The sequence below is a fragment of the Primulina huaijiensis genome, chromosome 17, assembly GCF_012295235.1.
Source record: "Primulina huaijiensis isolate GDHJ02 chromosome 17, ASM1229523v2, whole genome shotgun sequence".
NCBI lineage: Eukaryota > Viridiplantae > Streptophyta > Magnoliopsida > Lamiales > Gesneriaceae > Primulina > Primulina huaijiensis.
Genome location: NC_133322.1, coordinates 3497978 through 3566824, shown reverse-complemented (window position 1 = coordinate 3566824; position 68847 = coordinate 3497978). Strand labels below are relative to the sequence as shown.

The window sequence follows — 68847 nt, the reverse complement described above, 5'->3', positions numbered from 1 at the left end:
CGGCCAATCGACGAGCCTCCGCTTTCTTAGCGGCTGCCTCGGCTTTCTTCTCGGCTTCCTCTTCACGCTTCTTAGCGGCTCGCGACTTGGCTCCCTCGGCTTCACGCCAGTACTGATCTTCTTTCTCACGGGATTCACGATCTTTGCGTTCGGATTCGATTACGCTCTTTCGTGCCCTGGACGCCTCTGATTTGCTGTTAATTCCCATTTTCTTCGGCATTTTCCCCCCTTCCTTCGATCAAATCTTAGCTGGTGAAAAATCTCGAGAAGCTCAAATTGGGAGGTTTGGGAAATTGATATGCAATGTATGTGCGAACCGATGGAGAAAATAACTGGTAAAATTATTATTTTTTTGGTTTCTCCGTAGTTGGAATTTCAATTTTAGTATTTTATTTTAATATATTTTATATGAAAAATAATTTAAACATATAAAATTAAAATTAAAATTTAATAACATAAAAAAACAAAAATTAAAATATACATACTATCCAAAAATTTAATTTTCTCAGAATAAAATAAAAATCGGATGAATGGGCCATAATGTCTTACCCCGATTTCACAGAACTGTTGCCATGGCCCAATTAATAGTTATATTTTTTACGTGATAAAACAATTTAATTGATTATCTCGGTAAATCGTTTGGACCTCCGTGGGTTCGGATCTGGTGGATTGTCTCCTATTAACAAGTAAACATTTTACATTATATATATAATTTTTTAAAAAAACATAACAAATATATGTGTTGATCCATCACCATTTATTGTTAGATTGTTTACTTGAGTCTGACTCAATCTCAAAAGCTAGATCAAGTAGAGAAGATTGTCCAAATTCATATATATAACTCTAAAAAACTTAATGCAGCCGATGTATGGTATCTAACGTACATTCTCACTCTCAAAATTGAACAAATTTTAGAAGGTGAGCCTCAATGACATCCAAACACATAACGATGAGTTTAAACTCTGACATCATTTTAAGGTCATAAACTTGAGTCTAACTACACCCTCAAAACCTAACTTCAACATATAACTATGTGTTTGGTATATGATACCATAATCTTTGACCAGATATATAGCAACAAAAGTAATCTATCAAACATCATTTTATTTTAAAAAATAATTTGTTGAAAAATCATGATCTTGAGTGTAAAACATGGATTGTATCAATTGAAAAAAACTTTGTAGTTTCAAATGATTCATCGCAATAAAAAAAGTATCAACTATTTGAACAACCTATCGACGTTGTATCTATTGTTGTAATTGCATACATGTAAAAACTTGTGTGAGACGTTCTTACGGGTCCTATTTTGTGATACAGATATCTTATTTGGGCCATCCATGAAAAAATATTAATTTTATGTTAAAAGTATTATTTTTTATTGTGAATATCGGTAGGATTGATCCATCTCACATATAAAGATTCGTGAGAGCGACTCACAAGAGATTTATTCTTGCATACATGTGTCTAGGATTGGATATGACATGATCATCTAAGGCATAATAAGCTCGTATAATCATGACACACACAATACATGTGACACATAATACCGACACATAAGCATTGTGTGTGTGATAATTTTGTTTTTTTACTATTATTTTTGATAAAATTATACTAATAAATAGCTACTTCAATTTCATATATGAATTAATCATCCCAAGTTGTTGTTCTAAATAGCTAGCAAGTTGATTATTTTTAAGTTAGTCTCTGATTTTAAGAGAATGAACACGAGTTTTGTTTTCATTTTTCTATTACTATTTATTTTTTAATCTAAAAAAAGTTTTAAAAAAAAAGATTAATTTAGATATTAAAATAATAATTTATGTTTTTTTTTGGGAGAATTGATATTAGTACCCATTTGACCATATTCTTTCCTTCCACTCCCTACTTCCTATTACTTTCCAAAAATACCCTTTAAACTCATAATTTAAATAATTGATTTTTCTTTTTTAAATTAAAGCTCATCATGCTTCCGAAAATTAAATTAAATATTTTACCTTTTTGACCAGAGTGCTACCGGGTTACATCCACCGTATTTTACAAACTGCTCCTCACAGTCCAACCACACGATCGCAACCGATGGTTACTAAGCAGATTCCTTCAGCAACACTTAGCACAGCTCTAATTCGTTTCCTACCTTAGAGCGTACAATAAAATATAAAATATTGAAAATAATACATGAGAGGGGCAGAGAGCAAAGATCTCTTTATTCAAACACAAACATTTATTTATTACATAGAAACCTCCTGTAGAGGAGGATGAACTTGTTTAGCTACTGATAGTAGCCGAACTTGAAAAACTCATAAACTAAGAGAAAATATTACACTTATGATTGAAAGAAATGAGAAAAATGTTCGATGATCTTCACTTCCTTCTTCATGCCTTATTTATAGAAGGCTTCCTCGGATTTGAAACTCGAACTTCAAATCTTGATAAACCTTTACAGCTTGTAAATGACCATGTAGTGGTTGAGTGGTCCCTATGATATGTCTAGGTTATTAATCTAGACATCAACTTTTCCCATTCTCTTATTTTTCCGCACTGCCAGTAAGAATGCATTAAAACAAGATCAGATGTGATTTCATCTCCTTTTTCTTGGAAATTCTGAGCTATTGCTCTGAGAGCTTTTAGCTCCTTCCTTTTATACTTGATTTTCCTTTTTAACACCTTCAGATATGTAAAATATATTTTCTTTAGGTTTCTTCCTTGTGTGTTTTACTGGTTCCATCTTGTTCTATTATATAGATAAATTTTTCGGGACAAGTTGTTTTGCTTTTATTCATTGGATTCTTTTAAGATATAGTATCCAATGTCTTTTTGTCTTTTACCACTCATTATTGGTGGTCTTTTTATTCCACTCACATGGTAGTGGTCCTTGTTGATGGGTTTGGTCACATGTCCTTTTTAACTTTGTCGAGGAATCTTTGGCTTTCAGTGTACTCGAGGAAAATGTGAATGTGGTCCATCTCCACTTGTGCTTGTATCGGTAAAGTGTTTCCGATCAGATCTCGGTTTGAATCCTTTACCGAATTCAGGTTCCTTCTGATTTTGGCATTCAAGGCAGATGTTTTCTGACCATCTTCCTATGTGTGCCATGTTACAAAATTTTCGGCGAGTCTCTTTACTTGCCGACAGCTTGCTGTTCCATAGAAGATTTCTTTTCTTCTCGAATAAATCTTCTGCAAAACTTGTTGTTTTTTCTGTCATAGTGTTTAACAGGAATGATCCATTTAAAGAATTTTGATAAAACTTAAATGAAAACTTGACTTTGTCCATCTATGTGAGACAGACCCAGATGGCACATGCTCTCCTGGTAGATATGTCATCTTCATTGAATGAAGAAACTAAAGGGGTCTCATTTGTAGGAGGATATTTTATAAATTTTTTAGAATTCATGTCTGGCCTCCTTAGCTTGATGAAATGAAAGGCTTCGTGTGAGCCTTTCTCTGCTGGTTCTGGTGCTGCACTGAAAAAATACAGCTCCAAAATATCTCCTCTGGACAAATGATCATTGTTTGTCCAAGTTTCATGTACCACTTCCTGTATCCATTTTGGTAATTCTGATATCTCTGGGAAGCTGGGTGAAGTAGTATAAACTGAGGCAAGAGCCCCAAATTCATACCAGGCTTTGAACTCCTTTGGATATGAATTTTGTTTCATCCATAACCTAGGATATTTTCCTACAACATCAACTCGTACCATGGCTGGGTTGATGCCAATTCTTGTGCTTAATTTCTCCCAATTCTGTTGGTAAACCTGAAATGGAGAAATTGTATTTTCATTAGTACCAACCTTAGTTTTGCCTTTGTCGGTACGAGGCCTAAGGTTGATCTCTCCCTCTTCAATCCTCGAGGTGAAGGGTTGACTTGAGGACTCGAGATCGGGATCTGGAGTCTCAATTTTTGTTTCAGCCAACTCATCTGGAGATGATCCCGACTTAACACTTGTGCTAGGGGTACTTGAATCCCCTGCTCCAGGTATAGAGTCCTGTACTCGAAAACTCTCCATTTGGGAAACCAATGGTTTCTCAATGCCTTGGAGGATAGGCCTTTGCATTACAGACCATAACTGAGTATATGCCTGTAAACATCCTGTGATTCGATCAGAGACAATTCTCTTATCAGCTTGTTGAAGCCTTCCCGCAACTTCTGGGTTCAGTGCTAACTTGTTAAACTCGGTTTGAAGCATTTCAAGGTGTTTCCTCAAATGCCTCTGCATCTTGATGATAGCATCAATGTCAATGTTGTCCATCTCTTGTTAAAAAATCTGCAAGAATATTCTCATTAGATTTAATAATTACAATATCAAAAATATAATTTTGAAATAATGCTTGCCATCTTAATAATCTGGCCTTTTCAGGTTTAGACTCAATTCTATTACTTAAGAAAACTTTCACTTGTGTGTTATCAACTTTCAAAGTGAATTTCTTTGCAAGTAAGAATAATAGCCATTTCTCAAAAGCCCTTTATACTGCATAAAATTCCTTCTCGTTGATATGCCATCTTATGACTTCTGTATCTGAGAATAACCCACTACAATACCTGCACGGTTGTTCTCCATCTGGTGTGAGCTTTGTAATAACTGCTGCCCACCAATGATCACTGGCATCTGTGTATAATACCATATCATCCTCATCTTGAGGAATAGCCATTTTTGGAAGATTCTTACAAATCTCCTTTAATTGAACTAATCCCTTTGTGTGTTCGTTTGTCCATATAAATCTAGCATCTTTCTTCAATAATGGACTAAATACTTTCCTGTGTTTTGCTAGGTTTTTGATAAACATCCCAGCAAAATTAACAACTCCTAAGAAACTTTGAAGTTGCTTCTTGTCTTTGAGACTTTCTGGAAAACTCTGCACTTTTTCCACTATGTGTTCTTGCAGAATAATTCATGACTCATCGATATCAATTCCGAGGAATTCAATCTTTCTTGTAGCAATGACTGCTTTCTTTTCGGATAAAACCAGTCTTTCTTTTTTACAAACATTAGAGAAAATCTCCAAATGCTTAACATGTTCATTTATATCTTTAGACGCTATTAAAACATCGTCAATATAAACAAACATAAATTTAAAATAATCTTTAAAAAGATTATCCATCTTTCTTTGAAATATCTGGGGTGAATTAGCCAATCCCATAGGTAATACTTCCCAACTATAATGTCCCTGAGGTGTAGAGAAAGCTGTGAATTTCTTGCTTTCTTCTTGCATCCGAATCTGATAAAATCCGGACTTAATCGAACTTAGAGAATATCTTAGCATTGCGTATGCAACTTATTAGATGTTCTCTACTAGGTATAAAATACCCATCAAAATCCAGAATCTTATTAATTTCTTGATAATTAATAACTAATCTGGGTTTTTCTCGTTTTATTTTACTATTATTTCTTACCAGAAAAACCGGACTGCTATATGGTGACATTCCTGCTTTGATTAAACCAAGGTCAAAATGTTCCTTGATTATAATCTGCATATCCCTTTGATCAATGATATTCATTGGGATAGGCTTGCAACGGACAAAATTCATACTCTTTGCCTTCCTTAATTTTAAGGCAAGCTTTGAGTTGATTTCAGTCCCACCATGCCAAAGGATCTTCATTGTAATTTTCTTTGATCTTTTTCTTGACATCTTCTAAAGATACCTTAGATTCAAACTCTACTTCATTCTGATGTAGAGTTATCTTCAGATATTCCATATCTTCTGGTTGGAGCGTTTTATCTGCTCTCAACTGGAGCATTGTTTCTCCAAATCTTCTAGAATCCTTCATTTTTGGGTTCAGAAGTTGTCCTGAATCACTACGCTTGCTGCGAAACTGGATCGGCAATTTTCTGTAAAATGCCTCTCTTAGTCTCTGAACTATAATTTTGTGGTTACAAGGAGTTGTAAACACTAAGCTTCTAGTCTCATTTTCTTGAGTATAGGATTTGAACATTTGTAGAAATTGTTTCCTAGTAAAATGTCAGCTCCCGTATCATGAAAATAAATTGGTGGTGTCTTCACCTTGTACCAAGGTGTTTGCCTAGCACCGCCAATCATGATTTCAGTCCTCTTAATCCCTTTACATAAGATTAAGATTCTTCTGGAAAAATCTCTTCCAGCAATCTTGGGTAGTTCTTCTTCCAAATTATTTGGAAAAACTCCTCGTTTTGCTGTGCAAATGCCAGCACCTGAATCAATATAAGCCACAAAATATTCTGCCTTATATTGTTCATATAACATTTCTACCGGAATGTATATGGAGAATGGACTCGTGGTCATTGGATTTTTCACATTTTATCTTCCGCCATAAACTCCATTCCATACTCTAGACGTTTCCAAGGTTTATGTTCCTCGAGAAACTCTAGTCCAAGAATCAGTTGATCTGATTCTTTTCCTAGAATTCCTGTGATATGAACTTCCAATTCTCCAACTTGGATCCTCCCTTGGTAATTTCCTATCATAGGTTGTTCTAAATAGTAGATGGTATTACAAGGAAATTGATTCATTTGTTTCGTAATATCAAATACTATTTCGACTTCTTTCCACCCTTCTGGACATCTAAGCTTTCCTATTGTTGAAAAACTTTTTAGCTCCTGTTGGGTTTCTTGAACAGGGGTTTTTCCCCATCTATAGCTTATAATCATATCTCCTTGAAAAGATAGTCTTCTTGATTCCAATCTAAGACTTTGATTCCTTTGTAGAATCGGTTTGTCTTGTATTTGGATATCTGTTTCCTGTATTACCGGAAACTCAACTCGTTCTGGATAAATTGCCTGAGCAACTTTTCCAAATATTTCTGGTATTTCAATAAACTCATTTCTAATAAACAATTCTGAATGATGTGTATTAGATAGAGCATATGAGATTTGATAGGTAATAGAATATGGTCTATTACCTTCCTTCATCAGTCTTTTTTCCTTGAAATTTTGATGCAATGTCAAGGCTCGACTGAAATCTCGATCTGCCAGGTTGTAGGCTATCCTTGGATAGATAACTCCTACAATCTTTCCTGCACAGAGATTTCCCGAGATAGTTCCCAGTACTGAATCTTGAAGGTTTCTCATTCTTTTATCGCATATAGCAATATCAATGGGTGAATCTATACCTTCTTTGAAAGTAGCTTTTATCATAATCTGGATTGCTCCAATATGAATCCAAGACATAGTCTTTGCTACTTCGATCTTGAGTTTTTGTAATTCTTTCTTAATTTCTTCAGAAGAAATTAACTGCATCTCCATTCTATTTCCAGTCAGTTCCATTGGGATTGTCATTTCCCTTCTAGAAACTTTATAGATCAGATGATGATTTCTGTTTCTTAGGCCAAGATTTCCCAAGAACTTTTCTACCTGTCGTGCAGAGAATCCTTGATATCTCTGGAGACTAGGATTTTCTTTCATGATCTTTTGGACCATGTTATGAGATATTGTTGTATGGCTAAAGAATCCAGACAAATCCTCATGTGTTTCGTGTCGAAACACCTCGTTTTCAATCAGATTCTGATTCAGTTCCATCGGATTCACTTACGACTTCTTCTTCTTCATATATACTTTCATCTGAGGCAATGTCCTCAAATCGGTATACCTGAATAAGATCTTAGTAATAAACTGCTTCTTCAATATCCGGAGTTGGATCGAAGCGTTTAAAACCTCTTTTTTCATTTTCTGGACAGTTAGTCGAGATATGACCTCTTGCTCCGCATGTCCAGCAATTACAATCCTTAAAACTTTCATTAGCTCGTGTATGAGCTCTTCGGAAAGTTTTCTTTGTAGGTGTTCTTCCTGTGCTTCGAGATGTACTCGATGCCTGAGAAGATATCCTACTTCTTGATGGTCCACTTCTTTGTCCAGATTTATAATATCTGGCTTTCTGTCTATACCATACTGTTCTTGGTTTCCAAGAACTTCTTCCACTTCTAGCATAAGGATGAGTTCTGAAACTTTTCCTTCTATGCTTTTGTGGTTTACTTCCAATAATTGTTGGAAGATCATTTTCCTTACAACACAAAGGAGTACGTTTGTTAATACCCCTTAATCGTTTGTAATTCTTTTGTAATGCTGCCAAATGGCATCATTCCGCCAATTTTCCTTTAAGGAAAGAAGCTCTTCGTGCCAATGTATATGGATTTCCAGGTACATATTCTCTGATGAGCATTTCTCTCCAGGGACTTGGCATTTTTGCGAAGAAAAGCTGCATAGCTGTGTCTTCTTCGACTCCTGAAGTCCATCTATATTTAGTGAATAACATAATGTATTCATCTATTAAATAGATGTCATGTAATTCAAGACTATACAGAGCTTGAGTATATTTTTTCCTCTTCTCTGTATCTTGATTGTTAAAATAATCTACCCCTATAAATTGAGCTTTAAAAAGGGTAGCCATTCTTCCGGCTATCTCGCTTAGAGATTCACCGGCTAGAACTGATTCTTTGGTTTCCACTGAAGTCATGTCCCAAGCAATTTTCACTGATCCCATAAGACTCATTTCTAGGAGTTTAATGAATCCTTCTCTGTTGAGATCAAGTGTTCCTGCTGCAATTCTCACAGCAGATGTCCAATCGTCTATGAGTTCTTCTCTGTTTTTGAAATCTAATACATCAAGGTTAAGCATAACCCCGTAAGGATGTATATGATCTAAAACAGTTTTCCCATAGGGTGTTTGGTGCAAGGGAATTTGATTTCTCCTTGTCCTTGTTCCCGCAGGGTGTGATCCTCCACGGATATGGAAATCAGTTTGAGATTCTCTCATGTGTATATTTTGAGATCTCACACTTTCCCTTGGTGGTTCCTGAGAAGATGACCAAGTTATAGCAGGTGTTTCACCTCCTGCTGTGTTCATCTTTAGATCTACAACTTTGAGATTTGCGAAAGATTCTGCAAGCCTTTGTAGATCCTCTAGACCAATCCTTTCTAAAGTTGTCATCAGATCAATTTCTTTTCTGAAACAGACTTAATTAGATTGATCATCTTTTCTTCTTCAGTCAAAGGTTTTGACACCACTCTGGCTTTCCCTTGTTGATGTAACAAAGGTTCAGTACCAAATGATGGTGGTAACCAACCTCCTGAAGTTCTTTTACTAGAACTAGATTGTTGTTCTAGTTTTTGAATTCTTGTTTGAATATCCTTTAATATTCCCAGAATTTCTTCTTGGTTTTCAAGGATTTTTTCAACTCGTTGTGGTACAAAATATAGCATATTGCCATAGTTTTGTATTGTTTTCTGAATTTCTCTAAGATCTAAAGAGACCTTAGAAGAATCTGGTACAATTTTCATAAACTTATTAGATTGAATCATAAGTTTACCTGAGGGTACTGAGGCTTCCCTTTCTGCTCTGGATATCTAACAATACTTAGATGTTCTTATGTATATTCCAAAATATTGGAATAATCCTTGCAAATTATTTTTCTCGAATCTAAGTTCGGATTCATAATTTTCGAAATTCTCCTCCTCAAACATTTTGTTTCTTTGTAACAATAAATTTTAGTGTTTGAAATAAAACAACCTTAGGCTCCGATACCATTTGAGAAGCGCGAGGATCAATTAAAATTAAATTTAGGAAAAAGGGTAATATTGGTAATTTTTCAAATGTTTTCTCTCTCAAGGGAGTTGGGGACAACTTGTTTTTGATTTGGGGACTGATTCTCAATTGACCTTTTTTTTTTCAATAAACTTGTAGGTAATAAAATGTAAATAAATCTTGATAAATAATAAGCGATGACAATCGTGATCCTCGACTGTCCACTCTCCCGGTTGAAAAGCAAACGTGGGTTGGGTAAGATAACAGGGAAATGGCGAGCCCGACCCAGGATCCGGAATCGATGAATCCGGGTCTGGAACAACTGCCCTCTGCTCTTCTCGCCACCATCATGACGAAGCTCGACGTTCCGTCGATCCAATCGCTCGCCTCCACCTGTAACACCTTCCGGTCATGCGCCGCCCATATCCTGTCCTTCCTCCCTAACTTCCACCTTCTCGTATGACCGTCAGATTTTGATTGCTCTCAAAGATTAGTTTTTTTTTGGGTTGGTGTCTAAATAAATAGCTAATTTTTTTTGTTCTGATGTTTCAGGACATTGCTCCGTCGATGGATTTACTGAGCCCATTGCTGCGTCTCAACAATCCATACTTGAGGAGCCTGAAGGTGGACTGCACGCGCCTTGATGATTCTTCCCTGAACTTTTTGGCTCGCCCTTCTTTGCAAGAGCTGTGCCTCCGTAATTGCGCTGATTTCAGTGGAAAGCTTCTTTCTGAGCTTGGCCGGCATTGCAAAGACTTGAGGTTCGTATTTGACCGCCATTTCATCACCAGTTTTCTCTGTCCACGGAGGTTCGCTGGTTGATTTCTAGTGATCCATTGGGTTATTTGTTCTTGGTTTGGTATGCATTATTGGATGCGAAGACAATTTATTGTTAGCAGCGTAAATCTGATTTCATTATTAAGATTTGTCCCACTCTTTTTTGGTAACTTTGTTTTTATGATTCATGGTTTGTGCACAGTGTTGGATTTGAAGTAGGTTTGGTTTTGTCAGCATCATTGTCTTAATTTGTGTTTCAGGTTTCTGTACTTGAGTTCTGTAGCAGAGAAAAGGGGTCGATCAGTTGATGTATCACATCTGGAGGAATTGCTGAGTGGTTGCGCTCAATTGGAAGTAAAAGTTCACTCGACGAGTTATTAGGATAAATATTTGCATTTAGTGTGGAATATTTTTATTCTTAATATGGAAGACATGAGGATGTTCTTCATTTAAAGTTGGGTTTGCTGTATGAATGTTAATCATTTGAAGCGGTATAAGATAAGCATCCAAGCTTGCCATACGTGTTTGAGGTTTCTGGTTATTTCGGAAATAGGTAGTGAGAAAGACGCGTCATTTACTGACTAATCACACTTCAAAGGGTCTAAGTATTTCCTGTTCTCTTGTTTCTGAATTTGGCGAATAAAATCTATCACAGCATGAGCTTATGTGCTTTTAATTTGCAATTCACTCAACACGATGGTGATTTTTATAAACGAGATTCACTATCATATGTGATTTTTGATAAATTATGATTACCCTTGAGTTTTATTCCTGCTTCCAGATAGATGCTAACATCGTCCCTAGTCCCTTACTCAATTTCGATGGAGATTTATGTTAGTGTATGATATATCTCCTGTATACACATTTGCAACAGAAGTATCATATTTGTCTTCTGCTATGATAGTATGATTTTGTCTCATGGAACTTGGTAAGCTTCTGAAAGAGTTTGCATTGAAAAGTCTAGTTAATGTTTTTTATTTGAAATTTATTTATTTTATTTTTGCATTTCACTTATGAGATGCTATGTTGAAAAATCTATGAGAGGGAGGATGTGAAAACACTAGCATGGTGACACATTCAAGAATAGCTAAAAGTTGAGTTGTATTCTCATGCTTCAGATTTTAGTGTCTTCTCTTTTTAAAAGTAATTTAATTGTTTCTTTGATTAGGACGTGGTTATTATGAATGCTAATAAATTTTCTTTCTTGAATAAGTTATTATGATATCATTGGTTCTGATAGTGCTGTTCTTACTATTGTTTACTGTCCCAGTATAGCTTTGCGCTACTCACACACCGCTAAAACCTCAATTCCAACTGATATCTCTCATTATTTTCTGAAGTCGACAAGTTTCTCCATTTCATTCAATGTAGAGTTTGTTCAACATTGTTCCATCGAAGATATTCTGTATTGGCTTTGCATATTATATCTTTTCAGTGAATAATGCAGCCACAATTTTCATGTTGTCTTTGCATATAATATCATATTGACAAATTGTTGTTCTTTATGCAATATCCGCGAGGTATTTTATTAGGGGAATAAAAAAGCGCTTGGTTGCATAAGATGATGTTAATATTTGAATAATTATCATTGGGGCAGAAATATGAGTCTGGAGTTTTTTTTTTATTTAGTTGCAAATTTGTTAGAGCGTTTAAATTTGGGATCAGAATGTAGTTATAATTGGGATTTCTGTGCCATATTTAATGATAAAGGTGAGAAACATGCTTGTCAATTGTTCCTAGTTTAAGTTGATTCACTTAAATCTCAATAGTTTGTATCAATCATTTTGTTATATGTATTATAACGAGTCAGCACTAATCCAAATTTGCTGATTGTTCTTTGTAGGCTCTGATCCTGATGTTCGATGTCTCTATATTTCTGCGTTATAATTTTGCTCGTGTCTGGATCCTAGCCTCTGAAAAGCTCATTTCGCTTGAAATCGGTTACATTTCTTCAGTAATGGTGATAGAACTGCTTAGCCCTACTGTAGGCCTCCATCAATCAGCTAATCAGATTCAGCCCTCCATATTGCCAAATGTACAGAAGCTATGTCTTGGTGTGGACTATATAACCGACACCATGATCAACACAATATCTAGATATCTTACTTCATTGACCTATCTAGACCTTCGAGATTCACCTATAATGGAACCAAGGATGGCATTTGATCTTACAAACTCTGGCCTTCAACAAATTAATGAACGTGGAAGGTTGAAACACCTTTCTTTGGTAAGAAGCCAGGAGATTGCTCCTACATACTTCAAACGAGTCAATGATCTTGGGATCCTTCTCATGGCTGACAAATGCTCGGCCATGGAAAGTATCTGTCTGGGTGGGTTCTGCCAGGTGACTGATTCAGGATATAAGACAATTTTACACTCGTGCTCTAAGTTATACAACCTCAAGGTTTGTCATGGGACCCATCTGACCGACCTGGTTTTTCATGATATAAGGGCAACTTCCCTTTCACTAAAGTATGTTAGCCTAAGGTGGTGTAATCTCATAACAAATTTGGCTGTTGCATGCTTGACTACTAATAAAGATCTCTGTGTGCTTGATATGAGAGATTGTAGAAACCTCGGAGATGAATCCCTCCGAGCTATCAATGAACTTCCTAAGTTGAAAACACTTCTGCTGGATGGCTGTAACATAAGTGACGTGGGAATTTCCCACCTAAATAGGGGGGTGATTAATAGTCTCATCTCGTTGTCTGTAAGAGGTTGTAAGAAACTTACAGACCGATGTGTTTCGTACTTATTCGACAGTAATTCAAACCAGGAACTAAGAGAATTGGACCTTTCGAATCTTCCCAACCTGTCTGATACTGCTGTACTTATCCTGGCAAAATCTCGAATTCCAATAACCCAACTACGAATGAGACAATGCCCCCTTATTGGAGATACTTCTGTCATGGCATTAGCCTCAATGCAAGTTGATGAAAACGTGTGGCGTGGGAGTACCTTGAAGCTATTGGATCTCTATAACTGTGGTGGGATCACTCAACTCGCATTTCGTTGGTTTAAGAAACCATATTTTCCAAGATTAAGATGGTTGGGTGTGACTGGCTCTGTGAACAGGGATTTGGTGGATGCTCTAGCAAGAAGCAGACCATATCTGACCATTTCTTGTCGTGGGGAGGAGCTAGGTGCGGACCAATGGGATGACTTAGACGACACATATTTTCAAGACATGGAAGAAGTTGATGAACTGGAGCAGTGGCTTCTGGGAAGAGAAAACATGAGCGATGATGAGATGGAAGATGACGAGTTATTCGAGTGAGATTGGTGTATCAAATCTTGAGTGCTCATGTCATGTAAGTGTATTTGATGTTCCTGACTCTGTTATGTGCATAATTATGTAAAAGTCAAAGACGAGTTCTCGATTTCGATTTCGTCGAGCCATGTAGCAAGTAGTATGATGTGTAAGTGTGTCTGCTTAAGAGAAATTGCTTCTGTTGTTTGATTTATCAAGGGTTGTTTGTGCGTTATTTTGTTCCATGCATTGGCTTAATTTCGCTTCATTGGCTTAATTTATCATTCGATAAATAAAGCGTAAGTCGACCCATTCATTCCTTAACAGTAATACCTGGCTGGGATAGAATCAAACAAATTGCGATAGAACAATAATTCAAGTAAAGCTCAAGTTTCAGTCAGTTCCAATTTTGAGTTTGGAATAAATCAATTCAAATAATATAAATACAAAACTAAAGATAATATTCAAGTCTTCAAAAATAATATTGTAACGTCGATGATTTATAACTAATCAGACTCCGAATGAAAACAAATCGATCGGATAACGGGATGTGTTGTCGATGCCAGTGGCTCATTTGATTTCTATATCTATCCAAATACTTTAATTAATTACATTTATTATTTATAAAATATCTTGGTTAGTACATTAACCAGTACTAATGGACTAATTAATTAGCTATTAATGTACTTTAAATAACGAGACATTATTTCTGTACTATTACAATATCCCATGTTTTGAGGATAAGATTTACACGACACGTACTTGTGTTACAAGGCATTGCATTTGCAGTACAATATAATAGCTTGTACATGTATGTACTCTGTCTTAAAAATATATGTTTGGTCAAGTATATAATAATAATAATAATAATAATAATAATAATAATAATAATAAACAACAAATTATAACCATAATTTTCTCTTTAAAAAGACAATTAATCATTTAAAAACTTATGATAAATTTATAAACAATAAAAGCTGTTGTTAGATTGTTTTATGTATTAATTTTGTCAGACAGATCTCCGATTCGATCTAATCATAAAAAAATATTAGATTTTATACTCAAAAAATTAGTTTTTATTTTAAATATTATTCTTATAAACTATGTTATATATTTTAGTAGAGAATAAACAGAAGGTTGTAGAATTAATTATGCGAGTGTCCTTTAGAGGTCCGAAAAGGCGTTTTCTAAAGCCTTTTGTCACTTTGCCATGTGGACATTATCCAATTCATTTTCAAGATACGAGGATTTTTAAATGAAAAAGAATAAAGTCAAATGCCAATAAAGAATATCATCGGCTTATCCGTTTTTCCGCATGCGACTCGTTACATTTATTATTATTATTATTATTATTATTATTATTTTCAAACGTGCTAATTCTGTTTTAAAATATTATCGTTTTACGATTTTTTTTATATGAGACGAGAAAAGATAATAAATCGAAATATATGAATGATACAATCATTTAGAACATAAATTTTTTTAGTATTCGATTCGAGTATTTACTGAAATAATTATATTTAATATTATTTTTCATTTCAAATAGACATATTTATTCTCAGTCAATCTTAATTTGTTTCGATTCATTCGAGGTGTGGGACCCTTCGAATACATTAAAGTTGGTAACTACTGGATTTCGAGCTTGTAAGATGTCCAGGTTCATAAATACCTCTGGTTTATGTGAGTATCAATTTATATTTTTATCTCGAATTTAAGATATGGATACGATAGATTATAAGTCGTCAACGAATATCAAATACTTCGTTATTGTTGTGTGAATTCAAAGGTTTTTGTATTAAAAAAAATCATTTGAGATATTTATTTTTAAATTTCTGATTAAAAACATTTAATTTGTTTTATGCTTCCACACACACAGTTATTTCAGGCTTTTAAAGACGAGATTTCATTCAAACTAGTAATCCACGTACGCAAATTTCAAGTGCATAAATAATATATATTATATCTAAATATAAATTAATATTTAATTATTTTAAAATTTAGAAATAAATTTGAAAAATGATAATAATAAGTGGTAAATAATAAATATATTGAAATATGAAAGAAGTAATATTTTTCGATCAATAGTAATTACTCTAAAGAGTCGATGAATTATTATATAATAATATCGATTACTACTAATTTAAATTATCGTATATAATTTTTCGGTTATTTTAAGGGAAAACTGTGATTTTGTTCTTTTATGCTCGTCTCTTTACAATTTCTATCATCTGTATTATCAAGTTTCGGTCTTAATTCTATACCATTCCGTTTTGGCAATTTTACTCATTTTTACGCGAAGTTTTGATGTGATGTTACGCACGACAACACTACATTGATATCATTCGATTTCACATTAATGTCATATGAAAAGTTGGAATAATTTTTACAAAATAACAATAAACTAGTACTGTAATTCGATAATATAGAAAAAAATATTAATCTCATCCTGGTCACTATAATTTCTTTATAATAAAATAATAATAATGTGATTTTCACACGCGGATTTACCAACAACCCATTCTATTTTTATAATGAAAATTTGGTACAATAATTATATTTATTTTTTGTTTTTTTTAATAAAAAATTGATGGGTACAGGCTTGTGCCATTCTCCTGGCAGCCCCATGAGCCACGTGAAGAGCACAAGCTGGTAGTTGAGTTAATTTTTCACGTACACGCGTACGCGCATATACCACCACAACAACAATATTATTAATTACTAATAATAAAAAAAGAGTCCTAGATAAATATAATTCACAAAAAAATTTAAGATACAGTCTCACGTGTCGATTTTATAAAATATATATTTTTATTTAGATCAATCATAAAAAATTATTATTTTTATGTCAAAAATATTACTTATTATCGTAAATATGGACATGCTTGACCTGTCTCATAAATAAGGGTGTCAATTCTGGTGGGTTGGGTCGGGTTGAGCAATAGTACTAATAAAAAAATTTTCAACCCGAACCCAACTCGAAAACTGTCAATCCGAACCCGAATCAACCCGATTAATAAAAAAATAAATATTAAATTATAAAAATTTATGATCTAAATATACAATAAATATTTTTTCAAACATACAATATATAAAAATGTAGGCAATATTTATTAATTATATATTTTTAAAAAAATTTAAATTTTCGGGTTAACTCGGGTTGACCCGAACCTAATCCAACACGATCATTTTTTTTTCGGGTCAGCTATCGGGTCCAACCCGATCTTACCCGAACCCGAAAACCACAAATCCAAACCTGATTTTTTTCGGGTTGAACTGCGTCGGATTGGTAGGTCATGTCTAAATTTGACACTCCTAATAAAAGACCTATTAAATATAGAGTTGAGCTTTGGAGTCTCGTACCTGAATTTTCAAGCCTCGCATCGAACTTAAATGGTTAGATTTCGAGACAATAAAATGTTTTCATTTTTATTATTATTTTTATTAAACTAAATCGGATTTTTAGAAACTAAACTTACGACATATATTGCCTTAATAATTATGAGAACAAATAACGATTTAGTGACATTGTTTACCGAATGTATACCTAAAAAAATGTAATATATATATTATTTCATGAAAATCATCATAAGGAAAACTTTTAAATTATACTTGAAATGATATTTGAATGTGTTATGAGATTTGGAGAGGAGAGAGTGCAAACATGTAGTATCTTGAAACCAATCTGTTTTTGTCTCTTTTTCAGATCTAGATACGAGACGATGAACTCACTCGACTCGACTCATATCAGATATTAATAAAACACAAAATGGTACCACTAATTGTTGAGATTATCAATCTCGTTTTTATGCTATTCATTTTGTTTGGTTGGAAATACCGATATGTATTGGTGATCTTTTGAGTTTGTATCGTGCTATTTCTAATTCCGAATTTTATGTTTTCTTCAAAAAGGATTAGTTCTATTATTAAAAATTAATATATAATTCTTAATAATTATATATTAAGTTAATATAATTATTCATTTTATTTTTATATATTTCTTAATAATTATATATTAATTTAATATAATTATTCATTTTATTTTCTATCTTAAGGAACGTGAGCTTGTACGTCAATATATATTTTTATTAGATTGACAAAAACTCACGTGGTTAGAGGCACCATCCACATGCATTGAAAAAAAAATATAAATAGTGTGTAACTTATATTATTGTTTTGATAATTTATTGCATATTGTAATTATTTTAATTATATATTAATATGATATAAAAATTGTTGGGAGTGGTTAATATATTTAATGATGAGGTAAATTGAAAAAAAAATGGATACAATAATATTAAATATAAAAACTAGACTATATATTTAGGACGCGCAGATGAAAAAAGAACGTGGTCTTTCATATGATTTATGTGTTCTCTATGTTTATATGGCTTATATTATACTCTATGTCAAAAAATCTGATAGAAAAACAGTATGAAGCGTAACGTGGAAAATTTTTAAATGTTTGATAATTTACATATTATTTAAGATCTTAGTGCTAAGATATTTAATATTATAGTATCTCATTTCTCTTACTTTTCTTTTTTTAATGAACTCACAATAGCTATCATTAGGTTTCTTGTGAGACAGTCTCACGAATCTTTATATGTGAGACAAATCAACCCTACCGATATTCACAATAAAAAGTAATACTCTTAACATAAAAAATAATACTTTTTCATTGATGACCCAAATAAGAGATCCGTCTCACAAAATACGACTCGTGAGATCGTCTCACACAAGTTTTTGCCCATTCAATATGTACCGAGTAAATATCAAATTAACACAATAATTACAAACCACGTTAGTAATGTAAAATGAACTGGAAATACGACTGACTCGCACGAAAAAATGTTGATAAAAAAATCGAACATTGATCATTGATTAAATGTTAATCTAATCGACCAACTCGAACACCGGCAACTTCCCATCTTTTTAACATGTCGAGTGTAGTTGGCTGTTGAATCGACTGAATTCAAAAATTATATGGAAACGAATTTAAGCGGAAAAACAAATAAATTTATATATTTGGGACGCTAAAAAATATTTTATCTTATTATTTAATCGAATATAAAATATTTCAACAAAGAAGTAAAATTTGGAAAACAATACTTTATTCCAGAGGATTTGGATATATTAAAGAAGCAACAAGCATACCTTTTCAATATAATATAATATAATATATGAATGAAATGGATAGAGCAGAAAGAAATGGAAGGAAGGATGATTGAATGAATTCAAAAACCCAAGTCCACCTCCCCTTAAATCAACGCAGAAATCCCTTTCCGCCTCCCAATTATTCATTATTTAATTCATCTCCGCCATTAATATTTTATTTCACAACTTGTTGCGAATAATTCTGGGTATAAACCTCCTCAAATCTGCATCTGCTACGTGATTAACATGAAGATTTCACTGCACGTAATGCTGAGGTGAATTACGCCACCCCGGAGCGTGATTTCTGAAGATTTGAGGATTGTTGTAACGGACACTTAAATGGTGATGGAACTTAACGACAGCTGCGGCAGTAAGGTGGTGGAATCGGCTCCAAGGAAGACCGGGCCACAGCAGAAGAAGTTGGAGGTGTACAATAATGTCCTTCGCCGGCTTAAAGAAGTCGACCACCCTGAGGCTCAGGAGCCAGCTTTCGATGATCATATATGGGAGCATTTCAACCGCCTTCCCGCCAGGTTAACTTTGCATTCCATATGATTCGCGTCGATCTTTTTGTAGGCAGAGATTTTCGAGTTATATCTTTCTCGTTACCGGGTTCTTGTGGACTCGCGGGTTCCGTTTCTAGAAATCGTTTCTGTTTATTTATATATTAAATCTCGATGATAAAGGCACTTCACGATCTACTGTCGTTGTAGGTAGCGAATCCATTAAAGTGTCATGTTTTTTAAACCATGCAAGTTGAAAAGAACAGCTCTTTCTCTTTCTCTGTGCATAACACGTAATGACTGCTGATCGACGATTCCGATACTTGAAGGTATGCGATGGATGTGAATGTGGAAAGGGCAGAAGATGTTCTCACTCACAAGAGGTTACTGGATCTGGCTCGTGATCCTGCTAATAGGCCCGCATTTGAAGTACGACTTGTGCAGGTGAATAGTTGTTAATATTAGATGATACCCGACCTCGAGCCTTAGTTAGACTAATTATTTGACCTTCCTCTTCTTATTTCTGGATTTATTCTGTGGTATATCTTGATATTTTTAAGCGAAACCCTACATGATCTGGATGGGTTTACATGATAATTGATGGGTTTGGTGTCTCATATCTGTCACCCAGCTTATAAAGGTACTGATAGTTCAGACCTTTAGCTATAAGCCATTACAAATTAATGAAACAGCTGAGCTTGCTCGTATAAGGCTACTTAGGTCTCGGTAAGCAATACTTCAGCTGTAGGTGAGATGGGTTCTGGAAAGAAAAGGATACTCGGATTTTTCACATCTCTGATTTGCATTAATGTATGCAAAACACTAGCAACTTATTCTAATGACTAATGTGTTCTTTTACTTTTTTTCAACCAAGATTTTAAGAAATCAGATATCTTTTTCTCAAGCATATTCAGATCAGTTGAATTTGTATTCTACTTCATTCAGTACGTTAAATTATGAATCTTCCTACAAATCATGTACTTATCTGGTTTCCTACTTTTTTGTCTGAAAAGAGCGTGTGACATTTTAATTCTTGCTGTTCGTGTTCTCTTCCAGCGATTTTATTTTGTTATTTGAAGGTTCATAAATGGATGTAATCGGGAGTAGATCAATTGTAACTGTTATATCACTCTCATTAAATATCTCTCTCTTGGTTTTATTTTATTTTTATTGCCATAAATGATTGTCAATATAGGTTTTACCAGTCTCTGACGGGAATTCAGAAGATTCGATCCATTCACGCCAGCCACAATACGGAAGGTATTGAAGCACTTAACTTTTCCAAGGTTACAAGTAAATTAATAGTTGCAACATTATGATGCTTTCCTTAAACATCTTGGCTCTTAATAATTTTAAAATAATCAAAATACCGGCGTTTGTAACCACTAAATGTTTTGTTTTTCATTAGATATGCTGATACCTGTACTTCATTTTTTTGTCAGCATCCATCCACCACCTGCCTTTGGCTCTTGTCCTAATCTTGAATTACTTGCACTGGAAGCAAGCAGTTCAGAAGATCAAGATGGGAACAGAGCTGTAAATACTGGTGTAAAGTGTCTAAGGTATAATCTAATGGATGGTAAGCTTTTGATTTTGTTTTTGTTTGATATGCTCAACCCTTTAACTTCTTACAACAAAACGTTTCAAGTATTGGGACACCTGAACTTCTCATGTTTGTGCCACAAAAAATAATCAATTTTGTCAAATTCGTTCCAGTAATTTAAGTCTGTGGAAATTATAGTTGATTTAAAGGGGATTCTTACCTCATTCTTTTGATGCATACTTTCTTTGTTGTAAAAGCGAAAAAGTTAACTTTTTTCAAACCTCTAGTCTTCTGATACATTGATACAGGAACCTATGTAATGTTCTTAACCTGACAATTATTGAATGGAAGAGGTTTTACGGTTCTTTTTTCATTTTTTTTTTGGGGCAAGAACTTTTACTGTTTCTGTTGTGCATACTTTGCATTATGTGACATAATTCTCACATCTTCTAATAATTGAAGATCATGCAGTTCCATGCATGATTTTCTGTTTCACAAAATTGTCATATACACTGTGCTTTATGTTATATAATCCTCACATCTTCTGACGATTGAATATTATGCAGGCCCATGCATGAAATTACTTTCTCAACAGTTGACAAGCCAAAACTCCTCAGTCAGGTTATTTATGTGCTTGCACACTGATACACCAGTCTCGTGAACACCTACTGATTTAATTCTTGCAGAATCCTGCTTCTCCACTTGATTGTTATAGGATTATGAAAATCTTGCCTTTTATCTTCCTGGCCAAATTTAGATGGATTTTGAAATGGATTTATTGGTGCATTTTTTTAAAATGAAAAATGCATTTGGAAAAGTTTTTCGACATCCCATTTCAGTCTATGAAGACATAAGCCTTATGATCTTCAGTAAACATGGTAGAAGGACAAGTTTTTGCTATGTACCGAATCTTTGAGATTTTACCTTGCAGTTGACTTCCTTATTAGCTGAAGTCGGGTTGAACATCCAGGAAGCACATGCTTTTTCAACCGTGGATGGCTACTCTCTAGATGTTTTTGTTGTCGATGGTTGGCCATTTGAGGTATATCAATCTTTCTTCTAAACTATTATTTGTGTTGTCTAGAGTGGCTTCATTTTTGGTGAATGTAACTTCAAGAATGACCTGAAGTTTTATGCCATGCTGCCACATCACAATACTGTCATGCATTCTAGCAACTGTATGAAAATATATCAGGTTCTCGTTCTTCATTTAATTCCATTGGGATTAAATTATTTTTAAATAAATTTCAGGAGGTTGAGCAACTCCAAACTGCACTGGAGGAAGAATTTCTGAAAATTGAGGTATTTTTTTTAATCTTCAGATGACCGACTTTCTTGAATTCACGTGGATTGCATTTTGCAAGACTAAATCTGCATGATTTATTATTGGATTACTTTACTTGGTTATTCACTCACGCGTCATTTTAATTTGGGACTGTTATTCACAATTGTCACAATATAATGCTGAGGCAACTAGCTATAGCTTGTGGTTTTGAAAATATCACCGTCGTGTTCCTCATTTCTGACTATGGTTCCTTTGAAAATATCTGTTGATATTTTTAATTCAGAAATCAAGTTGTCACTATTGGGAAACAATTTTGATAATAGTTTGTCATGCAGAAAACTTCTCGGCCAAGTCCACATCCACGTTCTCTGTCTCCTCTTAGTGAGCATGAGCATGTAGAGATAAAGTGTGAATCCGATCGTTTGGAAATACCCAGTGACGGCACTGATGTTTGGGAAATGGACCCAAATTTTTTGATATTCGAGTACAAAGTAGCATCGGGATCATATGGTGATTTGTATGTGTAATGGATGCTGCCTTGAAGTTTATGCTTGGTGTTAAGTGTTCTTTGTGTAAAAGAGTTCATTGTTTCAGATATAAAGGTACTTACTGCAGTCAGGAAGTAGCAATCAAAATTCTCAAGGCAGAGCGCTTGAATGCAGAACTGCAGAAAGAGTTTGCCCAAGAAGTATACATAATGAGGTTTGTTGCATCACTTCTATGAATTCATTGATCATCCACCTATAGTGGGATAATTTTCTTTTTTCAGCTTTTATCCCCGCTGTTGATATCTGTTGAAGTGATTATTCTATCTAAAAACCTTGAATCTGTGCAAAGGCAAAACCCTATGATCAGAAACGTGTTACTTGCAGAAAGGTTCGACACAAAAATGTTGTTCAGTTCCTAGGAGCGTGCACTAGACCTCCAAACCTCTGTATCGTGACAGGTATAACTTGTAGTGCCTATGCATTTTGAAATGCACATCTCGGATTACTTTAGCATGTGAATAAATTTGAACTGTGGAATTTTTTCCCGGTCACTGTTTCAGTAAGCTTGGTTTTTAAGTTTTGCACTTCTTGAATTGCAGAATACATGTCTGGGGGAAGCGTGTATGATTATTTACACAAGCAAAAGGGTACCTTTAAGCTTCCATCTTTGCTCAAAGTGGCTGTTGATGTGTCAAGGGGAATGAACTATTTGCATCAAAACAATATAATCCACAGGGACTTAAAGGCTGCCAATCTTTTGATGGATGAAAATGAAGTAAGAATTAAGTGCATCAAATGCATGAGTAGCTTCATGATGTTGTTAAATCTTTGTAATTACTTCATCGCATTGCATGACATCTGATATTTCAAATTGCGGACTCGTCCTAACTTGTGATAAACTTGCAGCTGACGTCCCTCTCTTATAGTAAGTATATGAATTTAGCATCTGTTTTCTGTTGATTTACTTACATTGATAAGCTAAAATAATTTAAACTTGATATTAGTTGCATGGATAAGAGTGCTTATAAACGTTTTGCTTCTTTGGTTGGAACTACAAAGTTGTTTGGGTGTGCGGCATCTCATGGTCATGAATTTCTGGATATTTGGGTGTTCCATATTTTCGAACAAGAAACCATATGTGCATCATCATGCATTATCCAAATTATGAGTTTGCTTTGAAGGGTCTCAAGACGAACTTTGTTTGCAGGTAGTTAAGGTTGGTGATTTTGGCGTGGCCAGAGTGAAAGCAGAAACTGGTGTGATGACTGCTGAAACTGGGACATATCGGTGGATGGCTCCTGAGGTGTGCCCTTTTATAATCACTCAGAACTTGGGCTTCATACAGTTCTATTTGAAGATAGCGAGAGTGTTACAGTTATCTCCACTTGAAGTGGATTTGATACTTTATAGTGGCGTAATTAATTTTCAATTGCTGGATCTTTATATGTAGGGTAGTGTTAAACTTGTAGTTATTCTTAAATGCGATTCATTTTTGGCTCATCATATGCCCTACTACTTATCGTGCTGGTTCTATTCGTGAACTTTTGCACTTTCTATTTGCTCTTGCTCACCAAGTTGGTTCTATTTGAAGGTCATAGAACACAAACCCTATGATCACAAAGTCGACGTCTTCAGTTTTGGGGTGGTTTTATGGGAACTGCTGACAGGAAAGGTTTGGTTTTGCCATACATAATGTTGAAAGCAGCATTTCTTGCTTTTAGTTAAGCATATTCGTTGTTGACTTGTCAGCTTCCATACGAGCACTTAACCCCTTTGCAAGCGGCGGTTGGAGTGGTGCAAAAGGTATAGCTTTTTACATCCTGTCTAATTATTTTGTCAATTGAAGGGAGAATAGTGTTGAATGTATTAATTATTAATCTAAATCATGCCTTTTCTCCCCCCATGATTTAAGTAACATGATCAATTCTATTCTTTTTCTAGGGTCTTCGTCCGACTATTCCTACACACACTCATCCAAAGCTTGCTGAACTGCTCGAGAGATGTTGGCAGCAAGACCCTACTTTGAGACCTGACTTTACTGAAATAACGGAAATCTTACAGAAAATTTCAGAGGAGGTATCATATATTTCATCGAATCCAATTGAATGATCTTGCTGTACCTCTTTTTCTCCATCCTCAAATGATGCTTGGTATCCAGTACTTGACAAATCACCCTTTGAATTGCTTAAAGCATCATTTCGTCTGTTGCAACCGCTTATGTTCATATTTTTACCAGAGGAAAATGACATGTGGTCGCCATTATCATGCATTTAATCTTGGGGGTGCCCAATTTTCTGAGTTGATTGGTGTAGATGACGGCGATGTGTTTAATTTGGTGCAGATTGGAGGTGATGGAACTGACAAACGTCGAGGATTTTTTTCCAGCTTGAGGCATGGACGACATCAATAGATCACGGAGAGAAATATCTGCTCACTTCCAATTTTGAGCAATAATTCTTCTTCTTCTTCCATTTTTTGAGCTTCAACTTTGGTTCTTTATGTCAAACAATTAAATTAATCTCCTTCTTCTTCTCCAGTTAAGAACATATATGCATGCATGCATGCTCACAAAATGCATATATTTTACTGATATTGATAGTGAAAGGTCGATTTTATTAGTGTTTCGAGTTTTTTTTAATAAAAAAAATCATTTTTTGATTTCCATGCATCTTTGGTTCTTTATGTCAAACAACTAAATTAATCCTACTGTTTTGTACGACTGATCATACTCGACATTAAAAATTCAAGAAAGCTCTTTAAATTCTTTTCAGAGCTCATTAATCTTATAATCAATTATAAAGCTAGCTAGCTAAATGTTTACACTCATGTCATATACTAAAATTTTTAAAAATAAGAACCTATAAAAATTTGAATATTTTTGTTTGATTTATGTTAATTTCGTAAATATATAATTTTATTATAATTGTGTTACAATTCATACAAGATAATAAAAGAATTTTAAAGAAATAAAAATACATTATTATCGAGGTTCAATTCTCTTTTATTTTTGGGTACTTTATTTTCATGATCAAGTTCATGCATGTCATTTATATATCATGAATTCACAAGGGAAAAAATTCGTTTTGGAACATAGTATTATTATTAAAATTGTATTACCATTAATTCAAACTTAATATATAATATAAATTCCTTTCTGAAGTCTTTAAATTTAGGCAAAAATTTGTGTGATACGGTCTCACGGGTATTATTTTGTGAGACAGATATTTTATTTGGGTTATCCATGAAAAAATATTACTTTTTATGCTAAGAGTATTACTTTTTATTGTGAATATCGGTAGGACTGACTCATCTCACAGATAAAGATTCGTGAGACCGTCTTACAAGAGACATACTCTTAAATTTATGTTTAAATTAAATTTATGTTTATTATTTAAGTTGTCAATAATTCGGCATATAAAATACGCTTGATTGTAATTTGACCCACTCTTGGGCTTCTTATTAAATATATTATTTTTTGTTTTGAATTTGTTTGGATTAATCAAGACGTTGTTTCATTTTATTTGTAATATATATATATAAAAATGATTTTAATTTTTAATAATTATGTACATTTTTTGTTGTGTCGTCGAAACTTAAAAAAAATAGTTATAATTTTCTCATCATTTCTTCTAGAGTGACGTCATCACTCTTGCAAAAAGGACTGATCATTAATTAAATTAAATTAAAAAATTGAAATATGCGACAAAAAAGTTTGACGACAATGACATGGAAATAGGAGGGAACACAGTTGCGAAACGCAAGAGTGTTTTGAGTGTTTGTTCGGGGGATGAATGGCGAATCTGTCAAGCCTCGTGCACGAGCTTCGAGAACGTATCGCTGCATCCTCTTCGGCTACTTCCACCACCCAGAACGATGACGTTTTGGAGTCCAGATTCCGGGCTGTTCTCCCCAATCTCCTCCAAGCTTACGTCGTCCCTTCCGCTTCTGGTCCGTGTATGCCTGTAATTGATTATTTGCTTATCCTGTTGTTTTTTTTAACTGATTAAATTTGCTGCAGCGAAAGAGAGAGAGGTGATTGCAGTGCTTAAACTCCTGGCGCACACTGCCAAGAACTTTCCTGGAGTTTTCTACCACGGAAAGGCCAGCGCTGTGCTTCCTGTTATTGGTCGCATCATACCATTCTTTGCAGAACCTGCTTTTCTGTTAGTCACTTTGTTATATATTTGTATGATATTCTGGGTGTGGTTGATCAATGTCCTTGCTTTTATAACCAATCGATTAAGTACCTGCTGTATATATTGTAATGTTTAGTCTGGCCAAATTGATTGCTTTTTAACAAGTTCAAGGGGGATTTATTTGTTTCTTTGGGCTCATTTGTTGCTAGCGTTTCATGAATTTAAGTTTATGGATTTAATAGACTTTTCTGTTAGTGATTCAGTAAGATTTAATGTTCGAGTTACCCATGTTTTTGCTTCTATTCAGCTCTCGACATGGAACTATTGTTGAAACTGTTGGATCCCTGTTATCCTTGCTCCGTGCTGGTGATCGAGACGCATTCCGCCAATTTTTTATGGACACAATGTTGTTGGTTGAAGGTATGCTTTCTTATAGAAATAATTAAATGTTATTTCTTGATTTGAAAAGTTCTTATTTTCTTCCTTGCGATTTCTTGGTTTGAAAAGTGCCTATTTTCTTTCTTCTTGGATTGAGGAGCTTTATTACCATCACCTGCATAAACTTGTACATGTCTCAAATCCATTTTCCGACCATTGAAATGGGCTTATAAAATATCTTGATAGATCTTGCGTACGTCGCCTCAATTTGCAATAAGACAAACTCTTCAGAAGGAAAGAAAGTGTCCATGACTTGTTTTTGCGAATCTGTTGCGGCAATCAGCAATGAAACTGCTCTTCTCAGCGATATTCCAACATCTAACAGACCTGTCAATGGTTATGGAATATCAATAGATCTCACGGGGAAGGAAAGGTTTCTACCATTTGCCACTTCAGTCATCAAACTTCTTTATAAATCCTTAACTGAAGGAACTTTAAATGTCGAAGGACTAGTGGATGTGCAGTGTGTTTTGGCTGTCTGCAATCTTTTATGTTACGGAGATGATGATCTGCACATGGTGGGCACACTTAACTGCAAGTTGAATCTACTTCTTCAAACTTACTATAGCACTGTGGTTGGTTTTTTCTAACTGTTTGATACAGGTTGGCTAACTTTTCAAATTTCCTGAAGGCATGTTTTGACTTTGCACGCCTTGTTGGAGCAGGAAGAAATAGCGAGATTATTCCTTCTGAAATCTTCATACAGTCGATGACAATTATATTGAATGAAGATGTTGAAGGAGTTTCAGTTTTCAGGTATCTTTCTTTACATCCACTCAATGTGACTAGTTGCTTGTAATTACGGATTACCCCATGTCATTTTTGATTGCTCATTGTTTATCAGTTTTGCTTTATGGTTACTCAAATGCCTTTTTTACATCATCGTTGAGCTTGAGCAATTTATTATGCTTTCTGGATTGTGCACCAGTCACATCCCGGCTGCTGCATTTCTACCACGCGTTCCAGCTTTGGCGATGTCTACCACTTCATGCATTGCTTACCTCATAGTGTTGAATATGCTACTTATGACCTAGCACACTTGTTAGGAACACAACAATTTGAAAAACACTGTTTCCAATAATGCATCTATGAGCTAGATGCAAAGTAGGCAGGCCATCACAAGACAAGGTTGATAAAGATTTATTACTGGCTTTGAGTTTTGGAATATGATCCCACGTTGCTGAATCTTAAATTCATATCCAAAAATTATGCCACCCCATTTACTTAATTTTTAGGGTGGTTATTAGAAGTTGGTTGGTTTAAAACTCGCTTTGCTGTTTTTCTTTTCATTATCAACTTGGGATTTGATTACTTCTCTCAAACACCCTACTTTTGATGCAGAAGTGCAGTTTATGATTCTTCTCTGGGTGGATGTCTTCATGCATTGCACTCTGGTTCTCCTGATGAAATTGTAAGGTCTACAGCGGCTGATTTTGTACGCATATTTCCCGAGTCTCTGTTGAAGACTAGGAGCATGGAGCTCAAGGTTATAGTTGACAATGTTATTTTTATGGTTATATGTATGTAACAAATGTATACCTATCTGTGATTGCATTATATTTTAATCTGTGGTTAAGGATATCCTTTGTTTTTTGTTTTTTTTATGCAATATGTCAGGCTGCCTTATGTAGTGCATATGTGAGGATTGCAAAAATGTGCCCCCCTCAATTTTGGAAGCCAGAGTGTCTTATTTATTTACTTTGCTCATCCGATCCCATGTTTCAATTGATAGACTGCTTCAAAGTGGCAGTTTCCAGGCTTTCTCCTTACCTTGGTGGCAGGATTATTACCGATGATCGCGATATCAGTATGTTGGCTTTTAGAGATACTGCTAATGAGATATCAACAATTGGGGGGAAGAGATGCAATCAGGGCACAGACACTTCAGAGACAAAGCGACAAAAGAGGGAAGATAAATTTACGGATTCTGGTAACAAAAGAGAGGAAGCTTACAATCTATGTGGGTTTTCAGGAATTAGAGAAAAAGAATATGCTGATTTTCTGTTTAGTTCATTGAATCTATTGGTTGAATTTTTAAAACCTCCTGGGGAGAACTCTAATTCAATGAGTACAGAAACTGCCCTAACTGCTATTAGCATACTTTGTGTTGTTTTTTCTGAACATCCTCACATGGACCTTTCTATTTGCATATTTCGTCAAATGTGCAAGTGGATTTTTTGGATGTTTGAGCAGGTTCGTCTTTTTATTCGCTTTTCCCCGTGAATTGGAAATTATCCTTTAATAATGTTGAATAGCTCCAGCAGGCAAAGCCAGGACATCCATTTGCCATGGATATATCCATCTTTCTGGAAGCTGTTGACAGCCTGTTGTTCATGCAAGGTAATGGAACTGCTGTCATAAACTTTATTTAATGATGCCTGCACAATATATGTGTGAGATCTCCCCCTTATTTTTTATCATGTCTTGTGCTTTCTGGTTATTAAACTGGGAATGTTCTGAACATTTGGTGAAGAATACCGAGAATAATAGTTGCTCAGTGAATGCTGCTTTTGAATTAAACATTGCCTCTCAATTGTATTTGAGCACCATGTAGTTGATTTCTGGCCGATGAATCTCTTAGCGATATATCATGTCTTACATCAGGTACCTCACCAACCTGTGCATTTTCATTTTAGGGTCCCTTTCTGAAGAGAATAAGAATGAACTCTTTGAAAGCACGGGTGACATTGGAACTCTACTGCTCCCCGTGCTAAAGCTTTCATGGAATCATTCTTCTTCAATAATCGATTACTGCCCTCCTTGGAAGGCAAAGTGTCTGTCAATTCGAATTTTGTCTAAGATTGGGTTTATAGCTCAGAGTGGAGTGGATCTTGATGTTTTGGACTTGGGGCTTCGTGATGAAGCAGAAGAAGTTAGAATTAAAGCTGTTATTTCTATGCCATTGATTCTTCGAAGCTGTGATGTTAATTTTCTGAAGCATATGTTCAACAAACTGGAGTAAGTGAAGAATGCTGCTCTATATTCATGTTGAATTAATTGAATCACAGTTGTTTATTCCTTTGTTGATTTATCATTTTATGTGGGAGGATGATAACTTGAGCGTGATTCTTTGCTCTTATGGTTTATCCCTTGCTTGAAGGACTAAACTTTTTAAATGACAATTTATGCAGCAGCTATATTTGTCAGAATGTGCTTATAAAATCTTTCATGGCCACCAGTAACCTTTCAATATTGCCGCCAGTGCATCCATATTAGTGTGCATTATCTTTTCATTCCTTTTTATCATATTATTTATATATATGTCATGCTCCATCCAAAACTTGTGTAGATCGAAGTAGATATAAATTTCATTCATGAGTTTACTTGCCTTTTTTTCCCCTTCCAGTTTGATAGCTAATCTTGAAGAAGGGGTTCTCATTACTGAATTCATAGAATTAATGCAGTTTTATTCCTGCTAGCTCTTTTAGCAAAACCATTTTTAATGGCTGTGTATCAATATACGCATGCATTTAATCATTAATCAAGTGCTAGGCGTCAGAGTGTACGGTTTGCATGCTTCTTAAACATATAATCATGTGATTAATGTGCCACCTATAACTCTGCTGCAGGATCCTGGTGAAAGAAAAAAATGAGCAAGTCAAGAAAATCATTCCCCTTTTTCTGGGTCATCTGGCATGTCTCTTTGGATGTTATGAGGAAGCATCACTTGGTGATAGTAGATACAAATTATACTTGATGAATGACCAGGAGAAACAGGAATCTAAATTTGATAATCTCTTGAAAGGATTTTGGTGTTCAAAGTGTGATGGTACTATAGCAGTCAATCACAGAGCATGCTCGAAAGTTCTGTGGCCTAATGTGCAGAACACTAAATTTCTTTTGAATTGTGATTACACAGATTTGCAGTCTCTCTTTTTCGACCTCCTTTATGATGAATCATCAGAAGAAGTTCAAGTTGCTTGTGTGAGAATGATTAAGAGAATCCTTTTGCATGGACCTGTAGATATTTTGCTTAAAACAAAAACAAAATGGCTTCAGTGTCTTGATTTTTTACTACTACACAGGAATAAAATTGTGAGGGAAACATTTTGTTCACAGATTGGTTTCTTCCTCGAGGATTCTGTTTTAAATTATTTATTTATCAGTGGGGATTCTGCAAATATATCTAGGGAACAGGTGTTTATGGCCAAGATAAAACATGCTTTTGCAGCTGCTGAAGATCCTCTTGTTTTGGAAACTCTAATAGAAACTGGAGCAACAATTATGCAAGCTGTTGATATTCATAGTCAACTGTTTCTCTTCTCCCTTATTCTGTTAATAGATCAGCTTGACAATCCTTACGTGACAGTGAGGCTAACTGCATCAAAGTTCATAAACAGATCTTGCTGTTTCCATCATAGCGGGGGACTTGAACAACTCGTTTCTAAAGTTGTGCAGGTTCGAAATGAATTGTATTATTTTTTATCCATGAAGCTTGCCAATCAATCAAAATTGGTAGAAGAGTTCTCTGCAGCTGTTCTTGGTGTGGAAACTGAAGAACTTGTCAAGAGAATTATTCCCATTGTTCTTCCAAGGCTTGTTGTTCTCCAACACAATAACGACCAAGCAATATCCACTTTATGTGAGTTGGCCAAGTATTCGAAAACAGATATGGTACAACTGATTGTTAATTGGCTGCCTAAAGTGCTTGCCTTTGCTCTTCACCAAGCTGATGGGAAAGAACTAAAATCTGCTCTGCAGTTCTACCATGAATATACTGGGTCTGATAACAAAGAAATCTTTGCAGCTGCTTTACCTGCACTTTTAGATGAACTTATATGCTTTACTGACGTGGATGATCTAGAAGAAATAAGTAAAAGGTAATTACTCGAGACATTTTCACTGGGGTCCATTTGATGGCTTTGAAATGTGACTTGTAACTGCTAATACCCGTTACAAACATATAACCTGATGGAAAATCAATTAGCCTTCTCATTTTCGTTTGGAACTCTTTTGGAATTCATTATGATTTTGTTGATGTAATCAAACATTTTTTTGTTAAATTATTTAATTCTCATTAGCCTGCATGGTACTTTAATAAGGAAGAGATATTTGACCATGTCCATCCTCTTTTCTACAGATTAGCCAGGGTTCCTCGAATGATAAAGGACGTGGCAGAAATTCTTACAGGAAGTGAAGATCTGTCAGGATTTTTGAGGAACCATTATGTTGGTCTGTTGAACAGCATTGACAGAAAGATGCTTCACGCAGAGGATATATCCTTGCAAAAACAAGCCGTCAGGCGGATAGAGATGCTGATTAAATTAATGGGCCCCCATCTTAGCACCTATGTACCAAAAATTATGGTCCTTCTCATGCATGCCATCAATAAGGATTGGCTCCAGGGTGAAGTTCTCTCGGTTTTGCATTTCTTCATAAAGCAGTTAGCATTATTGTCACCATCTAGCATTAAACATGTGATTTCCCAAGTTTTTGCTGCTCTAGTCCCTTTTCTCGAGAGAGAGACTGAAAATTCATTTTCCCACTTGCAAAAAATTGTGGAGATACTGGAAGAGCTTGTGCTTCAGAATAAGGTCATCTTAAAGCAAAATATCCACGAGTTCCCTCCTGTACCCGACATTCCTGTTCTGATAAAAGTAAACAAAATGATTCAAGAAGCATGTGGATTGAAGACTCTGAAAGATCAGTTACGTGATGTTGTGGATGGGTTAAATCATGATAACTTAAATGTGAGATACATGGTAGCATCTAAGCTAAGGAAATTGCTGGACCTGAATAGGGAAGAATTTATAACTTTGCTCACTAAGGAGGGGGATGTAATGATGGATCTCGTGAGCTCTTTGATAACTTCACTGCTTAAAGGTTGTGCAGAGGAATCAAGAACTTCAGTTGGACAACGCCTGAAGTTGATATGTGCCGATTGCCTTGGAGCACTTGGTGCTGTTGATCCTGCCAAAGTCAAGGGATTTGCCATCACTCGTTTTAAGATTGCATGTGCTGATGATGATTTAATATTCGAGTTGATCCATAAACATCTGGCCAGGGCTTTCAGAGCTGCACCTGACACCATTGTTCAAGATTCAGCTGCATTGGCTATTCAGGAGCTGCTAAAGCTCGCTGGTTGCCAGGCATCACTTGATGAGAACATTTCAGAGCAAAGAAAAGACAAACCTCGCAAGGTGGGAAAATCTTCTACCAAGGACATAAATGAGTGCACCGAAGTGGTTGGCAGGGGCCAGAGATTGTGGGACCGTTTTTCTGATTATGTCAAAGAGATTATAGCCCCTTGCTTAACCTCAAGATTCCAGCTCCCTAATGTGTCAGATTCCGCTGCTTCTGGTCCAATTTACCGACCTTCAATGTCGTTCAGAAGATGGATTTATTTTTGGATTAAAAAATTAACTGTACATGCCACTGGCTCCCGGTTTACAATTTTTAATGCTTGCCGAGGTATAGTGCGTCATGATATGCAAATTGCAATGTATCTTCTGCCTTATTTAGTCTTGAATGCTGTATGTGATGGTACTGAGGAGGCACGCCGTGGAGTAACTGAGGAAATTCTATCAGTTCTTGATGCGGCAGCTTCCGATAATGGAACTATTTCTGTACATGGTAGTAATTCTGGTCAAAGTGAAGTGTGCATTCAAGCTGTGTTTACCCTTCTTGATAATCTAGGCCAATGGGTGGATGATGTTGAGCAAGAACTTACCCTATCCCAACCTGTTCAGTTATGTATCTCCAAGGAACTAGCTGTCAAATCCAAGGATAAGAACATATCACTTCCCAAGGAATCACAACAAGCATTTGTGCAATGTAAGCATGTATCCGAACTCCTGGACGCAATTCCCAAGGTATATCTTGCTAAGGCCTCTTTCAGGTGTCAGGCTTATGCCAGATCTCTCTTATACTTTGAATCTTATGTGCGGGAGAAGTCAGGAGCTTTCAACCCTGCTTCTGAAAGGAGTGGTGTCTTTGACGATGAAGACATCTCTTATCTAATGGAAATATACAGTGGATTAGATGAGCCAGATGGGTTGTCTGGTCTGGCATCTTTGCGCAAGTCAAAGAGCTTGCAAGACCATCTCCTGATTAATGAAAAGGCAGGAAACTGGGCTGAAGCTCTGACTTCTTGTGAGCAAGCTTTGCAGATGGAGCCCACTTCTGTTCAGAGACATTCTGATGTCCTTGACTGTTTGTTGAACATGTGTCATTTACAGGCCATGGTAACTCATGTCGATGGATTACTTTCTAGGGTTCCTCTATACAAGAAAACATGGTGTACACAAGGCGTTCAGGCTGCATGGAGGCTTGGGAGGTGGGACTTGATGAATGAATACCTTAGTGGAGCTGATGAAGAAGGTTTACTTTGTAGCAGCTCTGAGAGTAATGCTCTTTTTGACTTGGATGTTTCAAAAATTCTTCATGCAATGATGAAAAAGGATCAATTTTCTGTTGCTGAGAAAATTGCATTGTCTAAACAAGCTCTTATTGCTCCTCTTGCTGCTGCTGGGATGGATTCTTATGCACGAGCATACCCATTCGTCGTCAAGCTTCACTTGCTTCGGGAGCTGGAGGACTTTAATTCTCTTCTAAATGGTCAGTCTTTTTTGAATAGAAGATTCCATCTTGGTGAACCAGAGTTCTCAAGAGTTTTGGAAAACTGGGAGAGTCGATTAAAACTTACACAACCATCTCTTTGGACTAGAGAACCACTGTTGGCATTTCGAAGACTTGTTTTTGGTGCCAGTGGTCTTGATTCTCAAGTTGGTAACTGCTGGTTACAGTATGCAAAGCTATGTCGGTCAGCTGGTCATTATGAAGTTGCAAATAGAGCAATTTTAGAAGCCAAGGCAGCAGGTGCTTCCAATTTTTATATTGAGAAAGCGAAGCTCCTGTGGAGCAATAAGCGGGCTGATGGTGCCATAGCGGAGTTGCAACAATCACTTCTCAACATGCCTGTGGAAGTTGTTGGCTCTGCTGCTATTTCGTCAATCACTAGCCTCTCTGTTGTTCCTCTTAACCCTCCGCCTTTACTGGTAGATACTCAATCTATGAATAAAAATGAAGATGTGGCGAAGACCCTCCTTTTATACTCAAGGTGGATTCACTACACTGGACAGAAGCAGAAGGAAGATGTAATAAGTCTGTATTCTAGGGTGAAGGAACTCCAGCCCAAGTGGGAGAAAGGATACTTTTATATGGCAAAATATTGCGATGAAGTGCTTGTTGATGCTAGAAAGCGCCAGGAGGACCATACTGAACAGTCTCCTAGACAGAGACCATCCAATTCAGCTATTGTCTCATCAACCAATGTGAATACTGAGAGAAGGTGGTGGACTTACCTTCCTGATGTTCTTTTGTTTTATGCAAAGGGACTACATAGGGGGCACAAGAATCTCTTTCAAGCCCTACCAAGGTTGTTAACATTATGGTTTGACTTTGGAAGTGTTTATCACAGAAATAATTTGTCATCCAATAAAGATTTGGCGAATGTTCACGGGAAGGTAATAATTTTACAGGTTCAAAAAAACTATGTTATTGTAATTTACTAGATGAAAAACTATCTCAATCTTGTCCAAGTTTAAATGGTCATATCTGTCCTCATCCAAACATTATTAAAACCATCATAAATTTTTATAAAATATCTTATACAAAATTATCTATATATTTTTTAATTTTATTATAATCTTTAAACTTTTAACACAAAAATTACTTAAACACAACAGAAATTTAATGTTTGTCATGTATTGCGTGTCAAAGGGTATTAGTATATATACAAACACATGTGTATATATGTTACCTTATGTTCTTAGTATCTTTCTCATTGCCAAGGTCATGAGCATCATGAGAGGGTGTTTAAAGGACTTGCCCACCTACCAGTGGTTAACTGTCTTGCCTCAGTTAGTTTCAAGAATTTGCCACCAAAATGAAGAAACTGTCCGCTTAGTGAAACACATTATTACTTCCGTGCTCCGTCGATATCCACAGCAAGCTCTGTGGACCATTGCAGCCGTTACAAAATCCACAGTTTCTTCAAGAAGGGAGGCTGCGGCTGAGATTATACAAGCTGCAAGAAGAGGATCCAATCAGGGAGGTTCTAACTCTATGTTTGTGCAGTTTGCCACCCTAGTTGATCATCTCATAAAGCTGTGTTTTCATCCAGGCCAAGCGAAGGCAAGGACAATTAACATTTTGACTGAATTCAGTGCCCTTAAGAGGCTGATGCCCGTGGATATCATAATGCCGACCCAGGAATCTCTTACTGTTAATTTACCTCCATGTGACATGAATCTGACTGATTCTGGTACATCTGATATCTTTTCACATTCTGATCTTCCGATGATATCAGGAATAGCTGATGAGGCCGAGATTCTTTCCTCGCTTCAGCGTCCAAAGAAAGTAAGATCTGAAGGTTTTTTTTTCCCCCCTTAATTAAGAGAGTTTTTTTCCTTTTATTCCTTCTGGATGAGGCAGTGAAACACATTCTGCATCCTCCCATTCAATCTGTTCCCCAAATCTAATTCTGTTGTGGCCAGTCCGTTGGCTCCAAGTTGGATGTCTGAAGTTGAGTTCCTTTGGTTGGTTGTGTCAATCTCTATATAGAGGTTTTTTCATAGTACTATATTATAATAAATCTTATTTTTGCAGATAATTCTTATGGGCAGTGATGGAATTGAACGCCCATTTCTTTGCAAACCAAAAGATGACCTAAGAAAAGATGCACGCATGATGGAGTTCAATGCAATGATAAATCGTCTGCTGTGCAAGTGTCCTGAAAGTCGTCGGAGGAAGCTTTATATTCGTACTTTTTCAGTGATTCCATTGACAGAAGATTGTGGTATGGTTGAGTGGGTCCCTTACACTCGTGGACTCCGACATATTCTCCAGGACATATACATAAGCTGTGGAAAGTTCGACAGACAGAAAACAAATCCTCAAATTAAGCGTGTTTATGATCAATTCCAAGGTAAAATGCCAGAAGATGAAATGCTGAAGACCAAAGTTTTGCCAATGTTCCCTCCAGTCTTCCATAAATGGTTCCGGAACACATTTTCAGAACCAGCTGCATGGTTTAGGGCTCGGATAGCGTATGCACATACTGCAGCAGTTTGGTCTATGGTTGGTCATATCGTTGGCCTTGGGGATAGGCATGGTGAAAACATTCTCTTTGATTCTACCACAGGCGATTGTGTGCATGTGGACTTTAGTTGCTTGTTTGACAAAGGCCTTCAGTTGGAGAAACCAGAGTTGGTGCCTTTCAGATTGACACAGGTATGGAAAGGAAAAAACTTTAAATAGTACAGGAATTAAACCAAGACTCTCTTTCATGTCTGGCCTAGGTTAGTCTTGGATAAAAATTGTATGCTTATGCATGCTGAAAAATTTCAAGTTCCACCAAAAACTTTATAATATTTTGTATTTGTGCTATAGACCTTGGGATTTTCTCCTAATCCTGTTGGGAAAAGTTGAATCTAAAAAAGTTTTGCATTTTGCAAAAGAAAAAAAAAATAGTTTTTAATTATCAAAGAAGCCAATTTGAGGAAATGCCATGCAGTTGCTTACGAGTTCTTATGTTCTACATTGAAGGGTTGCTTTTGATAATTTTCAGTTGATGTAGTATCATTTCCTGGAGGTAGATAATAATACACTATTCATCTGATTTTTTGTTTTTGTTTTTGGTTTAGAACATGATTGATGGGCTAGGGATAACTGGATATGAGGGCATTTACCTCCGTGTTTGCGAGATCACCCTTTCAACACTACGTGGTCACAAGGAGACGCTCATGAGCATCTTGGAAACCTTCATCCACGATCCCCTTGTGGAATGGACAAAATCCCACAAGTCCAGTGGGGTAGAAGTTCAAAACCCACATGCGCAGGTTCGAAAATGCTCTTTCCTTGTGCAATTTAAGTTTGTGATTGATTTTATGAAATATGTGATTTCGTTTAGGGAAATGTGGAATAATTAACTCATGGTTTGGCAAAATGTTGATAGTACATAAAAGCTAATATAGCTGGTCTAAATTTGTAGCGAGCCATCAATAACATTGAAGCACGCCTGCAAGGAGTTGTAGTTGGTGTTGGCGCAGCGCCGTCTTTGCCTCTTGCCGTTGAAGGACAAGCTCGGCGTCTGATCGCAGAGGCGGTTTCACTTAAAAACCTGGGAAAGATGTACATATGGTGGATGCCTTGGTTTTAGGAGTTGCCATGTAAAGTAGGCAATTTGTCCAAATTTTACTTGTCATCTTGCAAGTTTATTCGGCATATATGGCTTCCACAATCAGAGAAGGAGCTACGACTTTTACATTGTAGAGCTAAATTGAATATTCTTATATAATTATATATATTAAAAAAATTAAAATATAAATATAATACTTAACAATAGAAGCCGATAATTTTTTACTCATGTCGTAAATAAGGTTGTTTCTAATAAAAAAAAAAAAAAAGTTCGATTTCGGAGAATGAAAATTTAAAAATTTATACATGTTTCAATTTAAATTACTTGAAAATTGAAAGCAACCGTGTCAAATTTTTTTAGTATTTAGAGTACTGAAATAGAACATTAATGATTGCAAAGAAAATATTAACATAGAGAATTAAACTTAAAAAATATATGAATAATACATTTTCATCTTATATATATTTACTACATTTAGAATAGATATTTCATATTTTTATATTATACTGGAGTTTTTTAAATACAATTTCAATTAACCAGTGATTAAATTAATGCCAAAAGTTTGAACAAAATATGTATCAACGTCATTAAAAAATAAGCAAAAACTTGTATGAGACGATCTCACGAGTCGTATTTTGTGAGACAGATCTCTTATTTGGGTCATCCATGAAAAAATATTACTTTTTATGCTAAGAGTATTGCTTTTTATTGTGAATGTCGGTAGATTTGACTCGTCTCACAGATAAAGATTCGTGAGACTGTCTCACAAGACACCTACCCTAAAAGATAACTATTGAAACATCAATCTTCTATTTTATTCTGTAATCTCATATTTACAATTAAGGGTTAAAAATTAACGTTTTATCATTATAATGAACACCGAAATAATTAAATAAATCTAGTTAATATATCTATAATTAACTAGAGGGTATCCTAGCTCCTCCCCTCTAGAGGCCTTAGCGAAATTACATTAAAATTATATATATAGGAAAAATTGAGGGTATCCTAGCTCCTCCCCTCTCTCTCCTTCTGTCCAAAATAACGTGTCCGGGGCATACTTACAAGTTACACCAATATTAGCGTCATTTAGGTAAAGAAGATTATCCTTAATTCTAACAATTTATTTACCTTCCAATTGTGGTTATCTTTTGGTTATCCTTAAATAAAAGAATTTTTTATTTATTTTTCAATTTGAATAAAAGAATTTTATATTTCTTTTGAGAAAAAAATAAAATGACATAAATATTTGTTTTAATTAATTTGTTTATAGTGTGTATTATGCTCCCAATATAGAACATGAAATAAATTGACATTTCATTATGCATGAGTTCAATTCGTACCTATAATATTAGCATTTAGCATATTTCATTTGAAGGTGAATGAATATTTATGTCTTCTGGAACTTTGATGAATCGACTCTGATGTGAAAAAATACACGTGAATGAATATATGATAGTGTAGTGAAAATAAAAAAAATTTATTTCACTTGAAAGAAATGTGTTTTTTTTTTACTACGAAATGACTTCTAGAAAAAAGGGTTATTATAATCATTCGATTTTTACATGGTAGTTTAGTGTAAGAATTGATGCACAAAAACTTGATATACCTTTAACATTGCTATTTATTCTTACATACGAGGACTAAGTTCCATGATTTTTTAGTCGAACTCAAATATAAAAGTGAATAAAAACTATAGAATACTACCTTAAAATAATATGTCGCAGAAAATATAATAACTACCAAAATGATCGGTTCCACTTACAAAGAAGATTATGTCTCTTGTGGGACGGTCTCACGAATCTTTATCTGTGAGACGAGTCAACCCTACCGATATTCACAATAAAAAGTAATACTCTTAGCATAAAAAATAATACTTTTTCATGGATGACCCAAATAAGATATCTGTCTCACAAAATACGACCCGTGAGACCGTCTCACACAAGTATTTGCCTAAAAAAAATATAATATGTGAAAAAAAGTCGAGATTATATAAATTATAACCGGAACAGGCTGTCTGAATTTATAAATATATCGACAACTATTGTTTGGTTCAACGAACAAATCCTATCATACATCTGAATTCCTCACCCCAACCAATTTTCCATGTGTTATTTATACATGTCGTTTAGGCATAATTTATTTTATTTACATATTTAAAATGAACGTCAAATTTTAATTAATAATTTTCAGATTATGATTAATTTAACCATATCCAATATTGATTAAAGCTATATATTACAAAGCAAAGCAAAAGAAAAAAAATTAGGATATTTTACTCCTATATATATCAATCAATCGAGTAAATAAGTTAGAAACAGTTTTCACCTAGAAATTATTACTATCGTTTGTGCATTTGGTTTGTAAAAAATCGATTTCTTTCTGTTCGTGATCGGTATCAGACCATCGAAGTGTATTAATATCATCGAAAAAGTTTATTAAATCAACTACAAAAAGATCTTAAATTGAATCATATGATTATTCGATATTCATATGCGATTAATGTTATTTTTCGGCCAATAACAAACAAATAGCGTAAGCCAGAATTCATCAAACTGAAATAAGTTTATTTTTAATTCTCACCAACGTGTACGTTATCACTTCTCATATCCGCAAAAACTGGATTTGCATGTGACATCGTCTCTAAATCANATATGCCTCGAATCCAACGCAACTCTCAGGAAGAAAACAAATAAAAAAAGCCATATTTCAAAATGGAATTGATCAGAACTCATGAGGAGGAGGATGCATGGACGCAGAGATTGATATTCTCACCGACCATGCGATCGATACGGAGCAGAAATCAGCAGAAGACAACGGCAAACAACATACTGGAGACGATTGCTGCAGCCGGACAGGACGGGCGTACGGCGCGGCTTAAGTTCGTGGTGAGGAAAGACGATCTGAAGCAAGTGCTGGAGGCGATCGGAGATGGACGCAGCTCGGCTTCGGCTGCCTACGCGCTGGCTGTATCTCTGGACCAGCGGCTGAACTTGTTGAGACACAGACGGATGCTGAGAGGTGCGAGCAATGGGAGGGATCAGAGATGGAAATCATGGCGCCCGGCTCTTCAGAGCATTCCAGAGGAATAGCTTATGATAATGAAGAGAGATTTTAGTGTTGATTTTTAGCAAACATAGACTATGAAATATCTTTGAATATTTCAATATAAGAAAATTAAACGATTTTCTAATTTCCAATTCGAAAATTTTGGAGCAAATTCGGCAAATTCTTCATTCATTTTTACTTCTGCTGTAAATTTTTTTAGATGTTGGTACGAAATTTCGTTAATGTTAACAATTATGAATAAATATATTGACCAAAACTTAAACAGGCCCATGGTGAAATGAAAGCCCAAACATCTGTTGGGCTTCGATATTCTAATTCCAAGCCATCAGGTCGGGTTGGCCCACAAAGTTTCCGCTTTATATATATGTCTGTGTGTATACGCCTGACGAAATTTAAGAAATAAAGGAAGGAGAGACTCTGTTGGGCAAACAACTGATTTAACTGTATTAACGGTTATCTTTTCAGATGTTATAATGGTCGCAGGGTTATATCTCAAGCTCTGCACGAATTCCATTGTTTCACAAAATAAAAATTTTCCAGCAAAAGTCCAAGCTTCAAAAAATATCCAAAACCATGATCCCAATACAACGTATCGGAAACCAAAACCAGCTGCCACCTTACTTAGTCGAAGACATGTGGAAAGAGCAGAAAAATCACCCGATCGTGGTAATATTTTGTCGGCAAGAACGTTATTGTTCTATCTAGATGAAGGTTGTTTGGAGAATGCACTCCAAATGTTTGAGACAATAACGAAGTCGAGCACGTTCATTTGGACTGCGATAATCCGGGAACTAACTGATTCTGGGTTGTTCCAGGAAGCCATTGTTTTTTATTACCGGATGCAAATTGATGGGATTAAAGCCAATAAGTATACTTTCCCTTTTGTAATCAAAGCTTGTGCTGGCATTTTTTCTTTGAAGGAAGGGGGCAAAGTTCACTCCAGGATCGTGAAGCTTGGATTTGCTGCTGATGTTTATATATGTAATGCACTTATATTTATGTATGCAAAAGTTGGGTGTGTTGGGGATTCGGAGAAAGTGTTCGAATGGATGCCTGTTAAGGACTTGGTTTCTTGGAATTCAATGATCAATGGGTATGTTTTAGCTGGGGAAGGTAGGAACTCCTTGAAATGTCTTCAGAAAATGCAGGCTTCTGGAGTGAAACCTGACAGGTTTAGCATTATCAGTGCTTTAGGTGGTTGTGCTCTTGAGCGTAATTTGTTAAATGGAAAGGAAATTTTTTGTCATGTATTTAGAAATGGATTTGAACTAGATTTGATGATCCAGTGTTCATTAATAGACATGTTTGGAAAATGCGGTCAAGTGGATTATGCCGAGAGATTTTTTGGTAGAATTTCTAATAAAAACGTGGTTATTCGGAATGCTATGATTGCAGCATATGCTCTGAACGGTCTATCCTTAAAGTCAATTTCTTGTTTGGTGGGAATGCAAGAGGATTGCTGTGACAGACCTGATGCTATCACGATGATAAACTTGCTCCCCTCCTGCTCGAAAATGCGAGCTCTGAGACATGGAAAAGCTATTCATGGTTATGCTATTAAGAATGTATTTCTGCCTCATTTAGTATTGGAGACTGCTCTAATCGACATGTATGGGAAGTGTGGGGGAGTAACATTGGCCGAGTGGCTGTTTCTTCACATGGAGGAAAAGAATTTGATATCGTGGAATGCCATTATGGCTGCATTCATGCAGAATGGTCTTTTCAGGAAAGCAGTAGAATTTTTGTTTAAATTGCGAACAGAACCTTTTTTCCCTGATCAGATGACATTTGCAATTATCCTTCCCGCTTATGCAGAAGCAGCCTTGCTGAGAGAAGGGAAACAAATACACGGCCTTATTACGAAATTGGGTTTTTCTTCCAATACATTCATCTGCAATTCATTGATTCACATGTATGCAAAATGTGGTGATCTTATGTCATCACAAAATGTTTTTGATGGTATATGTTGTAAGGATGTGATTTCATGGAACACGATCATTATGGCTTATGCAATCCATGGGTTTGGAGCAAACTCCATTAGGTTGTTTTCTGAAATGACAAAAGAAGGCTACAACAAACCCAATGGAAGCACATTTGTTTCTCTGTTAACAGCTTGCAGCATCGGAGGAAATGTGAATGAAGGCCAGAAGTATTTTGATTTAATGAAGAGAGATTATGATATTGATCCTGGAATAGAGCATTACGGGTGTGTTCTTGATCTTCTTGGTCGTCTGGGTAATCTTGATCTTGCTAAGCGTTTTATCGATGAAATGCCCTTGAAACCAACACCACGGATTTGGGGATCTCTATTATCTGCAAGTAGACACCATCGAAACATTGAGATGGCTGAGCTATGTGCTGAGCACATACTGTCTTTGGATAACAATAATACCGGATGCTATGTCTTGCTTTCGAATATGTATGCTGACGTTGGAAAATGGGATGATGCCGAACGTGTTAGATGTTTGATGGAGAAAGAAGGACTGGAGAAAACCATCGGACGCAGCACAGTGGAGGTCCATGCTAAAGCTTACGTGTTCACGAATCATGATAGATCACAGGCTGAGAGTAACATTGTCTATAATGTTTTGGATATTCTCTTAAGAAGGATAGGCGAAGACTGTCATGTGTACGGTCCCTCTAAGTTCAAACCTCCAGAACTGATAAAAAGAAGAGCCGGTTCTCCGACCTTCCATGGTGTGAGATTAGCTATATGTTTTGGGTTGATTTCCTCATCAGTTGGGAAACCTGTGCTTGTTAGAAAGAACACAAGAATATGTGAAGATTGCCATAGAGCTGCAAAAAAGATGTCAGAGGGAACCAACAGAGAGATTGTGGTCGGAGATCCAAAAACATACCACCATTTCAAGAATGGACATTGCTCATGTGGAGATTATTGGTGACTGTTTGCCCGTACAGCAGAAAATGTACTCGGTAACAATTCAAAAGTTGTGACGCAAACAAGTTATATGGAAAAATGTATTTTGACCCCCTGAGTGAGGAGATATTAGTATTTGTAATCTGACTAATATAATACACCAATATATACACATATAGTGAGTCTTCGCGAGGCATAGAGACTCCAGTTTTTATACTTGTTCACTTAAAAAAAACAGAATGAATTTAACATAGACAAAAACTTGTGTGAGACGGTCTCAAGGGTCGTATTCTGTGAGACAGATCTCTTATTTGGGTCCTCCATGAAAAAATTTTACTTTTTATGCTAAGAGTATTATTTTTTATTGTGAATATCGGTAGGGTTGACATGTCCCACAGATAAAGATTCGTGAGACCGTCTCACAAGAGACTTATTCTCTAACATAAATGAAAAAAAAAAAAATTATTTTGATTTTTGCTCCAAATACGAACCCAAAAGAAAAATTCAAATGCTAGTTATTAAAACGCCAGTACTAATGGGCATATGGTTAAGCACGCTTTTAGTTACATTCCACCGGAAAGAGTATTTGAATCCCCATCGGGTGGGTAGCCTGGTATGGGTACGGGGGGACACTGCCTTCTCACTGTGGGCAGACACGTGGAGACCAGAGGAGATGACACGTAGTCATCCTTGCCATTCAAGCAGCCTCTTTATTTATTTGGATGGAATTTAAGAGTTGTTAATCTTTCTATGCATATTCGATAAATTTTTGGATTAATATAATAATCGGTAAATCACGTCAGACATGTAAATCACGCCGAGTAAATCTTGTGATAGGTTTGTCCAATCAAATCAAATGTTTGTAAAGAATCGAATTTTTGACCATTTATTAAGAGTTTCCATATTCTATCGACTCGGACACCATAAGATTTAGACGAGGCAATGATTTACTTCTTTTCTTTTTTAATAAGGATGTTTTTTTTTTTATTGATGTAGATTAGCCAATGGGTTTTTGCAAATTTAAAATTAATATCATTGTAAAAAACTTTTATCAGATTTTAACCTTGAGAATTTAGATACGGCTTGAGATAATTGGGTCGACAAAATTGGGCTTCACGATTAAAGCCCGATGGAGTGTTCGGGGTTTTTTAATCGTTTTCAGGACATTTTGTGAAAGTATAATAAAATAAGGTTAAAAAAAAAATAACAAACTAATGTGAAGAGGCGTAACTTTCAATTGCTTATTTTATTTTATTTTTTAAAAGCAAGTCACGCCATCTCCAATTTAAATTTTTTTTTAAAGTCACGCCTATTTTTTAAGCGTTGATATAAATTAATTTACGTGACTATTCGAATATAAATTATGAATATATCATAATCTTACGTTTTGAGTTTATGATTAAAATACCTAATTATGTTTCTATGTATTATTAATTATTCTTATTATTTTATATTATGCAAATGATAATAACAATACTCATTGTTGTTGTTTTATATAGGTAATATATAAAAAAAATTAGTATAACGATTAATTTATTTTACACCAATAATATAAATTTTCTTATTATAAAAAAAAGGAAGTCATATCTACTTGGTAGGCGTGACTTCCATGATTTTTTTTTTTGTCCTTTTTTTTAAAAAAAATTGCGCCAACTCACATATATTTTCATTTCACCATCAAATTATTACGATTAATACAATAAATCATTAAACATTTTTTTTTATTGTATCTCATAATTATATGAGATAGTGTATTTTATTTTTAAACAAAAAACTACGTGATTTTATTTTTTATTTTACAAATAATCTTTTATATTAAATGTGAAACAAATATATACATAAACAAATAAATTTAAAATTATTATTATCATACTATATAATTATATAATTATTATAAAACAATAATATCAACGGAAAAAAATAGCATATAACATAAATTTTTTAAACATTTTTTTTAAAAAAATAATAATGATAATTAAAATTTATCAAAAGTTTATAAAAAAATCAGATTTATCTATAAATAAATACCTATTCATGAATAAGGCTCAGAACGATTTTCAAATTTTTTTACAAAAATTAGTAATAACTAAAAAAATCACCTAATAATTAAAATCGAAAAAAAAATTAAATAACACGACAAAATTAGTCTAACATTAATAATAATTTCATTTATAACTTTTATATTTAACAAAATAATTTATGTTAGTATACATACCTTTAATATAAGTTAAAACTAAAATGAACCTGTAAAACCAAAAAAAAAATCAAATTATTAAAAATTTGCATGAAGTGAAAAAATAAATTCAAACATTTACGAGAACTTACCGATGAAAAATACGAAAGGAGCGAATAAAATGAGTCAATTAAGTATTCAATTTATAGAGAAAAATTTATAATATTATAATGAATTCGAAATTATTAAAGTTATGTTATTGCAGCTTTTAATACATGTGCGGAGGCGTGCAACTCTGAAATAATTTAAACATGTCACTTGTACTATTATTTTTTTTTAAAAAAGTAAGAGCGTGACTTACATTTTTTAAAAAAATAATAAAGCAAGTCACGCCATCTCATATGGCGTGACTTGCTTTTTTTTTTCAAAAAATAATAAGCAAGTCACGCCATCTCATATGGCGTGACTTGTTTTTTTTTAAAAAAAAAAATTTGAAAGTCACGCCTCTTGAAGACGCGTGACACATTAGTTTGTTAAATTTTTTTTTTTAATTATTCTATTAAATTTTTAGAAAATGTGCGGTAAACAGTTAAAAAGCCCGAGTGTTGGGCCCAATCATGGAAATCGGTCCTTCAGACGGTGAAGAAGATCGTCACCTTAAACAAAAGGAGAAGGAAGACAGCAGATTTGGATGCTGCTGCACACTTGAATGAATGTGCATGCCTTTGAATTCTGCAGGATTTCAAGAAACACTGAAAACGCAATCCACTTTCAAATATAGTGAATTTGTTTATATTCATCCTTTCCGCTGTTCGATTCATGTACACGTCAGTCCGATGAAAGGCGAATAACCGAACCGACCATATTATTGTTAAGTATAGGATTTTTATGTATAATGAATCATATTATTGTTAAGTATAAGATTTTTTTAAATATATAACGGACATGTTAGGATTTAGGAAATTAGTATCATTCACCCTCAATTTTCAATTCGATCGTTTTTTCTTCTTTCTCACCACTCACCAACCAGCGTTTTTTTTTCTTCCTCACTCACCAATCAACAGTCACCACTTCTAAATATTCCGTTGGATTCATGCATTCCGTGTCTATATGGTTAATTAGTTATACATTGTTATTATATTCGCATGACATTTATATTAAATCTCATAAATTAAATGCTTGACAAATACTATGATTTAGATTTTAGAGGCATTAAGTTACGTATAATTTTATTTCTTAACAAAATTTTAGCTAATCGTATATAACCGATCATATAAACCGAATCATATTACAAAAAAATCGAACCGAACCATAACAAAATGATTTGATTTTGGACTAGAGATATTCAAAACCGAAAACCAAACCGTTGTAGAGTAAAACCAGACCAAACCGATCGTTGCCCACCCTAGCCAATATTGCATGTTCCATTTGCATGCGCTGAGGTCTCCATAGTTATTGGAGAGAGATTACTGAACCATGACAATTATGAATAACACAACCCAATTGGTTCTCTACCAAAAAAGAAAAAAAAAACTTAAATGTTCTTCATGGCCGGAAAGCCTTGTTTTCCTCGGAGCTCGTCGAACATCTCACTCGACCCTTGTTTAAACAAGGTAAAGGGGATCATCTTTTAAAAAAATGTACATATAATAACACATCACACAGCCAGGAAAGGCAAACAATCATCGACTCGGGCACAAGAATTCTCTTCGCATTAGTTTGCTGCATCCCTGCTGTAGTATTGATCGAGTGTTTTAGCTGGGATACGGTGAAGAAGCTCCCGGGGAAAGATCCGGAGCAGTGTCCATGCCAGGTCCAGTGACTGGAATATGTTACGGGTGTCGTATGCTCCTTGTGCGACAAACTTCCTCTCAAATTTATCGAGAAACTCAAGATATAGCTGTTTTAAATTAGGGGTCGGGCACAATTAGTTAGTTATCTCACTTATTTTTTTATCTGGAAAATTTGATATAGCAAATTTGTATTCAGATAGTGATTGACCAGATCTTCTGAGGAAAGTGCTTCTTCTCCAACCACAGCTTTCATCGCCTGGACATCCTTTCCAATGGCATAGTTTGCATATAGCTGTGAATATTAAATGTAGAGTACATCGTTAAATCCATACAATCAAGAAAGGCAGCTGTAGTTTGACTGAGCTTGACCGTGGAGACCAGAATCGGTTTTGTACATTAGACAATATACCTGGTTAGATACATCGGAGTGATCCCTACGGGTCATTCCCTCTCCAATGGCACTCTGCAATACATTGAGAGAAGATATAACATATCTCGTTACCCCCTGTCAGAGTACTCAACACCAGACCACATATATGCAGTCTACATACCTTCATCAGACGAGACAAGGATGGCAGCACATTTATAGGAGGGTATATCTGTCAGTTCAAAGCACGTAATTTGGTAGGATTAATTTTGCCCAACACAAAAGATAAATGCATTGATCTCAAATCCCGGTCTCGATCTGTAAATCGAAGAACTTAGACCCATATTTGAAAAGATTTTGTAATGGTTTGAACAGGTACTATCAGAAGCTAATTGGCATGCATCAATCTATCTATACCTGCCGATTATGAAGTTGTCTGTCAATATATATTTGCCCCTCAGTAATATAACCAGTAAGATCTGGAGTTGGATGTGTGATGTCTGATCGATTGAAATAAAATTAAGAAATTAAAAAGAAATAAAATCCAGCTCGTTTAAAAAAACACAGCAAGTGAAACAGAATTTTTGGTAATTTTGCATTACCATCATTAGGCATAGTCAGAATAGGGATTTGTGTGATGGATCCCTTTCTTCCTTCAATACGTCCAGCTCGTTCATAGATAGTAGCAAGATCAGTGTACATGTAACCAGGATATCCACGCCTTCCAGGCACTTCTTCTCGAGCCGCAGATACCTATAAAGAATTCATACTGTAGTTGGCACACACAGCTATGATAAGAAATTAAAGAAAAAAAAATCCTCTGATTGAAGTAGTAAATCGCAGCAAAGACGAAGATAGTAGCTATAAATATGGAGGCACATCACATCAACTGTTACAATAATAGACATAGACATCCTGATACTCCTAAATTCCTAATAAGACTTGAAATAAGAGAGAAGACGTTCTTTGTACTTATAATGGCTGATAAAATAAGAGGATTCCCATTTCAAATAGATAGTAAAGAAGGGTATTGGTGGTGCTGCTACCTCACGGAGAGCATCAGCATAAGAACTCATATCTGTCAATATGACCAGAACATGCTTCCCACATTCGTATGCCAAGTATTCTGCAGTTGTCAGAGCAATACGTGGAGTAATGATGCGTTCTATTGTTGGGTCATTGGCCTACAGAGGACATCATAACCCAATGAAAACAGTACATCAGCACGGTTTACAGGGGACCAACATAACCAACGGGCGGGCACAGTTACCAAGTTAAGAAAAAGGGTCACTCTCTCCATGGATCCATTTTCCTCAAAATCACGTTTAAAGAACTGGGCTGTCTCCATGTTGACTCCCATAGCTGCAAAGACAATGGCAAAATTGTCTTCTCCATCATGCTGTAGCATAAAAGCAGATAATAAGAACCAACAAAAAAGTGACTTCTGGAGATATCAAAGATAAGAAAATCAAGTACAACATATATTAATAAATTATCCCATGCAGTAGAAAACCTTGCTAATGTCCGCAGGTCTAAATGAAGGCTCTCCGAACAAGAAAGAGAATATTCTCTCTGAAGAACACCATGTTACATTTATATGGGCTTCAGCATACACTCAACAATGCAACCAAAGCATAAAGCAACAAAAACTAAATGGATATCAAGCATAGTTAGAGAGTCCAACTCAACAACAGGACATAGGGATCAATAATAGTTGCTCTACTGCAGAACTTTTTTAGAGGGATCACACACCTCAAGAAGATTATCAGATTTCTCCAACCGTTTGACCAAACCAGCCTGACGACAGATTTGGGCAGCAATTTCATTGTGAGGAAGACCAGCAGCAGAAAAAAGAGGAATCTTTTGCCCTCGGGCAATTGAGTTCATGACATCAATAGTAGAAATTCCAGTCTGTATCATTTCTTCAGGATACGTTCTTTCACTAGGATTAATGGAACTCCCTGAAGAAAACAGGGTAAAGAACACATCAAGTGTGCAGGCAACATGTATACACAAGGACATAATCTAACTCATACTCTAATGTTACTTGCCAGAAATATCCAAATAAGCCTCCGGAAGAATAGGCGGCCCATTGTCAATGGGCTTCCCAGAACCATTAAAAATACGGCCAAGCATGTCCAACGAGACAGGTGTTTTTAAAACCTGGAAGCAAGTTACAGATACACAATCAGAAAATATGAAGGAAAAAAAAACTTGAGGATCATAAGAAATGAAAATTTCATAAATTATCACTACAATCTTTCCTACAAGAGAACATAATCATAAATTAATAGTTTAACTTCCTAGCATTCATCAAGATTCGTAAACTAATGCCTGTTCATAGAAAGACTTTTGTGAATTTACTGCCTGGAGATTATAGACCATGAACTTTAATAAAGCACTACTACCAAAGTTGAACAGCAGTTTTCACCTCAATTTTAAACAGGTCGATCCCATAGGTCATAGATTCAACTATTTTTTTAAGGGCAACGTCAAAGTAAGAGGTGAAAGATAAATTTCACGGTTCAAGAATGTGATTGTATTGTGATTCAGTAACCATACAAATTCCACTCCTGCAAAATTTGCAATTTCCAGGAAGACAAATAAAAAAACAATTTTATGATAAATGCAGCTGAAGAAATAGTACTGATAAATAAATTAAACAAGTTATTTTCTTTTATTTTGATTGCAAGACGAAATATTTGGGTTTACAACAAACTCATGCAGCAATAAGTTCATACTGCTTCAGCAACAGCAATCCAACACATTGTGACTTTAAAAGAAAGAAAGCGTAAGGGAGAACTACTGCACGGCCGCACCTCTCCTGTAAACTGAACAGTTGTATATTTGTTATCGATTCCAGACGTTCCTTCAAAAACCTGGTAAAAAAGTGGGAATTAGAAAACAGTTATATTTATACTCAAGAGAAAAGTATCTCTTCGGTAGGAAGTTCAACTAAGTCCTCAATAAAACTCTAATAGATCTACAGGAATTTTTTTTAAAAAAAAGTGGCATCCATCACTTGCCATAAAGGCTAGTGACAACATAATTCTGTGATTTATTGTACAAAGGGGAATCTAAAGGCAAGCCAAATGATCCAAGATCTCACAGCAAAATGCGGGAAATAAGAAGATGAACCCAACAAAAAACAAAGAGTAATAAACTTGGATGATATTCACCTGAACAACAGCCTTCTCGCCATCAACTTCCAAGACCTGCCCACGTCGGGTTGTTCCATCTCCTAGGCGAATATTGACAATTTCTTGGTACTTAGGTCCCTGAACATTTTTGAAGCAACACCCAATATTATACACTTCTCAGATATATCATAACAGTACTTGTAGAATTATATGTCAATACTGAGAGACACAAAATAGAACTGACTGATAGGGTACACCACAGCACCGCACTCACCTTGACTTTGTCAAGAATAACCAGAGGTCCAGCAACTCCCGACACAGTTCTGTATTCTGCGAAAAAAAAAAAAGTATTAAAGTGTTCGCTTGGTGAGCAATCAATGCTTGAAGGATATATTCTACAATAGTTACTCATAGAAATCCATCTGTCACAAACTAGATTATAAAAATCTCATCTATATAAATACATACATGGTCCTAATATGTGTTCCAAAACACACATTAGAAAAGAATCATGTGTTGATATTGAGCCCCTGAAATGACACCTCAATAATGACAAAAGAACTGATATTTATAAATGTGTATTAACTCCATATTTTTTGGCATAGGTACAGTTACAGTAGATAAGAAAAGTAACAATGAGAACATACCCATTCCAATCTCCAAAGTTCCTTCCTCCATTTCAACGTTGTTTTGCGCCACGCCCATACTAAATCTAATCCACGGTTCACCAGTCCACAACAAATAATAAAGGTTAACAAAAAAGGTACTTGAAGCAATCAAATTCAGTTGCAGTGAGTTTCATTTCACTTCACTTCAAAGCCGAAATAATGAACCAAATCCGCAGTACGCACTAGCACATACACATAAAAGCAGCAGAGAAAAATGAATATGACAATGATAGTGATTCCTATACATATAAACAAACGACGCAAAATTAAAAGAGAAGCAGAATACAGAAACTGGATCTGAATTGTGACATACCTAGCTCTGAATCAGATGGGGGAGAAGGAGGAGTTGCAGCGAACAGAATAATTATAATTATTGAAGCGAGATCTAAAGCTCGGGAAAGAAATCATCTCATATTTGAATTAAATTCAATAATTAGTCAAACAAATTTTTTTTAGCATTGATAATTGATAGTAACATAAGCTAAATTTAAATATATATATTTTTTAATAAAAAGGATGGAAATAATTTAAACTTGGGAAGTTACATAGGGGTGTCAAAACCAGACACGAGTCACTAATCCGACACGGTTTAACCCAAAAAAAATCAGGTTTGTGTTTTAAGTTTTCAGGTTCGGGTCAGATAGGGTTGGACCCGATAGCTGACCCGAAAAAAAATGATCGGATTGGGTTGGGTTCCCGGGTTGACTCGAAAATTTTAATTTTTTTAAAAAAAATATAATTAATAAATATTGCTTACATTTTTATATATTGTATGTCTGAAAAATATTTATTGTATATTTTATATCATAAATTTTCATAATTTAATATTTATTTTGAATATTTTTTATTTTTTAAATAATTGTTTATTTGATTTTATAAATATACTTTATTTTTCTACAATTAGACTTTCAAATTTAAATAATATATATGAAGGAGATTTTGTTATTATGTGTTTAAATTAAAATATTATTATTATTATTATTTGAATTTTATTTTAAAAAATTTTAAAAAAAAAATCAAAATCATGTTATACGTGTTGATCGGATTGATTCGGTTTCAGGTTTGGGTTAAGAGTTTTCGGGTCGACTCGGGTTCGGGTTGGGTTCGGGTTAAGCAATTTTTGAATGGTACTATTGCTCAACCCGACCCGACCGATCCGACACACCCGAATTGACACCCTAAAGTTATAGCAAAATTCATACAATTGTAGCGTTTGGACCTCTATTTCACTCTCCCTTTAAATCATTTGAAAGACCAAAAATCTTGGTTGTTTCTTGACCCATGATTCTTGTATCCAAATTGGTCCATATGTTACGTTTTCTTAAGCACACAACATATTTGAGAACCATGTAAAATTCATGTTGGTCCATTCCAGCATATTTTGTCATTCTCCACTTTGGAGTTGGATGCATCTTTTGGAAAAGTATATCAAAATATTCATGAAACGAAGTTAAGGAAAGAATTAGTGGAAAGATTCATGTAAAATATTCAGGAATAAAGTAAAGAAAAGAGAGGTAATTGGGGAATGAAGGATCTATCCAAAAAGTACATGAAAATATTTAGCAACTAATTGGAAAGGAATATGAAGCTTTCCCCCTTCTTTTATCCAAACCAAGAATCATGAAAAACAAGAATGTTTACGTACAATATAACAAACTTTATATCTTAAGATAGTGTATCCATTTCATGGACATAAACTGGCAGCTCCATACTGAGCTCATTGGTTGGCTGCTATTGCAGGAAATATTTCGAAAACGGAAGCTGATCTCTTATGTCATTGAGATTTCGATTCAAGAGTGGCAGAGATTGAATGTGAGGTTCGTCTTCTTCAAGTGGTATAATTTTGGCAAATGCTCCTTGTTCAAGATAATCCACCACTCTATTGGCAGCCTCCAGTCAGGTCACATAAGATTGGCGGATTCGGTATAACAGTTCACGTTCGTTTGCGCTTCGCGGCTTTACGTTAGTGGACCTACAGGTCCGGTTGGATAAGATCATTTTTGAAGTAATTGGTTGGATAAGATCATTTTTGAAGTAATTGAAATGATTTCAGATTTCCATTTTTTTTAATGTACCTGTGACCAGGAACCGTGGCAGCTTAGTATCCAATCTCCAGCCATGAACAAATTTGGAAATAATGTAGATCCTTGCATCATATATTTGTATGAACCTAGACACATTATATCTAGTGAAGGAGCCTTGATTGAGAAACAGGATGCCCAAGATTGAGTTAACAGTTTTCGCCAGATGGTGTGGGGAAAAAGTATGGAAAAAGTTAGCTAATGACAAAACTTTCTAATTGTTACCTGGAAAATAATGAGTCAGAATTTTTGGAAATCTTCCCATTTCTTTATCAATGACCATTGCATTTTCAAACTCCTTGACACATTTTGAGAGCCAAAACATGACTTTTTCAACAATTTTGTCATCCTTCAGAGGTAACAAGTCATTGGCATGATACTGCACTAAATATCAACCATTAATATCAGACGAACAGTCTACACTGTATTTTTAAGTTATCATGTTTGTTTACAAAGCAGATGTAAAGAAAACTGAGGTATAAAGAGGATAAGACCTAAGAAACAAGATTTCTTACAAAATCAGTTTCAATAACCGTCGATGTACTGCCTTTTAGTTCATCATAATAGATGCTTGAGTCAGAAAATGACCAAGCACGAGAACCATCGAACCCAGATGATACATTGCTCGCATATGGAGTGTTAACCTGTTCATTTGGATGTGTAGAAACTAGAAAGGATGAACAAAGTAAACTAACTGGTTTCAAATGTGAGCTAGAAAAAAATTTAATGTTTCTAGTGGCTATATGAAAAAAATAAAAAACTATTAAGCCCAGATACTTTCCTATCGAGCTGAATCTTCAGAGTAAGCAAATCTATGCTTTTCAAGTTCAGAATTTTCAGAAAGTCCTCTCTTGCTCATAATACCACACTAAAGTAAACATAACAGTGTGAAAAAAACAAATAGCACAACAATGAATATCACAAGCGTCACTCTAAACCCACAGATGACAGGCCCATGTCGAACCTCAGCATTGGTTTAGTACATGGTAAAATTTGCTATTTCAGTAGTAAAAGTATGAGCTGCCACAGAATCCAGAGAGTAAAATTTGGATATTAGCTATTTTAACCACAACTGAAAATAGACATCCAGTTATACACTCAAGTTTCTTCACAAAACTTAAAAGTAGCTCGAGTTTTCATTTCAAATTTGATGTAGGACAGAGATTTGACAGTCGGAAAATTTTGATTGGATTTACCTGCTGTGTATTATTTCCTGTAGAGTGGAGACTACAACAGCCAATATGAAGGCATCAGCCTTAAAACTCTCTCTCTCATAAATTAATTGAGAAATGCAACATGTTTCCTCATTAAGGACGATATCTATAACTTCTTAGCAATCCCATCAAAACAAACTCGGAAAGTAAAAGAAAATTGTCGACCGATCAAACCTAGTTAGCAAGAAGGAAATGATATAGCAATCCTAAATTTGCAGCTGCGCTATATTACTCTGCAGGTGCATACAGTCCAACGTGAATCAACGGAATAAAAACATCTTGATAAAGCCTTTTCAAGCATCCAAACTGTTTGAGCATCTCCCTTGCCTTAACTGAGCAGTTCAAGAACACAAACAAATTCATCAAATGTATTTACTTGACATAATCACAAGTTTCAATAAAAAGGAGTCCATGGAAAAGTCAAATCTCCTCACCAGGATCATATTTCCTCCAAGCAGCGTCTGTATTGTGAAAATCGATAGCTGCAAACGGAAGTTGTTAAAGGAAGAAAGGATTCTTAGATTTATGACGCGTTATTTCGAAAATCGGGTAAATTTGTGACTGAGCATACCAACGGTCATTAGAGGAAGGGATGTCAACCGATCAAAGAATGGCAGTCGAACGAAGTATAGCAGCAGGATAATTCAATTAGTGATAATAAGAATGTTGTTTTGTTTCAAATAGTCTAACTGCTCCAGGAGAGAGACACCTGAGTGTTGAATAATGTGCCAAATGGAGTTGGCAATTGCTGGACATCTTGAAATATAGGATATTCAACGTGAAGGAAAAAACCCGAGGAAGAGAATCCTTCAATATTTCAGTGGCAATTTTGGCCACATCAAACAAAGATACAGACAGCGACCAAAAGATTAGGAATTTATCCATAGATGTTAAAAGAGTCATGATTTAAAAAAAAAAAAAAGTGAAATAAGATTGAGCAAAACCCAATTAAGATTCCATTAGACGCGTAAGAAATACTGAAAGCTGCACAGCTTACCTCCAGTCCTCCTCCTGAATATTGTGCAGACTTTGTCCAGCTTGTAAAGGGTTTGATGCCAAGCTCATCCACAAGATTAAATATATTTTTACATGGATAATAGAACCCTAAAACCATAGAAGTGCTAAATTATAGGCGTTGAGGAAAAAACATGAATCTCCTGCATGACTAATTGTTGTTCGTGTGCACAAGTTGAATGGATTCTTAACAGATCATTTACTCCCACGTTTAAACTTGCATGCTGATTCAAGCACGGCATACTATGCTGATTCAAGCACGGCATACTATGCTGTTGCTCTTACGTTCAGTGAGAGATACAACTGGATTCCCTGCTCTGCAACAAAACCCACCTCTGAAACTGGCATTAGCAACACTCTTGGAAAAAAGCGGGGCCAAACCCTCCAGCAAGCAAACATCTTGGGATTATCTGTTCGTTGTGGCAGTGTTTTATTCTGCCAATCAATGGCAAAATATGCAGCGGTTCACAAAGGACATCCATAGGTTCCAAGGTATTTCATTACGAAGAGTGAAGTTCCCACTTCCCAGCCACAGATTTGGCATACAATAAGCCAACTTTAGGCATTATTCGGCCATCATCACACGGAGAAAGTGTTGGTTCTCGGGCTCCAGTTCTTTGATAGGCCTACTAATAGCCACACACATGCAAATTAATATTAATTGATAGAAGTACTGAGTAAAGATATCATTGAATAAATGGCTCTAGAAATTACTGCTATTTCAACAGATTAACAGAATCAGTCGTGAACTCTCATGTATATTTTAATAATCGATCTCGGTTACTGTTTCTCGCCATTCTTTTAATTGTGATCTTCATTGAGCCTATGAACCTACTGGACCACTGATTTTTACTTCTTCAATAAATAAAACATGTTGATTTAATATGGGTAAATATCGCTTGCATTTTGTTGAACCAAATGTGGGCATTCCAAGTGAAACATATTAAACTACTAGTTACTATACACACGCAATGTGTGTGTACAATCTTTTTTATTATTATTGATAGACTAAAGTTAAATTTAACAAATTATCAAAAGACTAAATTGATATTTGAATTTTTTAAATAAAAATAAAAATGTGTGTTGAAATTAAAACAAAAACAAAAAACAAAAATGTAATATTAATATCATATAATGGTAAAATTGGAAAAAAAAAGGTTGGTGTCCTATCTAGGTAATTATTATTATGTCCTCACACTTAATATAATAGTACATATATGTGAGAAAAAGATCAAAAAAATTGGACATGGAGCCTCGAGGGGATAAATTTGATAACAAATTTCAAAGTTCATTTATTCTTGATTTTGATGGTTTTATTATGTTTGATAAAAGTCATAATTTTTTTTAAAAAATGTCATATTTGGAGATTAATAAGTAATTACAATAAACATGATTTTATTATATAATATTTACATAATTATGATGTATACATACGAAGAATTACAAGCTTGCTTCCAAAACCGAGACATTAGTTCATTTCATCTCCCTCCCCCCTACACTATTCAACCATGAAAGCTCCCCAATAATCTTGATTGCTTCTACCATTAAACACCTTTCATTCTTCACACAGCCACGCACAGAAATGGTTACAGCTCTATCGGTCCGGCTAAATCACTCACTTCTGGGCCGCGGTTCGCACAGACCCAGACCCCCAACTCCTCTCCGGCCTCCCTCAACCCCGATAATCAAGGCGGTCGAGCCAGACCGCCGTGGTTCGTGGGGTACACGGTTGACCCGGCGCATGCTAGCTTTGCCGATCCAAGCTGGCTCACGAGCTGACGATTCGGCGTCTTTCGAGATGTCAGTGGAGAATGCCCTCAAACTCCTCGGTGTTCCAGAGGAAGCTTCGTTTGAGGATATTCTTCGAGCCAAGAATTCACTTGTTGCCGCTTGTAAAGATGACCAGCAAGCAATTTCTCAGGTCTGTTGAAATTTCTTGTACATTTTTTTGGGGGGTCTTTAATATTTGCTAATAGCGATTACTCAAGTTTTTGTGGAAACTGAGTTGTGGGGTTTGCTTATTACATTGCTTGTAGTGTTTATATTTGCATTTCTTAGTTTGAGAATTACGGGTTTCTGCTCAAGTTTGTGGCTTTATATATTTATGTGAAAATCTGTAGTTTTGGTGTATATCAGTGTGTGGCTTGGATTGTAAGCTTGCATCTGGTAGGTTTACGAATTTGAGAAACTGAGTAGAACAAGAGGTCTTTATTTTTCATGTGATTTACTGGATTTTTTGCTTATCTTGGTTTTAATTAGACATTGAATAAAATTCTTCAGTTGTGTACAAGGATTGTCACCTAATTTTGTATGAGACACCAAATTAGAATCAAATATCAAGTGCTTCAACTGAAGAGGGAGGGTGGGCTGCATGGAGGTGACCCCTTTCACGCACGTTAAAGTTATTATTTTGTCACTTCTACATTTTTTTAAAAACTTATATTATTTGTTTTTACCCCTATGAATAACTAAGCTACATTTGATCCAATAACTAAGCTACATTCCAGTCAATTGAGCAGAAGAGAAAACAGCTTTACTTGAAAATTGGTGTGCACTGCCCATTTTTCCTAAAATGTGGAAAAATGAAGATGAATTTGAGCTTTGAAAATCGATATGCTGAGGGCACACGGAACTGTAGGTAGCAAACAACCATTCTGTTCATTCTAAAGAAACCAGACGATCTAGAGTCTGCTAATCCACAATCGCGAAATGTACTCATTTGGGAATAGAAGATAAGAAAAAACACATGAGATAATGTGTCCATACTGCATGCCCATGTGAATGCACTCATTTGGTGAAATACACAAGTTGAAGCACTTAGTTGTTGGACTATCACAAGCTTCCACGTAAGAGATGCATAGCATCTGGAGTTGTAGACCAGTTAACTTCTACCCTTTTTAAATGTATATCCTGCCGTATATGTCAGGATTTTACATAGAGTTATTTTATTCTTGCCAATACATGGTTTAATATGGCTTATCACCATACAGGTAGAGGCTGCATATGACATGCTGCTGATGCAAAGCTTATCACAAAGGAGAGCGGGGAAAGTTGTGAATAGCAACATTCGTTATGCTGATGTTAAACCTGTAAATGCTCCTAAAATGGATTCAATGCCTAAATGGCTACGGAGTACTGTAAAAAGTTCACCTCTTTCGATTGAAGCACCATCAACCAGTGAGTTGGGTGTGCAAGCCGGAGTTTATGGGGTTTTAATGGTCTTGACATATGTAAATGGAGTTTCAGCATCTTCAACGACGCCATATGCAGTGGCTGATGTGCCTGGCCTGATCTTAGCAACTAGTTTTGGGACATCCTTGTATTTCATGACCAAGAAAAATATAAAGTTGGGTAAGAAAAAATTATGATATTTTTTATTAGCAGTGTTTGATGCTATTTCTGGTTAAGCCCTTTTAAATTAACTATACTAGGTTGATTTAGATTATTGGTTTTGCAATTTTTGGATGTCAATTTTTATATGATTGTCTATAACAGTACTACTTTGGGCAAAGGTTTGATGTGTTTCTGCTCGGGAGCTCTTTTACCTATTTGCAGTTTATTCAAGTTCTTGGTTTTGCAATTCTCTGCACATTGAGGAAAAACCTATTTTTATATGATTGTCTGTGGTAGCTCTTGTCAGACTTTACAGGTTTAGAAACTATTAAGCAGGCTGTTTGCCAGTATGACCATTTCACTTTCTTCAAAGAACATACTGCTCTTAAAATTCTTGATTTATGTTGAGTAAGTGGAGATGGATGGATACATGTAACAAGCAAGGATACTAAAGCTCATTTCAGGGGAATCAGAAAAAATAACTCTAAGCTAGTCGGTACAGGTGTGCCTGTAGGCTGTAGTAGTTCTAGGTGAAAGGACTTGTGAAGAACGTCGAGGAATCTTTTTACTTGCTAGTGTAGATCATATCTTGTCTCCTTGATTTCTTTTTATGTTTCCTTTTCATTCACAGAAACTTGCGGGGGAACTATAAGCAATGTATTTTGCTCCTTAGGTGAAAGAGAGACATGAAAGATTGTTGACCCATTCTTAACTTATGTGTTAGTTATTCTTGGCCTTGGGAACATTAAGTTCGAGGTCTACAAATGGATGAAGTTAAAAACTTGAAACACTCCGCCCAATGAGCACATAAACAACACTGAATTTACTGATACTACCAATTTTTTTTATCTGCCTCGTGTCGTTCTTAAACACATATTCCATAAATATGCCATTGTTTTCGTTGGATCTTGTGTTATATGTAACAAGTCTTGTTGTGCTACGAATGTGATTTTGTGTTGTGTGGCTTGATGAGATTCTCTAGGTGGCTTCCTGATACGACTCTTAGAAGTTAGGATATATAGGCTTCATTCCGATTCCGGTTTTACCCCTTCTTACAATATTCCATCACAATATAACTTTTTTTAAATAGTAGATATATAGTGAATAGAGCGTGTGCGCATACATAATTTATGTAATTGGCCACAATGTTTTACATGCTCTGTATCAGACCAGAACTATATTAATCTCTGTCAATTTAGTACACAATTACCACCCTCTTACATAGGTGGTAATATATTGAGAGAAATATGGCAAGAAATCTACCCTAGAACTAAATTACAATAATGAAAAAAAAAAGATAAAAATCGCGTCTTAATTGTAATTATATCAAATCTGGTTTTAGGATTTAATAATTGAATGTTAACATGAATAATTTTAACATGAATAATGTCTATACAGGGAAGGCAACAGTGATTACTATTGGAGGTCTTGTGGCTGGTGCGGTAGTGGGTTCAGCAGTTGAGAGTTGGTTGCAAGTCGATATCGTCCCGTTTATGGGCTTACACTCTCCCGTTACCGTTATGAGTGAATTCATACTCTTCTCACAGCTTTTGGTCTCCTTATACTTGAGATAGGATGACACACAAATTGATGACATATACCATGTATGGGCGTATGCTATCATGCTATGGTTGTGCGTGTGCATGTAATTCCTAGCAAAAGCCAATCCATGCTTTCATTTGTCCATTGTAATTGTACAAACAATGTGGTAGAGTGTATATTAGTGAATATATATGCTTCCATCTATATCTCGACAGCAGTTTTTTGTTTCTTCTGGATTAATCTCGAAAATAGTCATCTTTATTATACTCAGTTGGATGGCACCTGAGCTGTCATTATATTTTTCATGTATTTTGGACACAGACGGCATCGTAGTTTCCTTTGTTGACTTGCTAGTTAAATGGAAAAAAATTGGAAATTTGCCATTCTTGTCTGCAAATAATGATTCGGGTGGCGAGAACTTATAACAGTCTTGCCAAATATGTGCAGTTTTCTAAAAATTGACTTGGGCTGTCGGCACCACCGAAAAAGTACTAGCCTAGGTGGCTAGGCGGACTTAGGTAGCCCTTGCGGACGAAAATTACTTTATTGTTTTTTTTGGGTTTTTATTTATTTTTATTTTTAAATTTTTTTTTATTTTTAATTTTAATAGAGTCCAATTAAAAAAAAAAGAGAAGTAATTTTTTTTTATCGACGTTAAATCAAAGTCCCACAAGAAATATCATTGTTGGCTTGCCCTAACTTGGTCTTATTTTATTGATATTGTGGAATCCGTCTAGCAGTGCCTAGACTCCGCCTAAGAGGGGTAAGCTTTGATTTGATGTTCGACTAATGTCTAGCGAATTTTAGAACCTTAGAATACATGAAAGTGTTGAAGGATGGTTTAAAATTTTCCAGAATATTACTTAATTTATGGAGACTGATTCTTCTCATATAATTACGGGAAATCAATCAAGTCATCATGATGATAACTCCTCAAGCTGTTTACCCGTTCAAGGCACAAGCATCACCAGTTTTCAAAAGAAAGTAATTTGAGTCACGAACTCAAACCATTGAGAGTCATCGACTAGATCTAACAGGAAAGAAGCAAACCTGAAGCTGCATTGCTAAATTACGATCATCCAAACCACAATTTATGAGTAGCTATTGACTTTCCAATGCCAGCTGTATTCCTTGATCTTAGTAGCTTAAACTTATCTCAAAATAAGAGTCAATAAGGCCGTTCAGCCTCAGGCTTCACAAGTGTCTACAAGGGATAAAAAGATAGAAAGAAAATACAGGAGAATGGTATAGGGATATAGAAGACAAATGCAGACTACAAGTCTGCTCCAAAACACAAACTACAGTGAATGTCACCTTAAGGTTGGGTGTCTTTCCTGTTTCTCTTTGGCACCAAAATGATAGGGAGTTTTAGTCTTCAATTTAAAATTACAGAGCATATAAAAGAATTCAAGGCTCTGCCACTCCCCTGGCTGTTAGTTACCTCCCCTTATTCACATAGCATCAGAAACAGTTGACAGTCAGGTAGAGCCAGTTTCCGTGGGCACAGTTAATGGTGAAAGGGTGTTGGGAGGAAGATTGATGCCCCCTCCTTGGATGGATATTTTAGGAGTCCTGAAGGAACTTGCCCGGCACACCAGATTTGAGTCGAGAAATAACACCACAACTGTGATGTCATCGTGGAAATGACGACGCACCCCGCGATCAATTTTTTTCAGGTCCGAGTACCTCATCTCCCTCTTCTTTGCGGCCTCTTGCAATGCCGTTTTCACTAATCTTCTTGCAATGCCCTGCACAATCGAGGTACAGAAGATTTGATAATTTTCTTGTCACTGGAATTTTATGAAAGGGTATAAAACTAAATACATGATCCCCTTTTATTGTCAGCACGTAAGACACTTTTTGTTTCCCTTTGTCCTACACAGCCTCTAATTCATATTTGCCACGTAAAGTCACATCATTAGTCTTTTTCGTACATTGGCCTACACACATTATCAAACACCATTTATAGTTATTCGATCAATCATGCCAAGAAACTTGTTATCAATAACCGCAGCCACAGTTGGCCAGTGATCGGAACCAACGAGGACCAAAACTAAGATTCTAGGAGTCGCTATTCTTTTCAAGTTATGACTGATGCTTGTGTATAACCTAGCTCTCATAAATTTATGAAAGAACGGAAGGGAAACAAGAGAAGACAGCACTCAGATGTCCATGTATTAATTTCAATATGAGTAAGTATTTGGTGCACTATGTTACAGTCCAAACAAGAAAGGTAAAATCGTCTCCGTGGGTTAGACATCTTACATTGTGTGGATGATTTTGGACCAGATCAACGGCTTCTTGGTTGGTAAGATGCTCCCAAAGGCCATCTGAGGCAAATATGATGAACTGATCATGAGGCAGCAACTGTTGCACAGTAATTGCTGGTTCTGCGCTTAAAATTGGTCTTTTAAAAGGTTCGCGGAGACGAAATTTTGCATACAACGGCTCCCTGTTATATTCAGCCTTTTTCAAATACACGTCTCCGATAGATCTTGAGATCTGTAAATTACACATTCAGTCCAACTAAACACTGACCAAGGTCAAAAGCAACATTAGCAAACCTAAGATAAGAAATTGCATGCCCTGTGTAGAGGACAAACATGTAGAATAAATATTTAGAGATGATTTGCTGACTTAAACGCAAATCCCACAATATATAAAAATAAAAAAAATGGTAAGAATAAATTTTGCAGGATTTCACAAAAAAGAAGACGAATTAGTGAAAAACTGTCCAAATTTTTTGTCTTAATGGATGCGTCTCTATTCATTCAATAGAGATGGATACCAACATCTTTTTAGATGCTAATAGTTTCAGCCATAGCCAAGTAGTTCCAGGTTCGAACTGAGGAAGAGCCGACAAATTGAAGATGTTTATGCATATGAAAATGTTTTATCATTTTGCACTGATCATTATGAAAAAATAAGGAGAACAAATTCTGACAGCCCTTTGCGTATAGGGAGGAACAGTATAAAAAGCAAATGTGGTCCCAAACCATTTCTACACAATAAAAATGTACCAACGGGAATTTAATTAAGATTTTCCCACTTCAAGGAAACAGTCGTTCCCATCGTGAATTGATAGCCAACGGAAAAAGACAGCAGCAGTGAATAAATGTTTGCAGCAAAATGTGGCCAAATGAACCAACCTGTATGAGACCTTTCACACGCCATACGTTATGTCTTAGAACAACAATTTGTGGGTCATCAGGGTGTAGGGATTGAAGCTCCTTTCTCACAGACTCATAACTCGCGTTGTGCTCCATCGAGAGTTGAATGGCGAGGACTTCCCCTGTAGCCTTAACAAGTCTCCCCAAAACAGCCCGAGAATCACCAAGACTGGCAATATAAAGAGTTTCACTGCATATGATTCCAACAAGACAGCAGGAGCCCACCGCTGCTATCTGGGGTCTCACGGGCCACTGCCTGCTGACGACTGAGAAAAAGCCATCTTCCGTGGCTTCAAATGCTTTCCTAATAACCTCTGCTGACATGGTTTGATGTTCTGCAGTGAACCCTGAAAAAATCGATACATACGATAGATAAAATTTAGTTTCTCGACGTCACCACTGATCCGATTTCTTAATTGAACAATAATCACAGGACTTACTCTTCAGATGTTGGAAGAGGTGCTCGTTGATGAACCTAGAAGTCTCAGGACCGCCATGTCCATCATAAATTCCCACAAAAGTACCATATGGCCCTGATTCATTCGAGCTGAGACAACCAGATTCAAGTTGGCTCTGATCCTCAAGTAAATTATTTGCTTGAACTACAGCCATCGAAAAATCTCCGCAAGAATGCTGCCCCAAGTCCTTATACCACAGAAGTCCATCTTGTCGACCACCGGAATCTGAACTTATGTGAGCATATCGATCAGCCTTGGGCCGAAAACAGGCCCTCAATAATTTTAACAACCCAGAAAACATCCCTCATCTCATCTGAACCACCATCGAATTATCAGCATCCGATAAGCACCGAGGCTAACTTTTTTCCTGAGGTTAAACTCGATTGCATAACCATAAATCAATCCCTCACCTACAAGCACCGAGTACGAGCACTTAGAGGCCAGCATAACACAAAACAATCAGATTTAAGATATGAACGAACAGCAACAATCCAACAAAATGAAAAGTAATATATACGCATTATGATCACCTAATATACGCCCGATTCTGGTAAGTTGCCACAAGGAAACTAATAAAAGTATAAAATGACCTTCCAATTAGACACAGATCTTATAATAATAACCCAAAAGACCCAGGAGCCTACCTGAGGAGGGGAAGGTTCGGGGGAAAAATAACCAAAAAGTAGTTAAAATTAACTAATTTCTCGAAACATTTTTGGTCAGCTGGTTGAAATTCTAGAAGCTTCAACTTCCAAAAAGCATAGGGAGAAAAACAATGTCTTGAAATCCTTTAAGCAGCCAACAGTATCAACTATATTTACAACTCTTTTTTGAATAGAACAATACACAAAATTAAGGTATGCAAAAGAAGTTACCTTTACAGTTGAATAGGAAAAAGGATCTGAAAGTGAAAGAGGAATTAGATCCTTAGATCCATCGAATCAAAGGGAAAAGGAAGAAACTGAAGTGGGTTTTTTGTTTGTAGTTCTCTTTTTCAAGCAGAGCAAGATTTGTTGCTGCGAAGTGGCGATGAAATAGTAAAAAAATTCAAAAAAGAAGAAACCCAAAAGATTTATAGGGGGAGGGGAAGCAGAGTACTTGTAGAATTGAGTGCTTTGATTGAGGCAAGTGAAAGTGTGTTCTTTCTCAATAGACAAACCCCATTAAAGTTCCACAATGGAATAGGTTCCAGGCTTCCAGCCAGCGAAGCAGAGGTCCGGCTCTGGGCTCCACGCATACAATTTTAGATAGAGAAAATTCTAGAGATAAAAACTGAATAAACATCTTTAAAACGGGTTTTACATTTAAAAAAAATTATATTTAGATAAAAAAAAAATTAAAAAAAATTATGGGTTATTATAGAAAATTTAAAAACTAGGGGTCATATTTATCCATCAACTTCACATATAAAATTAGAAATGATTTGTATATCTATACATACAGTATCATGTTTGGTTCGTAAGATGAACCGATAAAACACACACACACACACACACACATATATATATATATATATATAATAGAATGATGTATAAATCTAATTATTCGTAAATTTTGAGTCAAACGTCATATTAAATAAAGGCGACTAATATATATGTAGTTCATATAAAAAAAAAAGAAAAAAGAAAAACATTTGCAAAAGCATAATGTTTGTCACATCTTGTGTAAAAAAACGTGTTATTTTGATGAACGGTCAAATCGACCAACAATTAAGTTAATGTTCTGACTTCCGGTGGCCTTCCGTTCTGTCGTCATCGAGTAAACTATAAATCGAATAATAATACTAATTACAAAAATAGTTATCAAGATATTATCTTCAAAGTTTAGGTTTGAAAAACACTAAGAGACGAGATGGAAGGAAAGAAACATGCCGTGGATGTTTTGTTTTTATTTTGATTATTTATGTTATCAAATTTTACTCTTAATTTTTTTTTTTTACCATTTTAATCATTTTTCATCGAGATTGCTAATATGATATTATACATGTCATCGTCACATTGATATCATATCAGAGATAACGTACTAAAACTAAAATTTGACAACATATATGACAAAAACATAAAAAATAAATAAACATACAAGACCAGAAATACAATTTTCTCGCTTCTTTGCGTTATGTTTTGGCGGAGATTTTTTTGGTCAACATTAATCGGATAGAATCAATTGAACTTTATAAATGATTAAAACAGGGGGTACTTGACTTTATAAATGAAAAATTCGTGCTCTAAAAAATTATTGATCTACAAATTGCACAAGAAAAGTCCAATAGCTATTTCAAACCATTTTGAATTAACCTAGCGGTGGACAATCAGTTTTACAGACCAGATCTTGGAGTTGGATCGTGAAGAACGAAAGTGGGTAATGGGAGAGTGAAGGAAGAACCACCCTAGCAGTGAACAAGGAGAGAATCATTGGAAGAAACAATGAAACACACATCCTGGGGTGAGCATTCGGGTAACCGAACCGAAACGAACCGAAATATTTAGTCATAACCGAACCAACCGAATTAATTTTCATAACCGATGAAAATCGAACCGAATTAAAATCGGTTACCGATTAGTTTTAAAAAAAAAATTTTGTGCATATATAGATTAAAAACATAAAAATTAAAATATATATAAAAATTGATATGGTTGATTTTAAAATTAAGGGTGGATTAGAATTAGGGTTGATTTTAAAATTAAAATTTAAAAAATATATAAAAATTGATTTAAAAAAATTATTAAATAATAATATTTATTATATCGGTTAATTCGGTTAACCGATTTCAAAATTTTCAAAACCGTAACCGAACTGAATTAACCGATATAACCGAATTTTTTTAATTGAAAATCGAATTTCCGAAATAACCGAACCGAATTTCCAAATTGGATCGGTTCGGTCGGTTAATTCGGTTTAATCGAAATCTTGCTCACCCCTGCTGACACAACTGAATATCGTTCAAACAAATTGCAAACTCTGTGAAAAAATTCAGTGTTTTAATTTCAAGCATTTTTCAAATTTTCTCCCAGATTCTAGCGATTTTCATCTTTTTATTTTAGTTTCAAGAGTTTTCATCAATTTTCTTATACTTCCACGTTTTGTAAATTCCTACATTTTATTGTGTAGATAAAAAATATGGCGAGAATTTATTTCTTCAATTTCTATATAAGTTTCTTTCGTTTTTAGCGTTATATATTTTTTTTTAAAGATTAAAACCAACAATCAATTTTATTTTTATTTGATTTGTAGAAGTTAAATTTTTTACGTCTCTATACAAGTTGGTACGTGTAATACGTACTGAATTCATTTCTCTAATATGCTAAGTTGTTGACATTTTCAATTGAATCGGAATCTAAGTCTCATAAAATATCTTTTTTAAAAGTGGGCTGTGTTCTTATTTATTCGTCTAACACAATTTTTCAACCCTTTGATGATATATCAATGACTCTCTAGGCTTGCCGATACTTTAGGATTAATCAGCCGACTCGTTCTTGAATGACGTATGCAAAAGACTAGTCGTTGTGAAACTAATAGAAAACTTTATGTGACAAGTTCGCTCGAGAAAATATCTATATAAGAATTTGTTAATTGTCTCATGTCGGTAGGATAAATAACATGAGAATTGCATATATGAATTTGGACAATCATCCTCTCTCGAGCTAGCTTTTGGGGTTGAGTTAGGTAAGTTCTAATCTTAACATTATATCAGAACTCTGGTTCCACCGTTATGTGTTGGACTGCCTATAGTTAGACCACCTGTTCT

The 68847-nt window shown here is 35.3% G+C and overlaps 8 protein-coding genes and 1 long non-coding RNA gene across 18 annotated transcripts in view; 5 read left to right on the top strand and 4 right to left on the bottom strand.

Moving 5' to 3' along the window:
- LOC140963652 (uncharacterized) overlaps positions 1-337 on the bottom strand; it is a 2534-nt gene extending 2197 nt beyond the window's left edge. Inside the window, exon 1 of the mRNA XM_073423052.1 lies at positions 1-337. This exon is cut by the window's left edge and continues 338 nt beyond it. Coding sequence (XP_073279153.1) covers positions 1-220 — 220 coding nt within the window. The 5' untranslated portion in view covers positions 221-337.
- Positions 338-9681: 9344 nt separating this feature from the next.
- LOC140962716 (F-box/LRR-repeat protein 10) lies at positions 9682-13753 on the top strand. Of its 2 annotated transcripts, XM_073421676.1 has the most exons (4): positions 9682-9948; positions 10044-10252; positions 10529-10622; positions 12112-13753. In XM_073421676.1, the coding sequence occupies exons 1-4, from the start codon at positions 9763-9765 to the stop codon at positions 13543-13545; spliced, it is 1923 nt and encodes a 640-aa protein (XP_073277777.1). In that variant the 5' UTR covers positions 9682-9762; the 3' UTR covers positions 13546-13753. The 2 variants fall into 2 exon arrangements, with proteins under 2 accessions (XP_073277777.1, XP_073277780.1); XM_073421679.1 differs by lacking the exons at positions 9682-9948; positions 10529-10622.
- A 4947-nt stretch (positions 13754-18700) lies between these two features.
- LOC140963138 (serine/threonine-protein kinase STY46-like) lies at positions 18701-25027 on the top strand. Of its 3 annotated transcripts, none has more exons than XM_073422390.1 (16): positions 18701-19205; positions 19505-19619; positions 20371-20435; positions 20618-20737; positions 21285-21339; positions 21689-21760; positions 21970-22020; positions 22339-22520; positions 22598-22705; positions 22876-22949; positions 23091-23266; positions 23699-23794; positions 24083-24163; positions 24241-24294; positions 24433-24567; positions 24833-25027. In XM_073422390.1, exons 1-16 carry the CDS (start codon positions 19012-19014, stop codon positions 24899-24901), a joined length of 1647 nt encoding a protein of 548 aa, XP_073278491.1. In that variant the 5' UTR covers positions 18701-19011; the 3' UTR covers positions 24902-25027. The 3 variants fall into 3 exon arrangements, with proteins under 3 accessions (XP_073278491.1, XP_073278490.1, XP_073278492.1); XM_073422389.1 differs by having other exon boundaries at positions 18702-19205; positions 21650-21760; XM_073422391.1 differs by having other exon boundaries at positions 19001-19205; positions 20584-20737; positions 21650-21760.
- Positions 25028-26194: 1167 nt separating this feature from the next.
- LOC140963137 (serine/threonine-protein kinase ATR) lies at positions 26195-38372 on the top strand. Of its 4 annotated transcripts, none has more exons than XM_073422387.1 (15): positions 26195-26439; positions 26510-26654; positions 26935-27047; positions 27252-27583; positions 27697-27821; positions 28407-28551; positions 28683-29258; positions 29330-29405; positions 29702-30023; positions 30635-31885; positions 32146-35530; positions 35859-36425; positions 36675-37298; positions 37712-37906; positions 38059-38371. In XM_073422387.1, exons 1-15 carry the CDS (start codon positions 26283-26285, stop codon positions 38224-38226), a joined length of 8181 nt encoding a protein of 2726 aa, XP_073278488.1. In that variant the 5' UTR covers positions 26195-26282; the 3' UTR covers positions 38227-38371. The 4 variants fall into 4 exon arrangements, with proteins under 4 accessions (XP_073278488.1, XP_073278487.1, XP_073278486.1 ...); XM_073422386.1 differs by having other exon boundaries at positions 29327-29405; XM_073422385.1 differs by having other exon boundaries at positions 29321-29405.
- Positions 38373-41656: 3284 nt separating this feature from the next.
- LOC140962256 (pentatricopeptide repeat-containing protein At4g35130, chloroplastic) lies at positions 41657-44339 on the top strand. Its single transcript, XM_073421103.1, has one exon. The coding sequence runs from the start codon at positions 41745-41747 to the stop codon at positions 44172-44174; it is 2430 nt and encodes an 809-aa protein (XP_073277204.1). The 5' UTR covers positions 41657-41744; the 3' UTR covers positions 44175-44339.
- A 3389-nt stretch (positions 44340-47728) lies between these two features.
- LOC140963328 (V-type proton ATPase subunit B2) lies at positions 47729-52730 on the bottom strand. 2 transcript variants are annotated; one of them, XM_073422615.1, is made up of 15 exons: positions 52605-52730; positions 52270-52343; positions 51897-51952; positions 51662-51760; positions 51302-51361; positions 50530-50645; positions 50235-50439; positions 49753-49881; positions 49529-49666; positions 49085-49235; positions 48900-48982; positions 48667-48714; positions 48525-48578; positions 48324-48407; positions 47729-48222 (listed from the first exon to the last, which is right to left on the bottom strand). In XM_073422615.1, exons 2-15 carry the CDS (start codon positions 52325-52327, stop codon positions 48037-48039), a joined length of 1467 nt encoding a protein of 488 aa, XP_073278716.1. In that variant the 5' UTR covers positions 52328-52343; positions 52605-52730; the 3' UTR covers positions 47729-48036. The 2 variants fall into 2 exon arrangements, with proteins under 2 accessions (XP_073278716.1, XP_073278717.1); XM_073422616.1 differs by having other exon boundaries at positions 52270-52334; positions 52604-52692.
- A 1157-nt stretch (positions 52731-53887) lies between these two features.
- LOC140962478 (uncharacterized) lies at positions 53888-57907 on the bottom strand. Of its 2 annotated transcripts, XR_012172553.1 has the most exons (8): positions 57813-57907; positions 56933-57550; positions 56157-56689; positions 56020-56067; positions 55760-55917; positions 54597-55015; positions 54366-54460; positions 53888-54262 (listed from the first exon to the last, which is right to left on the bottom strand). It is a non-coding gene; the product is annotated as an uncharacterized lncRNA (long non-coding RNA). The 2 variants fall into 2 exon arrangements; XR_012172552.1 differs by lacking the exons at positions 55760-55917; positions 56020-56067; positions 56157-56689; positions 56933-57550; positions 57813-57907 and having other exon boundaries at positions 54597-55744.
- A 143-nt stretch (positions 57908-58050) lies between these two features.
- Positions 58051-61814, top strand: LOC140962285 (protein CHAPERONE-LIKE PROTEIN OF POR1, chloroplastic-like). The gene is made up of 3 exons (XM_073421144.1): positions 58051-58520; positions 59590-59950; positions 61331-61814. The coding sequence occupies exons 1-3, from the start codon at positions 58182-58184 to the stop codon at positions 61504-61506; spliced, it is 876 nt and encodes a 291-aa protein (XP_073277245.1). The 5' UTR covers positions 58051-58181; the 3' UTR covers positions 61507-61814.
- An 863-nt stretch (positions 61815-62677) lies between these two features.
- On the bottom strand, positions 62678-66303 carry LOC140962996 (probable protein phosphatase 2C 60). 2 transcript variants are annotated; one of them, XM_073422176.1, is made up of 5 exons: positions 65978-66303; positions 65085-65512; positions 64624-64991; positions 63740-63976; positions 62678-63222 (listed from the first exon to the last, which is right to left on the bottom strand). In XM_073422176.1, exons 2-5 carry the CDS (start codon positions 65401-65403, stop codon positions 62953-62955), a joined length of 1194 nt encoding a protein of 397 aa, XP_073278277.1. In that variant the 5' UTR covers positions 65404-65512; positions 65978-66303; the 3' UTR covers positions 62678-62952. The 2 variants fall into 2 exon arrangements, with proteins under 2 accessions (XP_073278277.1, XP_073278278.1); XM_073422177.1 differs by lacking the exon at positions 65978-66303 and adding an exon at positions 65633-65655.
- Between the last annotated feature and the right edge of the window lie 2544 nt (positions 66304-68847).

What these genes read in the sequence shown, in the direction of transcription:
- LOC140962996 (XM_073422176.1), bottom strand. Translation starts at nt 65,403, where the DNA reads ATGTTTTCTGGGTTGTTAAAATTATTGAGGGCCTGTTTTCGGCCCAAG. An exon ending in CCTCTTCCAACATCTGAAGA is followed by an intron (nt 64,992 to 65,084) that starts GTAAGTCCTGTG and finishes CGATTTTTTCAG; the next exon opens with GGTTCACTGCAGAACATCAA. An exon ending in GTGTGAAAGGTCTCATACAG is followed by an intron (nt 63,977 to 64,623) that starts GTTGGTTCATTT and finishes TGTAATTTACAG; the next exon opens with ATCTCAAGATCTATCGGAGA.
- LOC140963328 (XM_073422615.1), bottom strand. Translation starts at nt 52,327, where the DNA reads ATGGGCGTGGCGCAAAACAACGTTGAAATGGAGGAAGGAACTTTGGAG. An exon ending in GCGAGAAGGCTGTTGTTCAG is followed by an intron (nt 51,362 to 51,661) that starts GTGAATATCATC and finishes CTTTTTTACCAG; the next exon opens with GTTTTTGAAGGAACGTCTGG. An exon ending in AATCTGATAATCTTCTTGAG is followed by an intron (nt 49,882 to 50,234) that starts GTGTGTGATCCC and finishes TTTATGCTACAG; the next exon opens with CATGATGGAGAAGACAATTT.
- LOC140962285 (XM_073421144.1), top strand. Translation starts at nt 58,182, where the DNA reads ATGGTTACAGCTCTATCGGTCCGGCTAAATCACTCACTTCTGGGCCGC. An exon ending in ACCAGCAAGCAATTTCTCAG is followed by an intron (nt 58,521 to 59,589) that starts GTCTGTTGAAAT and finishes ATCACCATACAG; the next exon opens with GTAGAGGCTGCATATGACAT. An exon ending in CAAGAAAAATATAAAGTTGG is followed by an intron (nt 59,951 to 61,330) that starts GTAAGAAAAAAT and finishes ATGTCTATACAG; the next exon opens with GGAAGGCAACAGTGATTACT.
- LOC140963137 (XM_073422385.1), top strand. Translation starts at nt 26,283, where the DNA reads ATGGCGAATCTGTCAAGCCTCGTGCACGAGCTTCGAGAACGTATCGCT. An exon ending in CTAGGAGCATGGAGCTCAAG is followed by an intron (nt 28,552 to 28,682) that starts GTTATAGTTGAC and finishes GCAATATGTCAG; the next exon opens with GCTGCCTTATGTAGTGCATA. An exon ending in CTAGAAGAAATAAGTAAAAG is followed by an intron (nt 31,886 to 32,145) that starts GTAATTACTCGA and finishes TCTTTTCTACAG; the next exon opens with ATTAGCCAGGGTTCCTCGAA.
- LOC140962256 (XM_073421103.1), top strand. Translation starts at nt 41,745, where the DNA reads ATGGTCGCAGGGTTATATCTCAAGCTCTGCACGAATTCCATTGTTTCA.
- LOC140962716 (XM_073421676.1), top strand. Translation starts at nt 9,763, where the DNA reads ATGGCGAGCCCGACCCAGGATCCGGAATCGATGAATCCGGGTCTGGAA. An exon ending in TCCCTAACTTCCACCTTCTC is followed by an intron (nt 9,949 to 10,043) that starts GTATGACCGTCA and finishes CTGATGTTTCAG; the next exon opens with GACATTGCTCCGTCGATGGA. An exon ending in GTGGTTGCGCTCAATTGGAA is followed by an intron (nt 10,623 to 12,111) that starts GTAAAAGTTCAC and finishes TGTTCTTTGTAG; the next exon opens with GCTCTGATCCTGATGTTCGA.
- LOC140963138 (XM_073422389.1), top strand. Translation starts at nt 19,012, where the DNA reads ATGGTGATGGAACTTAACGACAGCTGCGGCAGTAAGGTGGTGGAATCG. An exon ending in GGGAACTGCTGACAGGAAAG is followed by an intron (nt 24,164 to 24,240) that starts GTTTGGTTTTGC and finishes TTGACTTGTCAG; the next exon opens with CTTCCATACGAGCACTTAAC. An exon ending in CGGTTGGAGTGGTGCAAAAG is followed by an intron (nt 24,295 to 24,432) that starts GTATAGCTTTTT and finishes TTCTTTTTCTAG; the next exon opens with GGTCTTCGTCCGACTATTCC.